Genomic DNA, 70,341 nt, shown 5'->3' with positions numbered 1-70,341 from the left:
TTTTACGTTTTATTTATTTTTGAGACAGGGAGAGACAGAGCATGAATGGGGGAGGGTCAGAGAGAGAGGGAGACACAGAATCTGAAACAGGCTCCAGGCTCTGAGCTGTCAGCAGAGAGCCCGACGCGGGGCTCGAACTCACGGACAGTGAGATCGTGACCTAGGCTGAAGTCGGATGCTTAACCGACTGAGCCACCCGGGCGCCCCTAATTGATTTGTCTTAAATTTACATTCAATTTAGTGATCATATACTGCAACAATGATTTCAGGAGCAGATTCCTTAATGCCCCTTACCCATTTAGCCCATGCCCCCTCCCACAACCCCTCCAGTAACCCTCTGTTTGTTCTCTCTATTTAAGAGTCTCTTATGTTTTGTCTCCCTCCCTGTTTTTGTATTATTTTTGCTTCCCTTCCCTTATATTCGTCTGTTTTGTATATTAAGTCCTCGTATGAGTGAAGGCATGTGATATTTGTCTTTCTCTGAATGACTAGTTTTGCTTAGCATAACACCCTCTAGATCCATTCACATAGTTGCAAATGGCAAGATTTAATTCTCTTTGATTGCCGAGCAAAATCCATTGGGTTTATATATATTATACACACACAATATATATATCTTCTTTGTATATATATATACACAATATAGATCTCCTTTATCCATTCATCCATCGATGGACATTTGGGCTCTTTCCATACTTTGGCTATTGTCAATAGTGCTGCTGTGAACATTGGGGTGCATGTGTCCCTTTGAAACAATATACCTGTATCCCTTGGATAAATACCTAGTAGTGCAATTGCTGGGTCATAGGGTGGTTCTGTTTTTAACTTTTTGAGGGACCTCCATACTGACTTCCAAAGTGGCGGCACCAGCTTGCATTCCCACCAACAATACAAAAGATATCCTCTTTCTCCGCATCCTCGCCAATATCTGTTGTTGCCTGAGTTGTTAATGTTAGCCATTCTGACATGGGTGAGGTGGTACCTCACTGTGGTTTTGATTTGTATTTCCCTGATGATGAATGCTGCTGTGCAGTTTTTCACGTGTCGGCCATCTGGATGTCTTCTTTGGAGAAATGTCTATTCATGTCTTTTGCCCATTTGTTCACTGGATGATTTGTTTTTGGGGTGTTGAGTTTGAGAAGTTCTTTATAGATTTTGGATACTAACCCTTTATCTGTTACGTTGTTTGCAAATATCTTCTCCCATTCCGTCGGTTGCCTTTTAGTTTTGCTGATCGTTTCCTTCGCCGTGCAGAAGCTTTTTATTTTGATGAAATCCCAATAGTTCATTTTTGCTTGTTTCCCTTGCTTCCGGAGATGTCTTGAGTAAGAAGTTGCTGCGGCCAAGGTCAAAGAGGTTGGCTTGCTTTCCTCTCGAGGATTTTGACAGCTTCAGCCTTAAATATAGGTCTTTCATCCATTTTGGGTTTATTTTTGTGTCTGGTGTAAGAAAGTGGTCCAGGTTTATTTTTCTGCATGTCGCTGTCCGGCTTTCCCAGCACCACTTGCTGAAGAGACTGTCTTTATTCCTTTGGATATTCTTTCCTGCTGAGTCAAAGATTAGTTGGCCATACGTTTGTGGGTCCATTACTGGGTTTTCCATTCTGTTCCATTGATTTGAGGGTCTGTTTTTGTGCCAGTACCAGACTGTCTTGATGAGTACAGCTTTGTTTTTTTTTTTTATGTTGAAATGTAATTTTAATAGATAATTCTTCATCTTACATAGGAGCTCAATAAAATACACCACATTCTGAAGAAACTCCAGAAGTTATGAGAATAAAGAGTAGGGGAAATTCAGATGGGCTACAATATCCATTACCTTAAATTGCAAGAGACAAAGGTTCCAACCCGCAGGTTAACATTTACATACTTAGGACTGGCTACACTGATGGCTTAAAAATAATAAGGATCAGAAATTAGATATGGAAACGGGTGGGAAAGAACAGTTTTTCTGAGGGGAGGAACTCTGTCAATGCAGAAAAAATTACTTAATATCAAACAATAGCTCCCAGAGCAAATACTGAAGGATGAAAGTAAGAATCATGAACTGAGGATTTGATGCTCACAAAGGAAGAAACCTTTCGGATGACACTTACGCAAGCTGTTGCTTGAGATCTGCTCGTCAGGTCTACAAGGAAGACTCATAAATGCCTCAGCAAACCCCAAATGATTATCAGATTGGTGTTTCCTAATAGTATCATACACCAGTGGTTACACATGAAGTTTTCAGACAAAAACTAAGAAAAAGGTCATAACCGAAATGCCAGACAAACAAATGTGGCACATGTGAGTCCTACACAAAGCCAGTCACAACGGCTGCTTTGCTGTGACTCTCCTGTACAGTAATTTTCAAACATCATGGCAAGACACCAATGATCATCTAACTAATCAGACAACACAAACACATTTATTTCAAATTTCTAGGAGGTAAAAAAAATATCAGATACCAATGCTTTATGCATGCTCAGGGCCAGCTTATAAATACTCCATTCAGTGATATCTTAACACAAGTTTGTATTAGTGAAAAGAAACTGGCAAAATCCACCTCTTGTCATTCGACTTGTCAGATGGTGAAGACCAAAACAGAATGTTCCATCAGTTTTAATTTTTAAATACGATTGTCACATTGGGAAAATGAAACACAGTAAAATAAACTGTACAAAGGCAAAGTAGAATAACAAAAAATATTTTACTAAAACATAAGATTTACAGAAGTTTCCAGACAAGCCATACAAAATGGTCACAAGCTTTTTTTGAAGGAAGGATTCTACACTTGACAGCAAAGTCACAATGTTATTAGTGAGGGCTGTGATGTCTGTTTAATGTTCCCATTTTGGTTCAAACAATCAAGCTTGTCCATCTACAGCGTCTAAATAAAGTTAGACTTGGCTAGAGAGCATATTCTAAAGAACTGGTTAGCTGCTTTTACCCAAAGCAATTAGATCACCATAAAAAGGGGGAAAGGAGCCCATAAAATTAAAACTACCTCTCACCCCCTCAAAAAAAATAATAAAGAGAAAACACCCACACCCCTGCAGCTAACCCTGACAACTACCTTCATTCACAGTGCTTTATACTTTAACCATCATTGGGGAAATGAATAAAAGCAGAGAGGGACCACTGCCTTTAAACGTTTCACAACAATCCAGATGGTACTTCTAGCCTCTGCTCATGCTTTACAACAGTGAATCAGGACAAGACATAGATTTGCTAACGTGCATTTAATCACCAAAGGACTGAAGATGTCTGGGCTTTTATTCTGTAATGTTTCTAAGACTGTGTCCATTAAATGCAAACAAAAAAGGAAGAAGTCTTGGCAGAACAGGAGAAGTGATGCACACTTGATGATCAGATCGATTTTAAATATTATTCATGGCATATAGCCTAGTCCATGCTCTAGCTGTTTCTATGGCTTGGGCTTCGTTGGTCTTCCACTGCTCCGCTACATCATTTGCTAATGGATCATCTGGATTGGGAGCACTTAACAATGCCTGGATCGATAGCAGAACTGTGCGGATCTGCAGTGCTGGGGACCACTTATCTTTCAAAATATCTAAACATATTCTTCCCAACTTGTCTACATTAGGATGATAAATTTTGGTCATGAAACGTACTTTAGGGGCTGCCATCGGGTATTCTTCTGGAAGGAATAGTTCAAGTTTAAAAGTCCCTCCCTCAAAGGGGGAATCCTGGGGGCCAGCAATGACCACATGAAAATAACAGGCGTTGCTCTCATCTGGTTCTGCTTTAATGCCAGGAACTGGTTCCGCCAGCAAACGCTGGGTTTCCTTGATAATCCTGCGGGGCAGCCCGGCCATCTTGTCAGATCCCGAGTTCGGCCTCTGGTCTCGACTCTGGCTCCGCTCGACTCACGCACGAGTGGAAGTCCAGGGCTCCACTTCGATAAGTACAGCTTTGTAATACAGCTTGAAGTCTGGGATTGTGACGCCTCCTGCCTTGGTTAAAGTTTCAAGATCGCTTTGGCTATTCGGGGTCTTTTCTGGTGCCATACAAATTTGACGTTTGCTTGTTTTAGCTCTGTGAAGAGTGCTGGTGGTACTTTGATAGATATTGCATTGAATATGTAGATTGCTTTGGGTAGCATTGACATTTTAGCAATATTTGTCCTTCCTCTCCAAGAGTATGGAATATTTTTCCATTTTTTGTGTCTTCTTCATTTTCTTTCATAAGGTTTCTATAGTTTTCAGTGTATAGATTTTTCACCTTGGTTAGATTTATTGGTAGGTATTTTATGATTTTTGGTGCAATTATAAACGGGATCGATTCCTTGATTTCTCTTTCTGTTGCTTCATTGTTGTGTATAGGAATGCAACCGATTTCTGTGCATTGATTTGTATCCTGAAACTTTGCTGAAATCATGGATCAGTTCTAACAGTTGTTTTGCTGGAATCTTTTGGGTTTTCAATATAGAGTATCATGTCATCTGCACAGTGTGAAAGTTGGACCACTTGTCCTGGATGAGGACTTTGATGTCACAATAGGGAGAGGGATGTGGAGTGCAGGAGGAAGTGTGAGCCCCTGCCCTCCATGGACTGGGCCACCTCAGTCTCCCTGTTCCTTAGAAGTAACCATTACCTTGATCCAACTGAACTTTGATCCAACGTAACCCGGATCTATCCCATGACTTGAGGCTACACACCGGATTTGGAAGCCACGCCAGGATCAGGTGTTGCCTGCAGTTAATTCTCCTTGGCTCATTCACCAAAACCCTGAACTTTACACAACTTGACATTTCCAAGAGACATGTGGTTAGCCATTTACTCCCGACACACGTGGGACAGTTCATACAGCTCATTAGATATCTACACCATTATCTTCTAGATTGCCTTAGTAATTTTCCCTCCACTATGTGCCAAGATTTTCTTGCCAACCATAAGCAAGCACAACTGTGAACCTCTGGTTCTCAGGAGGCATGACAAGAGGGACATGGGAGAACTGATATAAAGCTTTTCCACTGGGAAGACAGGGATTTTCAACTGAAGCTGACTGACTCCCTCCTTCCACCCAAACCTGTGGACATTTGTCAATGTCGGGAGATGTCTTGGGTGTCCCCACAGGGTGAGGGGGATGCCACTGGCATCAAGTGGTAGAGACTAGCCGATGCTCAGGTGGTCTACTCAAAACAAGAAGTTTTCAGCCTCAGTTGACAATAAGGCCTTGATTCAGAAATCTAGTGCTAGAAAAATATCTAAAAACAGTTGTCTTTGTAGTGAAAGATCAGTAGTGCTAGGTAGCGTCACGTTAGGTGGACAGTGAGCAGAGCCCCAGTGCAGACAGGTGCCAGTGGGAGCGTCAGCATCTGTGTTGTTTGGTGAGCAGAGCTCAGTCTCATGTCATGTCCAGGGCTTTGCCCAAGTTTGTTCTTGGTCACGGAGGACCTTGGCTTCATTCTGTCATCCACATCCTCGTTTTCCTTCAAAATCCAACTCAGTCATCGACCTCCTCCTATAGTCTGCCTTCAGGGAGAATGCGTAGCTCATAAGGGTCTAGTTCTTTGGTGAATGTCTACAGGCCTTTGATTTCTATGATAGAATCTCCCTCCCAGGAATATACTTGATATCTTTTTTTCACTCCTCTTTTGTCTTGTCTTTTGACCTGATCATGAGTTCCTTAAGGAAATCCATTAATACTTTCCATAAAAGACACAAGTTGCTCCTAAGTTTGGTACAGTGTACATTCCAAGTTGACCTGAGATAATTTGCCACGTCACAACCTATTTCTTGCCAAATTTCCACCTGACCATTTCTTTGGCCCCTCTTTTTCTAGCCTGTCCTTTCTTTTCATGTCTAACAACGTCCTGTGTTTTTCCAAATTTGCATTTTAAAATAGGGATAAGGAAGCACTGTTCAAAAAGGAGAACAGTGAGAAACGGCTTCCACTGAGAAGCATTGGAGCCATGTCTCTCCGTATCCACACCATGTAGCCTCATACTCAGCTACCACTTCTTTCACTGCGTCTCCTGGTTTTGACGTGTTCGCAATTTTGTTAACTGTTCTCTATTGATTCATTCATTAAAACCTGTGTTACAGCCTGTGTTGACTGGATCCCCTGCCTTATCTTTCCTCATCTACTCTTTTTTGGTAAAGCATATCCTCCCATGCCCTTTGAGAAAAAGCTCAATGGAGATAAAACTTTTGAAGATTTGCACTTCGGAAATCTCCATTCATCTTCATGCTTAAATGACATTTGGCTGCACAGAGAACTCCATTCATATACAATGAAAGGTTTAAGCCTGTGAATTTTTACTATTACTCCTGTGTCTTCCAGTCTCTTGTTGAATGGATTTTTATTCCCCATCCTTGGATATGACCTAGTATTTCCTTCAGAAAGAAATACCTTTCTTTGAGTGATGTCCAAAAAAAAAAAAAAAAAAATCATAGAAATGTGTTTTGATGTGAGGAGTGAGTGAGATACTCAATTTCATATTTTTCATTTATAGGAAATTTTCTTGTAGTCTTTCTTTGATTTTCTTCCCACCATGATCTGTGTCATTCTGGAAACCTGATAGCTGGGTCTCATGGACTTATGCTTTCACATGCTTTTCTTTTCTCCAACATTTGTGTTCTCTATTTGTGTTTCTGTAATACATGCATTATTTTTGTTCCAAGATTCTGCTTTGTCCTTCAACTCATTATTTTTTTCCAGCTGTCATATTTTTAATTTTTCCAGAGCTCTTTGTTTTACTCTGAATGTTTTTTTAAGCCATAAAGAGATGAAGAGATCTTGGTAATCTGGGTTTTCTGAAGATCCATGAAAGAATCCATGGGAGAAAGAGCTGCCTGGCCCAGAAACTATGGACTAATTGCAAAAGAGTATGAGTCAGTTAAGAACTTTCTTGTCTTCTTGTCTCTCCTCATTTTAGGCCCCAGCTCTGTCAGAAACTATGGTTAGCTGCTGGGGGGAAGAGAAAGTAGTAGTAAAGGAGAGAAAAAAAGGAGAAATCTCAATCTTGGAACCATAGGAGGTTTTGATTATTATACAGGCCTGAATACGCTAATTGCAGAAGAGAGACATTAAACTTCATATCCTACAAAATGGAGAACCTTCGAACGTTTGCTCGAAGTAAGCAATGGCAAAAGCAGAGTTTTGTGTTCAGAGTGTTGACCTTGTCATAGAGAGGAAGATGGATGTAGGGAGAAGCCTAGGAGGAGGGGGTCCCTGGGCAGAGAGTGGTCATCTGTGTTCAGGGGCACAATGAGAAGCCTCAAGGACAAAGTCAAAAGACTGCGTACATCAATCCTTCCTACTTAGTGTAACTCAGTTGTGAGTTCGAGTCAGAGTTTCTGGAAAATTAGATGTATCTCAACCAAGAAGAATCTAGGAGGCAAATCCAACAGAGAGTTGACCCCAGACATAATTTGAGTGTGAGGCTCAGCCCCTCTGGGGAAGTATGTCCAGTGGAGATTGCATTACAGGCCTGCTCCCATTTAGTTATCTTTCTCCTGCCTCAGAGAGCTATAGCTTCTGGAGTCTGTGTGTGCACACACACATGTGTGTATACATGCGTGGGTGCGTGTGGGTGTTTGGTAAAGTAGACATAACATAAGAGTTACCATTTGAACCACGTTTAAACGTACGATTCAGCCGCATTAAGTGCATTCACAATGTTGTCATGGCTACCCATTTCCAGAACCCATGTCAGACAGAAACTCTGCCCTCAGTAAACATGAATTCTTTCAACTTCTCTTCTCCCAGCCCCAGCCTTTACAGTCTTTCCTGATCTAACTTCATACTCTTGATCAGCAGCTCATGTAGGAAAATGTTCCCATATGAGACCCTGAGTTTATTAGTTTTGTAACAATGTAACCGATGAATACACCTGAAATTACTGGGCTTGAAGGGCCACAGAAGTAGCTAAGGAAAGGTCTTAAGGGAGACGGTGGCTGGCTGACTCAGTGGGAAGAGCACGGGACTCTTGATCTTGGAGTCATGAGTTTGAGCCCCCTGTAGCGGGGAGAGACTACTTCGATAAAAATAAAACTTAAAAAAGGAAAAGAAGGTTCTCAAGGTGAGCACTGTGGTGATGCTAGGGTCATCGGAGTCTCATGGAGGTCCTGCTCTTCTTCCCGGTCAACAGGTGGCACCTGCTTCCCTAGTCACTGAGCAGCTGGCACCCGAAGGAGTTGGAGATGAGGAAATGAGGGCTGCATGGGTTTTACCTGCAGAGATATCTACATGTGTGTATAGCAGCTGGGGGGAAGTCTGGGCATCATTTTGCTTTTTAGGTCTTCCTGGGTGATTCTAACACAGAGCCAGGGGTGAGGAACGCTTGAGTAAGACATTCTTCCTCCTCTCATTCAATGGTGGTAATCATCTTTTCCCTTCCCGGATACTAGCAGGGACTGACACAGAACATGTAAACCTTCTGGGATAATGACCCACCCATAAGAGTGCTCGGTAGATGTAAGTGCTCACTATTTGATCAACAACAATAATGATTGGAACAATTTGTTGTTCTGAATTATTGATTTCTCTCACTCTCAGTTCGAACCCACAAACCGTGAGATCAGGAGCTGAGTCGACATCAAAAGTTGGACGTTGCTCAGAGTTTGCAAGAGCTCCATGATCCTTGTGTCCACCGAGCATAGTTCGTAGGCTGACTATGGAATGCGTTTCACACAATGGGGACCTATTTCAGTGTGCATGTTTCCTGATGTGTTAAAAATACACACCTACTCTAAAGGCGTTGCTAATAATTGATGATACTAGATAGCTGTTAGCTTCTATTTCTCGGCCAGAGGTAGCATCAACTGCCTACTATGATTTGAGAGCTAGGTTTAGGATTCACAAAGCCTTCTTACTCATATCATAGCATTTGGAAGCCCATGCCCTCTAGTAGTTCATGGTTATAGTAGTGAGATGAGATTCACAGCTTGAGAGGAGGGTCACTGTGGCATCGATGAGGAGGATGTACTACAGGAAGGGTATCGCAGAGCCCAGAGAACCATGTAGGAGACTTAAACCAAGCTGGACAGGACTGGATCTGGACTGTGATGACAGCCCTGGGGATGGCAAGGGGGGGAAGCTCAGAAGTGAGGATGTGGGAGTGGAGGGGGCAGAACTCAGTGAAGTTTTGTATGTCGGGGTGGGGGGAGATGAATGCAGTAAGCTACCAAAAAGATACACACATCTTTTTTTTTTTTTTGAGAGTGAGAGAGAGAAAGATAGAAAGTGGGGGGAGGGGCAGAGAGGGAGGGAGACAAAAGTCCCAAGCAGGCTTTGCATTCTTGATGCACAGACCAGCACAAGACTTGAACTCACAAACCGTGAGATCATGTCCTGAGCTGAAATCACGAGTCGGATTCTTCACCAGCTGAGCCACCCAGGAACCCCAAACCATACCCACATCTTATTCTCGGCAGCTTGCAATTATGCCCCTCATGGTTAAAAAAAAAAAGGGGGGGCGCCTGGGTGGCTCAGTCGGTTAAGCGTCCGACTTCAGCTCAGGTCACCATCTCGCGGTCCGTGAGTTAGAGCCCCGCGTCGGGCTCTGGGCTGATGGCTCAGAGCAGGGAGCCTGCTTCCGATTCTGTGTCTCCCTCTCTCTCTGCTCCTCCCCCGTTCATGTTCTGTCCCTCTCTGTCTCAAAAATAAAGAAACGTTAAAAACAATTAAAAAAAAGAAGAGGACTTTGTAGATGCAATAAAAACTAGATTCTGACATGGGCAGCTTGTCCTGAATTTTCTGGATTTCTAGGATATATGCAACCCTATATATTTTATATGAGGGAGACAGAGGCAGATTAAGAGACACAGAAAAGGAGAAGGCTCTGTGACGTCTGAGGGCAGAGATCAGAATGATGGGGGCAAGACAGGGAATGCTGGTTTCCAGCCATCAAAGCTGGAAGCAGCCATGAACAGATTTTCGCCTCAATCTTCCAGAGGGATGTGGCCCTGCTGACACGCGACTTCTGCCAAGTGTTACAGAATGAGGACCTCTGTCACCCAAAGTCTGAGAAAATGATTGATGTAAACCACCAAGTGTGTGGTAGTATTTTTCAACAGCCACTGGAAACGAATCCAGGAGCCTAGGATGTACCCACATTTTCTGCATTGGGTACCTCTTTGTTCGGGGCATTAGCCAGAAAGGGGGTTCGGGGAAGGGAGAGTTGGTTGTAGGCAGACAGGGTGTACAGTTTTATATATTTCTTCGGAAGTAACTGTGGCGCTTTGAATGCGGATGCTTCGATGGCCGCTGGATGCCGTTTCTGGAGCTCTTGGGGGAACGTGTGGGGAAAAAGCATCAGCTCCAGGTGTCGGTGAGTGGTCTAGTCCTGATGAGCAACGTGTGTGTGCAAAGTGGAAAAAGACGTAACTGAAGGAGGAACTCTGGAGAGTCACTAACAATTCAGAAGTGGACATAAGACAAATGGCACGGGACAGTTCATAGGATGGAAGCCACAGCGAAGGTGCGAGGACCAAGCAGTTTGGTTGTGCTTGTGATGAGGACAAAACATTAGTGATGCTGCTGGTTGGGAAGCATATGACTGGCCAGCCAGCTGGGCTGTGGGTATCCTTCAATACAAAACCGGAGCAGGAATGTTTTCATTGGTCCTTGACCTGGAACTCAGTTTTCACTCAAGGCCATGTGAATGGGAGATGTATAAAGTGATGCAGGATGATTTCTGAGCGAACATTTCCTCCTGGGGTCCTCGTCCTCAGGCCGCCATGGGTAAGGGGACATTAGGGCTCTGAACTTTACTATTGACAACACCCAATGGCCACTTTGCGGCAAGAGCCATCCCAGCTCAAGGCCGGAAGGTGTCGTTTAATAACAAGACAAGTAGAGAAATGCAGGGCAAATGATTTATTGAAGCAAGATGTTGAAACCTTTACATTTTCCAGAAGATCAGGTGATCACTGCAAGACAGAGGTACTACGATGTAAGATTTAATTTGCACACTTTTCCGTGATTTGCCCCTGAAATAGATAAAGAAAGAGAGAGAAGGTTATTCATACTGCCCCTGGGGATGACACGTGAGCATAGACTGTCAGTCACAAGAAGTTGTCAGTAAAGTTTTAACGGACAAAAGGCAAGGAGAATGGGCACAAGACAGGAAACCGGGGAGGCCGGTCAACTAAATATACCTGAGGTGATTACAACAAACCACGCAAGTCGTGAGAAAACCGTTCCCACAGTCTGGCAGATAAACCCAGAGGTGACTGCGTGCGAGGCTGAGGTTTCTAGTGGAAGGAGGAGCCTCCCGGAATCTTTCCTCTGATATCCCAGGGCAGAGGACTCTACCTTTTCACTGCAAAGGGGATACAGGGGTGAAAGACTGGAAAAGGGGTGGGAGGGGACTTTGGGGGTACTGGCTGGAGACTCCCAGGCGCGTGGTGTGGCAATTCAACCCGATGGCACATCTCCTGGGTACTGAAAACTCGGTCCCTGCGGGCATTTGTGACGGAAACTCGTGACCTCAATCCAGCGGTCGATGTGCTGAGAGTCTCCTTTAAGTATCTTATTTTTTGACAAAGATGTAATTTAGGCGTGTCACCTTCACACGTGGACACAGGAGGCACAGCGAGCAAGGCGTGTGGTTGCGGGCGCCATAAGGGACGGAATGGGAGGTGGGGAGTGGCGGAGTGGGCCGAGTTGTGGTGGGGAGAGGCCTTGGCTCTGCAGGAGCTGGCTCGGTGTCGCCCTTCTGCCCGCACCAGCTGCCCTCCGTGCAGTCAGGGCACCGAGCTGATTCCCTCCCTCCAGCTGTCTCCCTATTCAACATCCCAACACCCGACACGAGATTCCCCAGTGACTGTGTCCACTGGGCGAGGGGAGCTCGGCCTCAGAAAAGCTCCCAGGCAGGGGGGCAGCCACACTTTGACCCTTTAACACCACTGCGTGGGGTCCCAGTTGTCCTCCTCCTCAGGGCACTATGGGGCACCTGGCGCCCAGGGAAGTGACCTGAACAGGAATGTGCCCAGACTTAGTGTAGCTGCCACATGTAACGCCATCCACCCTGTGGCCACCTGTCACCCTCTCAGGAGCAAGCTGTGAGGCTCCGCCACCTGCGCCCCCGACAGAGCGGCACCCTGACTGCCTTCCTGGCTAAGGAAGCTGAGCAGAAGCCTCTGTGCACAAAGAAGAAAGAAGTTACCAATATTTCTGTAAGTATCGTTTTTCTGGGTATGGAGATGTTATCTGTGCAACTCTTCACATCCAAAACGGCCTGAACGGCTTCTTCAGGTGCATTATATTTTGCAAGTGATAGTTTGAAGAGACCTGGAGTTTTCCAGAGGAAGCCTGAGAGATCTGCAACAAAGGCTGGACAGGCCGACGCATTGGCTAGCGAAGAAAAAGAAATGCAATCGATATAAGGAAAATCACGCATTTCCTGGGTTCCCTGAGGTTAGAATTAGACAGGAACCCCAGGGGTTTTATGATCTCATCGCACAGCAGTTCCGACACGGCACAGCAGTTCCGACATGGCAGCTGGGGCTTCCTCACATCTCAAAGGAAGTATAGAAGAGCCAGGACTAGAATACAGGCTTACTAATCCCTAGTTCAGTTTTTATCCTTTTTAAAGCACATCCTTTTTCCCAGGACGCTCTTGGTTTGCTGACATTCACTTTCTTTATAATTCAAACAATTAAGGTTTGCCTGCACAGGATGACACCTTGTTTTTGCCTTGAATATCAGAGAAGAGGAGGTTTGAGTATCAATTTTTTATTTTTTTAATGTTTTAATGTTCATTTATTTTTGAAAGAGAGAGAGAGAGAGCACAAGAAGTGTGTGTGGGGGGGGGGAGGTACAGAGAGAGAGAGGGAGACACAGATTCTTTTTTTTTTTTTAAATTTTTTTTTAACGTTTATTTATTTTTGGGACAGAGAGAGACAGAGCATGAACGGGGGAGGGGCAGAGAGAGAGGGAGACACAGAATCGGAAACAGGCTCCAGGCTCCGAGCCATCAGCCCAGAGCCCGATGCGGGGCTCGAACTCACAAACTGCGAGATCGTGACCTGAGCTGAAGTCGGACGCTTAACCGACTGAGCCACCCAGGCGTCCCAGAGACACAGATTCTGAAGCAGGCTCCAGGCTCATGAGCTGTGAGCACAGAGCCGGGCGTGGGGCCTGAACCCTGCAGACAGTGAGAACATGACCTGAGCCAAGGTCTGACACTTCACCGACTGAGCCACCCAAGGGCCCCTGAGTATCAAGATTGTAAGTGAATAGTAGAGTCAGACCTTACCAGAGAGCAGAGGAGGGTGGGTATTTGGATAAGAGTAGATCAAACTATATATATGTTGGAAGATGCTAGTTTGAGACTAAATGAAAGAATAAGATTGTTATTGGATGCAGACACGGTAATAAAGTTGAACACATGCATACAAAACAACTCCCCAGGTCACCAGTCTGAACAACTTTAAAGCTTATACACAAAGTTATTTATGATTGTTTTTTTTCTCCCTGCAGTGATGTTCAGAATTCCTTAGAGAGGGTGAGAGACAGGAACTGAGGCTCTTTCCTGACCCCACTGAAATGGTGCGGATGCCTGAAAGTGACCATTGTTTCTGGTGTGGGCTCTCTATTCCCCCCCCCGCCCCCCTGTCTTTGTAATCACGCTGCAGCCGGGAAGTGCCCTACTAGGCTCTGATCTGAGCCCTGATCATAGAAGTTGAGAGGTTCAATCAGAGGCAACACGGGGAAAGAGGAGGGTGTTTAAAAAGTCAGATGAACTAGAACAACTCAGGAAGACGTGGGTCCGTATCACGGGTAAGAAGACGTACAAAAATATTGTTGAATAGATGGCTGGAATTGATCTAGATGAACAGAAATCCCACGACTGCACTAACTGGTAGTACTCGTGGAAAAGCAGGGGACTGGCAGATACAGTGAGATCTACTCACTAGTAGATATAGTGAGTGCTGCTGCTTCCCAGAGCCCCCTTGAAGACTTATTATTTAGAGACTCAGAGAACACTAGCTCTTCTGCCCCTTCTTCTTCTTTTTTTAAAGAAAGCCACTTAGGTTGACCTAGTTCAGAGAAGGGTACTCACCAGGGCTGGTGCTGGTCTGATTAGAAATGATACTCACCCTCATAGCAGCAAAGAGCCAGAGCGACCAGCAGGACACTCAGGAACAGCCTCATGGTTTATTTTGCTTTGAGTTTTCAGCTTTAGTGAAGGGTGAGCAGTTAGTGGCTGAACTCAGGAGCCTGAGGAGCCCAGCACTATTTATAGCTAGAGGGCCTCCCTCGTGCTGCCCAAATAAACATGTGGTCACGTCACGGGCCTGGCTTTCAGCCCTCCCTTCCTTACTCAGGGCTCATGCCGTCCATTGGTGTCACAGACCTCAGTGACTTGGTGAATGTTCCCATATACAGGCCTTGCTGGCACCAGGCACCTCTCCTTTATAGCAAAAACTGAGCTTGTAGTTTTACAAGCGTATAGTCAGTTAGTTGATGCACACCCCCCTGGACATTAACTCCTTGACTGAAGACGCAGCCTCTGGTTTTGCTCATCGTTACTTAAGCATAGTGCCTGGCACACAGGGGAGGAAAAGCAAATATTCTTCCAATAAGTGAAGGACTATGAATCAAGAAACCACTACTCTTGGTTAGAGTATATCTTCAATGTGAAATGATGCTTGCCAGGCCGGGTTTTCCTTTGGGCAGGTGAGTTGCAGAAAGGTCAATAGCATCAGAGTCAGAGTAAGAGCAATGAGTGGTTTTCGGTATCCCAAGATGCCACGGGGAAGACTCCCTCCCCAACTACTAATTTGCTATTCTAAGCTCAGATGTTTAAAAGTATCCAAAGATATTTCAAATCAAGTCAGGCTCTCCATTGACCAAAAGAAGCTCCTCGTTAGCTTTTCTTGTCCACTGGAAGGGTCAGATCTTCTGAGTCATCAGGGTCCAGGCAATAGAGCTACCCAAGGGGCTCGTCCTTGGCCTCTCCCCAGCTATGAGCAGCGTGCTCTCTGGGAGCACAGGGGAGGCGTGGAAACTTCCTACTGAAGGTATTAGGATGTCAGTCTTGTTATACAGAGGGAGCCCCTGTGAGAGCCATTGCAGGGTATATAGAATTCTGACATCAAGGAATAGCTGGAGAGGGGCTCCTGAGGAAAGAGCTTGAGACAAGACAAGATGGCATAAACCACGTGGCTGGGGAATAACAGGTACCTAGGTTACCCCAAAACATGTAATACCTGCCACAGTATACGGTGGGACAGGGAAGGCTTTGTGACTGGAGAGGCAGGATGGGCCAAATCAAGGGGAGTTTCCATTTGACTGTGTGAGATGTGGGAGCAGAATGAGTGGGTGAGGTGAGACGCTTCTGGGCTCATTTGCACCAGTACACGCATGCTGGGCCTCAGATCTCAAGTCAAAATCACACGGGCTTTTCATATCCATTATTGTGATTATCATTAAAAGAAAAAAAAGAAAGGTAATAATAAGAGTGGGCCAGGGTGTGGAGCAAAAGGAAGTGTTGTGCATTTTGGGGGGAATGTAAAATGATGCAGCTTCTGAGGATAAGGGCCGGACGTCCCTCAAAAAATTAAAAGTAGAGTTACGATACGGTCAGTCAGTCAAGTTCACTTCTGAGGACATAGGCAAAAGAATTGAAAGCAGGCTCTCAAAGACATATTTGCATACCCATGTTTATACTAGTGTTATTCAATAGCCAAGAGGTGCAAACCACTCGGTGGTCATGGGTAGGCGAATCAATCAATGAAATATGGTACGTGCGTGTAATATTCTTCACATTCACCCTTCTAAAGCAAGGAAACCCTGTCACGTGCTACGACATGAGTGAACCTTGAGGACAGTACATTAAGGGAAAATAGCCACTAGAAAAGACAAATACCGCATGATCCCACTGATAGGAGGTACTTCGAGTAGTCCGATTCATAGAAATAGAGAACAGAATGGTGCTTGGCAGGGGCTGAGGGATGGAAAATATCATGTTCCATTAAAGTCCAGTCCTCGAAGTCATAGTGAGCTGATTCTGCCTGAAATGTACGAGTGTAGTCCTCCATGCAGGTGGTTTGGGTTGCAAAGCCTCTTGTGGCCAATAACAGTGGTAATGAAAAGAGCAGCACTATTTTTTGCCTGCTAGCTATGGCCGGACAACGCGCAGACATAATTGATCATCTCCGATGATCGCTACAAATTTACGTGCGATTACAGTTCCTCTTTTAAGTTGAGTCAACTAACTTGCAGAAGGCAAGGACCTTGCTCAAACTCATTCAGTTTAGAAGACAGTAGGTCTCGCCCAGGCACGGTGGCTTGTGAATGATAAAGTAACAAAGTGGTACCTTCCGTTGGGGTGGGTGGGGGTGGTGACATGTCAGATGGAACGGAGGTGGAGGGCTTTGAAATTCTCTGCTTGCATCTCAGTTTCTGACTCCGTTGACTTCTTCTGGGCGATGATCCTCAAGCTAGTTTCTTCCTGTCTCTCTGTCTCCAGTTCTCTTCTTCTTCTACTACTCTTTAAAAAGGATAATTTACTGACAACGCCAAATGCTGGTTGGGATGTGGAGCAACAGGAACCCTCATTCATTGCGGGTGGGAACGCAAAATGGTACAGCCACTTTGGGAAACAGTTTGGGAGTTTCCTGTGAAAGTGAACATACTCTTGTGTTTCTTGGTATTCACACAAAGGAGCTGAAGACACGTCTGCACAAAACCTGCACATGACGTTTTTGGCACTTGTATTCATCGTTGCCAAAATTCGGAAGCAATTAAGATGTCCTTCAGTAGGTCAATGGCTGAAGAAACAGTGATCCCTTCGGACTTGGAATATAGTTCTAAAACTCTATGGCATTGAGCTCTTAAAGCTGGGTTGTGAGCCATGAAAAGGCATGGAAGACCCTTCAATACATATTACCGAAGAAGCCAACCTGAAGAGCTGTGTACTATATGATTACAGCTAGATGACATCCTGGAAAGGCAGAATTATTGAGATGGTAACCAACAGCGGGGTCTGTTGGTTGGGATGGAAAGAAGGATGAGTATACACACTGCAGAGGATTTGCAGGCTGGTGTATGAGACTATGATGCTGGATACATGTCATTATGGATCTGTCAAAAGCCATCAAACATGTAAAACCTGAGTGAAATCTACTGCAAACTACTGACTGTGAGTGTTGATGATGTGTCCGTATGGGTTCACTGGTGGTAACAATCATACCGTCCGGTGTGGCAAGTTGATGGTGGGGGAGGCTGTGCATGTGTGGGGGTGAGGAGCACATTGGAACTCCGCGGGCTCTGCTCGAGTTTTCTGTGAACCTAAAACTTCTCTAAAACAATAAACGCGATTTGAAAAAGGGAAACATCTTGTTAAAAAAATTCCCTTCAAGCAAGAAAACAATCAGAAAAAAAAATGAACCAATGGAACTGTCACCACATACAGATCGTTGATCTGTAAAAAAAAAAAAAAAAAGTATTGGAAAAAAGTATTGGAACTGATAAAAGTTCTTAATGTAGCTGAAAATAAGATTAGCATGTAAAGATCAATCACTTTCTGATCAGCCTGCTCTCCTCATGACATGACATCATGAAAAACAAGGATGCCATTGGGAACAGAACAATAGCAGCAACAAAAATATGTTGAAATGTATGTAAGTGGGAATATGCAAAACTGTAAGGATACAATCAAGAAATTTTACTTACAGAGATATGAAAGGAATCACAACATCAGAGGCATACACTTTCCTCCTGAAGGAAATATTAGAACACTTAAGGAAGCCCATTATTCTCGAATTATTTTATAAATCCAATCCAGCCCCACACTGGGGGCAGTTTTACCCTTTATTTTGAATTCTCAGGAGCTGTTTGGATCTTTCAGAGCAGAATGTGTTCATCTTTTGAGCGGTGTGAGCAGTGCGGAAGGGCCCAACTTTAGGGCCAGACCACTGGTTCAGCTCAGCTCTGGCACTTTCTACCTGTGGGGACATCAGCAAGTTACTAACCCTCTTAGCCTGGTGCCTCATCTGTACAATTAGGTGAGAATAATAGTGCCTACCTCATCGGATTGACGTTAGGGTGAACGAAGTATTAAAGGAAAATGCTCAGCACAGGGTCTGGCAGTAAATGTCAGCTACTTCAGTATGGAACAGAAAGGAAAATGTGGAACTAGAATATCAAGCCCAATAAACCAGCTCACTCCCAAGTAGATCTCGAACTGACTCGAACTGACTCTTCCAACGAGGAATGTTTATTTATCCTAAAGGCTAACAAAGTGTGCTTCAGAGTTTGGCTTCGGTTCCGTTGGGATGTCTCTCCGGTAACGTGGGATTTCTCTCAGTTAACATTTCCCCCACATTACCTTTCGGTCACTTGATGTATTGTTTTATGACCACATTGAAATTGCCGTTGTGATTTTCAATTCCTAAACACCGAATACTGGAACTAAAGGCATAGGAGAGTGGTGGGTGGCGATAGATATCAGGTATCTCCAAGGCACACAGGGTCTCGGGGCCCCTCTTCACAGAAGGATGTGCTGGGCACACGTGTCCTTTGGTTGAGGTTGAGATCCCAGGGATTCTCTAGAGTTTGTCCATAAGTCGTTAACATATACATGCGAGGGGGCATGTATGAGAGGGGACAGAGGGCCAGAGAGGGAGAGACTGAGAATCCCAAGCAGACTTTCCACGGTCAGTGCAGAGCCCAATGCGGAGCTTGAATTCATGAGCCATGAGATCATGCCTGAGCCAAATCAGATGCTTAAGCGATTGAGCCACCCAGGTGCCCCCAGGCGCCCCTTCAGATACAATCTGGAGTTTGAGGACCCTTCCTCCAACTTCACATTGACTTCATACATTACCACCTGTTACTGGGGTCCTCCTCTTACCCAGCTGTGTCATGCACTCTCCCTGGATGGCATGACCCTTCCTTCCTTCCTTCCTTCCTTCCTTCCTTCCTTCCTTCTTTCCTTCCTTCCTTCCTTCCTGGGGAGGCAGAGTTTTGTTCATCCCATTCTGCTTCAGCAATAAAGTGTTAACTTTGTATTTGAAAATTGCCACCAACTCATAGATGATGATGCTTTGCTATGTACCCAAGAAGAACAGATACACATTTACCCAGCTCCATGGGTTGTGGATGAGTTAGTCCCTTTGCTCCATATACACCTTCTCTGTGGCAATACTGTTCGAAATAAGACTAAGACGAAGAGTGTTAACTCATGAGACAAAATTTTCCGCAGATTTGCAAAGTCTTGAACATCAACTCACTACCTTATATCATACCCCATTCTTGGAGTCAGGCAAATTCATACACAAATCCACTGGCAATTACACACTAAACCGATTACATGTAACAAGCGTACAGTGGTCCCATGCCCCCCCACCATGACACAAGAAACATACAGCCTTCAATTAAATGAGCTGTGAAGCACTTCACACATGAAATTGTCATGGGCCCATGAGATTTCCAGGGAGAAGGCCAGCATTTTTCTTCCGCCAACAGAAGACTCTTGAATGTCAAGGACTCTCCCTTCATCCTGATCTCCTTTTAAGTTGGAGTCAAGGCTACCAGACCAAGGTGAGACTCTGTTAGAATATACGTGTTCTATATGAGCGACTGGTGTTACAGAGAGCAATCCCAGAGGGGAGGTCTTGCAGCATTCAAGGACAAGTGCTCCCCACTCTTCATGACCATCCCCACAGTCAGTCAGGTGTGCTGGTCCATCCCTGACGTACATGCTCTTCATTGTAAGTCGGGCCCCACATGTGAATGAGAAACTTGAAGACAGCAGGTCACAACCTCATCAAATGTACCGTTGAATAAGGGGGAACTTGAGTCTTCTGCCAACACTTAAGTAAATGGCACTCAGATGCCACTTAGGATGATGAAAATAAACAGATATTCTCCACCTTTAGCCTAGGGACTATAGCAGCTTCCCTGTGGCATGACTAACAGGTTGAGTGAAGTTGGTTATAAATTTTGGAAGAGCTGCATGAAGAAGGGGGCCAAATCACCTCAGGACTTGTGAGGTGTGCCAGGAAACCAATGAATTAATACTCACTGTACACATCTCAAGATTATCCTTTGCTTACGTTTATACTTTGCTTATCAGAAAGACCTTTCTTCTTGAGTAGTCTTTTGTAGTGAAGTGGACAGTAAAGGTAACTGGCTCCTTGTGAGTATTGATCTTCACAATATTATTAATTTTGTCATAATTATTATCATTATTTTAGACAGAGAGAAAGAGCACGAGCAGGGCAGAGGTGCGGGGGTGGGGCAGAGAGAGGGGAAGAGAGAGAGACAGAGACAGAGAGAGACAGAGACAGAGAGAGGGGGAGAGAGAGAGAATCTTAACCAGGCTCCATGCTGGACATGGGGCTCGATCCTATGACCCTGGGATCATGACTTGAACCGCAGTCAAGAGTCAGATACTCAATGGGCTGCACCCCAGTATTGATCCTCTTTAATCTCCATTATACTCTAATATTTATATACACATAGCTTGAGCATCTTCCCCAATCTCTCATTTGTAGATCTACCACCCTGAGTTTAAGACATCAGACCTCAAGGAAGTTTTCTTATGCCAGCATTAGCCAATACACAGATATTGACCAATAAAGCTTATGTGTTGATTAATTAATGTATTTATTATGATAATAAGTCATGTTATCATGTTGTAGGCAACAAACATACCAGCGATTCACTTTTCTATAGGTCAGGCAAGTGGTCTCCAGCAGGCTGGAGCTAAAACCAAGTCTCTGTAGATTAAATCATGGTGTGCCAGATAGGCTCTATATTTTCTTAGCTCTAGAGTTGCTTTGTCTACTCATCTCTCTGTCACTAGAACTGAAGGCCTGTGAGTTAAGTATCCCAGAGTCTCTTGCCAGTGCTGCCTTGTTAGGTTCTCCAGTGGAAGGCACTGATGGGACTCTGAAGGTGGGAAGAGAGCAAACGTCACGTTTTCTCAGCTTTTGACGTCACCTCTTGCAGTGGTTGTAGAAGCAGGGTCTACCTTACCCACAGAGGCCCAGCAAAGACCGTGCTTTACAAATTATGGGATCATGGAAAATGACTCCCTTACCAGGTGATATTCAGGGAGGCTTCTTGGCGGGTATGACAAGAAGATAAAGAAAGCGTCTATGTTAGAGTAACAGCCAACCTTCAACAACTTTGCACAGAGTCAAAACAGAAAGGCCTGGACTCACTGCATGCTTGGACCTGAACAACATGGACTTTTGGGGAAGCGGGCAAAACTGCAATCAGGTGAAACCCAGGTTGGCTGTAGCTATTTGCCGGTGCTCTGAATCAGTTCCTTCCACCCCAATGCCTGGGTTGCTTGAACCCACAAGCAGGAATCCTCTCTGGAAGCGAGCTCAAATTATCTTTGGGGATTTTTTATACTCCTCTGTGCCCATAGCCCTAAAACTAAGGAAAACACTTGTCTGTCTGTGTTCCCCTGAGTATGCTCACTTATGCGCAAACTGATGAACAGGACTCAGACACATCTGTTTCATCCCTTTAATACCCCGCACGTCTATCGCTTCTCCACCCATGTTGACTTTTAAGTGAAATTCCAGAATTCCTTCCTGTATCATAAGCCACTTAGGATCTCCATCCCCAGTGGGATACAAGTTCTTGGAGTGATATTGCTTTGCACTTCTGGCTCAGTGGGATTGTTAGGTCCCCTCACAGGGAAGGCTTTGCTGCCCCATTGAAGAGAATCATTCACAGGCTTCCGGCCCCCAGGGTTTCTGGTTTCAATCCCCCCACCCTCACATCTTGCAATAATCTCCACTAGCCCAGAGAGTAAACACATGATGCAATGCAAGTCAGACCATGCTGAGGCTCCCATATCTTTGCTGATGATTCTTGGGTTTTGTACCGTAGTCTGGAATTATCTTTTGTTCAATTCCATTGTCACTTCCTCACCATCAAGTCTCTGCCCGGGAAACCTTTTCTCTCATTGATAGTCCCTCCACTGGGTCCTCCCACTGACCAAGTTCTTACACTCATGTTCATAAATTTTTTACTGAACATGCATTTTGTAGGGCCCTAGGGTAGGTTGCACCCAAATTTGCCACTTTGACGTATTGATTATCTGAAATAAATTTAACTGAGAGACAATCGGTTCAAGAAAGACACTCAGACTGTCCTCTGTTGCCCTGAAAGCAGGAAATAAATCTCCCCATATAAGTTGTTTTCCCTGTATTGGGAAGTCAAGAGACATCCTTATTGCCAGAGATAGAAAATTGAGAGCCCAGAAGACTCTCCTTGTTACTTTTTACTGACTTATCACTGCAGCCCAAATTCTGTTTGGAACTTCCTAGTAATTATAGGTCTCAAAATTAAGTTTTCTTTCTCTTAACAATTCCTCACAGTTTTATGGTCTCTTTGTCTAAAATGTATAAAAACTTCCTGCCTAGGCAAGGGAAATACAAGCAAAAATGAACTATTGGGACATCATCAAGATAAAAAGCTTCTGCACAGGAAAGGAAACAATCAACAAAACTAAAAGGCAACCTACGGAATGAGAGAAGATATTTGCAAATGACATATGTGATAAAGGATTAGTATCCAAAGTATAGAAACAACTTACTAAAGTCAACAGCAAAAACCAAATAATCCAGTGAAGAAATGTGCAGCAGACATGAATAGACACTTTTCCAAAGAAGACATACAGATGGCCAACAGACACATGGAAAGATGCTCAACATCACTCATCATCAGGGAAATACAGATCAAAACCACACTAAGATACCACCTGACACCGATCAGAGTGGCTAAAATGAACAACTCAGGAAACAACAGATGCTGGTGAGGAGTGGAGAAAAGGGATCCCTCTTGCACTGTTGGTGGGAATGCAAACTGGTGCAGCCACTCTGAAAACAGTGTGGAGGTTCCTCAAAAAATTAAAAATAGAATTACCCTACCACCCTGCCATAGCACTACTAGGAATTTATCCAAAGGATCCAGAAGTGCTGATTCATAAGGGCATGTACCCCAATGTTTATAGCAGTGCTATCAACAATAGGCAAATTATGGAAAGACCCTAAATGTCCATCAACTGATGAATGGATACAGCAGATGTGGTTTATATATACAATGGAATAATACCTGGCAATGAGAAAGAATGAAATCTTGCCATTTGCAACAACATGAATGGAACTGGAGGGTATTATGCTAAGTGAAATAAGTCATTCAGAGAAAGACAGATATCATATATTTTCACTCAAATATGGAATTTGAGAAACTTAACAGAAGAACACGGGGGAAGGGAAGGGAGGAAAATAGTATCAAACAGAGAAGGAGGCAAACCATAAGAGTCTCTTAAATACAGAGAACAAACTGAGGGTTGATGGGGGGAACAGGGCAGAAGGGAAATGGGTGATGGTCATTGAGGAGGTCACTTGTTGGGATGAGCACTGGTTGTTGTATGTGAGCGATGAATCATGGGAATCTACTCCTGAAACCCAGAGCACATAGTATGAAAGGACTCCCTGAAGAGATGACCTCTGAGCTCAGGTGAAGGAGGTGAGGGAGAGAGTGTGAGGTGTCTGGTGGGTGAGCATTCCTTGTGGAACACCTCCCCAAGGTCTGGCCAGACAGCTCTTAGTCCTTGTACAAACACATATTGTCCTTAATTAACCTAGGGAGCAGTATTCCAGGAGACAACATACCTGTTCCGTTCACCAACTTATGGACTAATAATGACAAGATCCTCGAGAGTGTTCATTTTTTCACTTTGGATTCACTCCTTATCCAGAAGCCATGTGGCTTCCACCCTAACAATTTAACGAAAGCTCCTAATGTCTTATATTTTAATCTTAAAGGCAGGTTCAATTTTTTATAGCATAAGGGGTAGAGGTCATGTTTTCTTTCTTCCAGACGGTTATTAGCAATGTCTGTCCTAAAGAGAGTTTGTAAAAAAAATTTTTTTTAACATTTATTCATTTTTGAGAGACAGAGCATGAGTGGGGGAGGGACCAAGAGAGAAGGAGGACACAGAATCCGAAGCAGGCTCCCAGGGTCTGAGCTGCCAGCACAGAGCCCAATGCGGGGCTTGACCTCACAGACCACGAGATCATGAGCTGAAGTCAGATGCCTAATCGACTGAGCTACCCAGGCACCCCTATATGGATCCATTTTTGAACGCTCTATTATGTTCTAGATATGGTTGTCTATTTCTGTGCCAACACTAGTGTGGATCAAGGCAAATTGCGTTTGTTTGTTTGTTTTTCAGTAAGTTTCAGTATCTTATACAGCAAGTCACCAGTCATGTTCATCCTAATCTTCTGGCCGTTGTCAGACACGTATTCTTCCATATGAATTTTAAAATAATTTTATCTAGTTCCTTGCTAAAGCTCCAATGGGAGCCAGATCCAAAGTATATTACATTTACGTATCCATTTTGGAACGATTGGCACTTTTATAATTAACATCCAAAGACATGGTGTGTATCTTACTTCTGATTTGTTCTTAGGTATTTTATGATTTTGTTCCTTTGGCAAATGGGATGCCTTTGGCCGCGTACGATTCTCACCGGCTATCTCATACCGCACAGAAACTGTTGTATTTTTATACGTTGAGCACATATACAGCCACTTACACAGTATCTCATCTTATCATTTTAATACTTCCAGGAGAGTTTGTGACATGTCTCATGTCTCTTGGTGTAAGAATAGAACTGCCTGCAAAAGAAAGTATTTTATCTCATTTGGAAATATTTATGCTGATTTCCTCTTCTTATTTTAACATGACATTTAGAACTTACAAATCAACATTGACTAACAATGAATCTAACAGACATTCTGTTTCCCTGATTTTCATGGAAGTATTTTTAACACTCACTCTTTTGGAGTGAGGTTTGCTGTTGACTTTGAAAATGGATTTTTTTTTTCTTGGTTCTAAATAGTTTTCTTCTGTTTTTTCTTCACTTAGAAATTCTACTAAGAATGATAACAAGATTTGATCAAATTAACTTTACTCTTATAATTATGAGGTTTTCTCTATTCATTTGCTGAGGTAATAATAATAATGCTAATTATGAATTTTGAAGTTCTTTCTGGAATCCTGCACATGTGTTTAATCTTTCAAGTTAAGAGCCCTCTCTGGTTTTTGCTTTTTGGTACACAGAGGAGAAATGTTACAGAGGAGAAATACGTACACACACATTTACACACTTTAGTGGTTTCAGGGACTGCTGAGGGGAGCCCAAGACTCAGTGGGACTGAGAGGAATGTTATTTTAATAATAATATTAAGTTCCATTTTCCTGGGTTACTCTCATTCTTTCATAAATGGACAGTGGAATTTTTCAGAGGCTACGTGACATGTGATGTTGCAACATTTAAGACTGAAGCAAATAGGGGCGGCTGGGTGGCTCAGTCAGTTGAGCGTCCAACTTTGGCTCAGGTCATGATCTCGCGGTCTGTGAGTTCGAGCCTTGCATCGGGCTATGTGATGACAGTTCAGAGCCTGGAGCCTGCTTCAATATTCTGTGTCTCCCTCTCTCTCTCTGCCCCTCCCTCGCTCATGCTGTCTCTCACTCTCTCTGTCAAAAATAAATAAACATTAAAAAAAAAAAGACTGAAGCAAATATATAAAATCAGCTGTCTTCTACTGAGCCCGACATGGAGACTTGGAAAAATCTAAAACTGCTACTCTTCTCACTGAGCAAGAGACATTTGAGTAAAGACCCAAGAGGTGAGAGAAACTGATTAAGAGTAAAACAGGATGTAAGAACTATTTCACACTGAATATTCCTATGTATTAAAAATACAATTACAAGTACTGTCGTTGTTTAGAAACCATTTTTCAGTGGTTGGATTGTGTATTTTTGGAAAAGACACTGCTCAGAGATAGGGCCAAGTGCCAATCTATTCTATTTGGCTGCAGAAGTCATTTCTGAGTCTCTGATATTTCTTTATCTCCAAAAAGGCTACATATCTTTAATTTTCTACTTATTTTTTATTATATCAGTGGATTAAAAATGATGGTTTATTATTAGCACATCTCAGTGCAATGTACTTGGCCCGGACAGGGAAGATGCTCCGTGGCGTGCTGGAGGTCCAAGAGTGGTGAGGGGGAAGGGTCCCCACAGGGTGTGGGCAAAGAATGGGCACACAATGTGTGGAGAACTTAAACATGACATTGAAATCGGGGCGCCTGGGTGGCTTGGTTGGTTAAGTGTCTAACTTCAGCTCAGGTCGTGGTCTCATGCCTCCTGAGTTCAAGCACCGTATCAGGCTCTGTACTGACAGCTTAGAGCCTGGAGCCTGCTTCAGATTCTGTGTCTCCTCTCTCTCTCTGCCCCTGCCCTGCTTGCACTCTGTCTCTCTCTGTCTCTGTCTCTCAAAACGAAATAAACATCAAAAAATTTAAAAAGAATGACCATGAAATGGAATAAAAGTCAATAGCTTGTCATGATCACCATGAGCTAGTGTTTCTAGACAATACCATAGATAACTTGCTCCACCTTGCTGGACGTTCTAAATAATTGTTACATTGACCTAGAGCAGGGTGCTCCGAGTAGCTTGTCCATGACGCATCCTGATCACATCCAGTCATTCAGGAGCCCAGACTCCTCCCATTGAGTGGCTCCAGCTTCTCCAAGGGACTTGGGGCCTTACTGGATCTCTGCATTCAGTGGAAGACATTCTGGAAGTGTCACGACTATGGGGACATTGAGAAGACAGTGGTTGGGGAGAGGAAGGAACGAATAGGCAGAGCTCAGATGGTTTTAAGGGCAGTGAAATTCTTCTGTAGTATAAAAAGGGGGGGGGGTGCACATCACATACATTTCACAAAAGGCATAGAGTGTACGACACCAAGAATGAACCCCAATGTACAGCATGGACTTTGGGCGATAAGGACGTGTCCATAGAGGCCCATCAGTTGTAACCAATGTACCATCTGGCGGGGATGTCGATGCTGGGGGAGGCTGTGTGTATGCGTGAGTAGGAGATCTATGGGAACTCTCTGTAGTTTCTGCTCAATTTTGCTGTGAAGCTAAAACTCTCCTCAAAATAAGCTCTATTAAAGACAAATAGGAGGAAAACACGTTGTGGAGAATATTCTCTTCAAACAAGGTAAAACATCCATATAAGAAAAACAAATGAATGGATAGGTCACGTTTATAGACAGCTGATCAACTGTCAGTGTAGAGTCTGCTTTTAGGCAATAGGCTTGAGCAATGGCAACTTGGCCACTGAACTGGGTACAAACAGGCTCATTAAGTGACTCACCTTGAAATAGCCAGAGGCCCTAACTAACCAATGGGCTACTTACAACGAAGCACAGGTACCAAAAGCTGGAAAATTCCAGACGTTCGCATACTCCATCACTCTGCCCTTTAACTACAGCCACCCCCCACCCCACCGTTGCCTTGTGGCAGACAGTCTCTCCTTGGCTGTCCTGCCCACCCTCCCTTGCAGTGAACTCAACAAACTTGTATCTTTTCTGCTCTGCCTTGGGTGAATTCTTTCACTGCCCACACCAGTGGCTGCCACCCAATTGGGACACTGCACGTGTGGTGGCCTCCATCTGATCGGGAGAGACACCACATTGCATAGCCCACATGGGGAACCTTCACAGCCCCCCCCCCCCGACAGTGAGGGAAATCTCAGAGAATCTACTGAGTAAAACTTTTAGAACTGGTGAGAATTCATAAAGTTAACTGAACATAGAGTCAGCTATAAAAACCTACTCCTTTCCTACAAAACAGCTATTAGGATTACATGACATTATGGAAAAAATGATGCCACTGGCAACAGGAACCATAATGGCAACATGGACATGTAATGTACCTGTTGGAAATATGCAAACTCTGAAGGATAAAATCAGACTTGACTCACAGGTATAAAAGGTAGTCCTTAAATAAGCAGAAGCACATGGTGTTTGAAAGGAAATATTTAAAAAATGCAGAGATGTTGACCGCTTTCAAATTATTTTTAAAAATTCAGTGCTGTCCCAACCAGAATCATAACATGATAGCTTTATGCTCTGCTTTGAATCTGAAATACTGTTTCAATCTTTCAAAATTTGCATATTTTCATTTATTGTGTAGTGGGGAGGAGGTCCACTTTGGGCCCGGACTACCTGGGTTCAAGCTCAGATCTGGCACTTTCTACCTGTGGGGATATCAGAAAAGTTATCTGTGTTAGGATAAACAGATGAATGCAGGAAAAATGCCCAGCACGGTGTCTGGAAGTAAATGTCAGCTATTGTGATTGTGTAACAGAAAGGGGAAAATATAAGCAGCATGTCAAACAAACGAAACCACCTGATTCCCCAAATCAAATATGAAAGTGAATGTCATGGACTCTGCCAACAAGGAATATTTATTTGTCCTAAGTGGGAACAGAGTGTTACTTCAGCATAAGACTCCAGTTCACCTGAAATGACTCTTACCTAACACCATTGCTTTTCAGTCGCTTAATTCATTCACTGTTTTATGGTCACATCAAAGTGACTATTATTGGGATTTTAAAGTCCTAAACGGTGACTCTTAGAACAAATGGTACAGGAGGGTGATGGATGGGGTTAGATAGTAGTTATCCCCAAGGCCCACCGAGTCCCTGGGCTCCTGTCCTCATCCTCAGCAGGATGTGCTGGTCATACATGTCCCTTCTGGCCCAGGGTGAAGTCCCAGGGAGTCTCTAGAACTTTGATCTTCACTGGCAAACACATACTGGGGGGATGAAACTTGTAAGGGGTCACTTCTAGATCATAACATCCACATCTACTGTTACCATACACCTACATGTGGTCACTTGAACCCTCCTCATGTTCATTTACATGATCCCTCCTGTTCCGATTACCAAAGACAGAAGACATATCTTCATCCATCAGACTCGCTCTCTGTTTTAAAAGATTTATTTATTTTTGAGAGAGAGAAAGAGAGCATGAGCAGGGGAGGGGCAGAGAGGGAGGGAGACAGAATCTGAAGCGGGTTCCAGGCTGATAGTAGAGATCCTGATGAGACAGCAGAGAGCCGGATGTGGGGTTCAAACTCACAAACCCTGAGATCATGACCTGAGCCACCAACTGAGCCACCCAGGCACGCCTCCATCAGACTCTTCACACAGAGCCTGGACTCTGCATGTGAAGATATGCAGACTTAAAAAAAAAAAAAAAACCCTAACAACTTAAAGTAATTTGTGGACACAAAATGTTTAAGTGAAGTGGTTTCTAATTCTGTTTTTATAAAATCACACTAATTTAGCTGGGGCCGAAAAATCATCAAAAATAATTACAATGATAAACTGTATAAGTACAACGTGATAAATTACAATGGCGTCTTTAGCCTATAGCTCAAAAGAATTCAAAGAATAGAATGACATAGCTACCACGTACTCATTCTTTTCACATCTGTGAAAAGAGGGAAGTATCGTCAGAATTCACATCTATAAAGATGAAAAGCATGAATAAAATTGCCTCCATTTAGCAGTAAATGATATCTGTAGATACATAAAATCAAAGTAGGGCTTTTTCTGCTCATTAAGAGGACTTATTAATAATATTTTACATCATATATTTAAGAAGCATTAAACAATTGTGTTGGATCTTTATCCCAAGTTGTAAACATCTCTAATGGAACACAAAACACCAATGTACTCTATGTTGTAAACTTCTCAAAGCCATTTGTTACTTCTTGCCTCACAGTGGAGCCTACAGGATTGATGGGTTGAGGTTCATCAAAGAAATGTGTCACTTGATGTACCCCTACTGACTACATCCTGCAGACCACATACCCACGTACCCACGCATGCTCAGACACCCTGCTACAAGCTGGGAGCTACAAAGGGACCCCACACCCTGGGCATCAAAGGCCATGGACATCAGAGATTGTATTTTTTTCCCCCTTACTCACCAACTCTTGCCATGAAGTGATGGTCCTGTGATGTCTACATCTCTTTTCTGTATCCTTACCTAGAAGGAAGAAGGTAGGAAAACATCAGAAATGCTTGATATGCTCCTCAATTTTCCATAACACTTCCTCATTGTGTGCACTGCCCTACTCGCTCAGCTCATAGTGCTGGGAATCCGGTCCAGGGGCCATCTGGGACACACACCAGAGTTTGAAGACCCTATGTCCACCTGTAAATTGACTTCACGCATCAACTCCCAATCAGCAGGCACTCCCACGACCCAGCTAGATCATGTACACTCTGTGGATGGGCTAAGAAGCTGTGTTCAACACAATACGTTTTACCTCGGGAACACAGTTTTTCATTTTCAAACTTACAGAAACATTGCAATGATGCATCCACTAGAAGAAGACCTTACCCCTTTGTCCAGAGCCTCTTACTGTTATGTGTTACTCCATTTATTTTAGTATACAGTCTCTTCTGGAGAATTCTACTCAGCAATGACTCGGGTGGGTCTCAATTTATGGGACAAGTTTTCTAATAGATACACAAAGTCTTAAACATCCATTTACAACCATATGTTCCACCCGAACTCCAGAGCTCTGTCAAAGTCATCCGCAAATCAATGGCAAACAAAAGCTAAGACAACTGCTATGCACGGGCCCAGTGTGGCCTAAAGCCCTCTCAATGTCACAATGGCATGCAGGCTTCATTCGAGTGACTGCAGGGCTCTATCCATATGAAGTTGTCATGGGCTCACGAGACCTCCCTCCAGTGATTTTCTTCACCTGCAGTCGTGGGATCTGGGCAACACCATTTTTCTTTCTCTCTTCCAATTCCAGGGGTGGAAGTGTCTTCCTGCAATTTTCAATCAATGGGTACTTTTTGTATTCCCTACTTCCTTTTGTTAAAATTTTCAATTACGTTTTCAATTTTAATCCCGGTATAGTTAACATACAGCGTTATATTAGTTTCAGGTATGCAATATAGTGACTCGACAATTCTATACATTACTCAGTGCTCATTGCGTGAAGTGTGCTCTTTAATCCCCATCACCTATTTCACCCATCGCCCACCCCCCATCCACCTCCTCTCTGGCAGCCATCAGTTTGTTCTCTACAGTTAAGAGTCTGTTTTGTGGTTTCTCTGTCTCTTTCTCTCTTTTCCTTTGTTCATTTTTTTGGTTTCTTAAATTCCACACATGAGTGAGATCCTATGGTATTTGTCTTTCTCTGACTTACTTATTTCTTAGCATAATACTCTCTAGCTCCACCCACTTTGTTAAAAATGGCAAAATGTTTCTTTTTCATGGCTGAATAATATTCATATATATATGTACATATACATATATATATATATATATATATGCCACATCTTCTTTCTCCATTCATCTATTGGTGGACGCTTAGGCTGCTTGCATAATTTGGCTATTGTAAATAATGTTTACATTATTTATGAATAATGAAATAATGTTTCAACAAACACAGGGGTGCATGTATCCCTTCAAGTTAGTGTTTTTGTATGTTTTGGGTAATGTATTCCCTACTTGCTGGCCCTTCAAGCAAACACCTTTATTACCAATTCCTGGATGAAATTCTCCCTGCCCAACATACTTAGAATGGTTTCTATTTCCTTTATTGGACACTGATCAACACTAGAAGAGACTACTTACTAAGTGATTGTATGTGTGAAAATGCACAACTTGCAGAATTACAAAAGGAAGAGAGAAGCCCTATCGTAGACAGGACTCTGAGTCATACTGAGAAAAAAATTAAAGTGCCAACAAACTCTAAAGTCCCAATAATTTACATTCTCTTCACAAATACTCTTGACATCTACAAAAGCATGTCATCAACACCATTGCCAGGGGCCAGAAATTCTGCTAATTTTTGGCTCATTGGATATTGATCCTACATAATATTTTTATGATATCGTCTCCCTTCAGCCTCCTCAGCTGTCCTTGTAATTAATGTACCTAAAGAAAATATTTACCTAAACAAAGCTGTACAATGTTTTACTTCCGTCTTCTACGGTGAAACACAGGGAGAATGGGGATGAGGTAGCTCCCAATCTGGTTATGTATTTCTAATCTCATCCTTTCCTATTTTCAGCTTTAACAATTGTTTAAGTCCCACTCAAATTCTCAATTTCTCTTTTGTACAAAAAGGAGCTCACTTTACAGGGGTTTTCTCCAGCACACGCTTGGACTTCAGTTTTCCTCTGAATTCATTTCTCGGTAGACTTCATCCTATCTATCGGCTTTCTATCGACCAGGAAGTCTTCAACACTTGTAGTTAAAAGTTGTGAACTTCCCCCCAATACTGCTGGGCTTATTGCTTTCTTCTATTGTTGTTGATGTTGTTGTTGTTAAAGTTTATTTATTTATTTTAATAGAGAGAGAGAGAGCGGGAGGGGCAGAGAGACAGGGAGAGAGAGTCTCAAGCAGGCTCTGTGCTGTCAGCATGGAGCCCACCATGGGTCTCAAACTCGCGGAACTATGAAATCATGCTGAGCCGAAAGCAGGAGTTGGACACTCAACTGGCTGAGCCACCCAGGCACTCCCTATTGTTGTTTTAATATCATTTTTTTTTATTTGGGGGGATTTTAAAGGGTAGACAGTGGTTAAATTCATGCTCAGCCTATGTTTGATCCAATCTCAGGTGATATATTTGGTTTCCATTGCGGATGGTGCTTTGACTGACTGGTAACCTGGGATGATTGTCAGCTCGTGGTGACAAACAGTTATTTTTTTTTTTCAGGGCATACATAACTCCTTGACATCTGACATTGGTCTCTCTACTAACAAATCCTAATTTCCCACATTTGATGGTAGTGACAAAGATAAAGATAATTCCAGAGAAAGGAGTTGTAGCAATAGCAGGGAAATACGTCTAGTACCATTTAAGGGAGAAAATGGATCCATCCTTCCAGCTTTGGATCAGTCTACTCATGGGACATCCCAAGCTGGGTGTTCTGATGCCTTCCCAAGAGGGCAGAGGCAGGGAGATTGGTGAGTAATATCAAGGATTTGAGGCATGATCTACTTCTCCAGCTCTGGAGTTTATGGATTATGTGAGCTTGGGACTGTCATTTATCTCAGTTTCGGTAAATGGACACCACTCTTTCTTTAAAAGAAAATTCTAGAAACTAAATAATGTATTCATGTAAAACACGCAGCACAGTGCTTTATTCAGATCATCCCTTTAACAGGAACCATAGATCCAGAGAGTGTCTGTCATTCCTCTCCAAGCACAGCACTTTAAGTCATCTTTACCTCCTCTAAACCTCTCCCCTAATTCTTCCATCCATTTCCCCCCACTCACCACCAACGTGATCATTTATCTGTTACCTCTGGCCCTCAATAGTCACCCCTCAACTCTGTTTTGGTCTCATAATTTCGTCAGCCTGTGTTGCCCTCAATTTCCGTCTCCTGCTCCATGAGTGTGAAATCTGAAGGACGGCCGTTAAATACACTTGGCATGATCGTGCAGAGCCTTCTTTTGTCAAAAATAGAAGAGATGCTCAGTTGTCATGGACAAGTACAAATCCAAGTGACTCTTTTTTTTTGGACCACTTGGACCACTGCGTCCTGGAATGGCACGTAAGGGCTCCTCCTAGCGGCCAAGGGTATTCTGCACACGTGCCAGGAGATTCCGAATTCCTCATGAAATGGCGCCACCTGGAGGTTCAAGCCTTAGAGTTGTGTTCAAACCTTAGCGTTTAAGAAAATCTCACCGAACATTTCCCGCGGGTTGACTTGACTGTGCCACTCCTTGCTCTGTGATAAACTTAAATGGTTTAACACACGAATAATTATAACCCACAAAGGAAATGAGTGAAAGACATAGGATAATAAATAGTTGAAGTGAGAATCCATGAGAAAGACCCAAAGTTATGACAGACAGGAAAACTAAAGGCTAGAAAAAAAGTCCTACAGACTTTCACTCTTGCCGATGATGGTATAGCTTGTAGAGACCAACACTTCCTCCAAGAACAAGTAGAAATCTAGATAAAATACAGAAATCGGATGTTTGAAGGTGTTAGTGAGGAACCAAGGCATCAGAAGTGGCGTTAGGTTTCCGTGGACATCAGGCAAGATCAATGATCACTGCCTCTGCGATATGGGATGTCAAGTTGACTGAAGCTATTTGCAGAGGCCCTAGACCCGTGCCTTCCACCCTGGTGCCGGGGTTCCTTGAACTCACACGTAGGAATCTTCTCCAGAAGTGACCTCAGATTGTGCGTTCCATTATTCCATTCCTCTTTTGTCTCCTTTCCCCGGAAAGGAAGAACAGAGATCAGTGTCCCACTTTTTGTGTGTGTTTAATCTCTGGGGAGAATGAGTAGTGAGAGAGATGAACAGTTCTGGTTAGAAAATGTAACTTCTCCATCTCTCCCAGCAGAATTATTGAGTCTCCAATTTGATTCTATTAATTTACCATTGATTTAGCATATAAAGTATACTTATGGAGGGCCACAGGAAAGGGATAAAAATATCAACCTTACTATTCTCACAATGTGCAGATTAGAGAAGCATTAATGTAAATTAAAAGATGTGAATTTGTTAAAATTAGATACATTTTAGTAAAAGAAAAGAAATTTTTAAAATTATGTTTATGTATTTATTTTTGGAGAGAGAGAGAGAGAGAGAGAGAGAGAGAAAGCAAGCTGGGGAGGGGTAGAGAGAAAGGGAGAGAGAAATCCCAAGTAGCCTCCTTGCCGTCTGTGCAGAGCCCAATGTGGGGCTGGAACCATGGACTGTGAGATCATGACCTGAGCTGAAACCAAGAGTCGGATGCTTAACAGACTGAGCCACCCAGGCACCCCAAATATATGTGGTTTAAGTCCCGTGGACTTTATCATGCTTGGTGCCAACTGACAATGTGGTGCTCAGACTGGCCAGGCCCCAGGCCGGCTCTCCCCGCCCGTCCTGGAAGCCAGCACTGGGGCCAGTCCCAGGAGAACCATTCTGACTGAGAGTGGGGGTGGGGGTGGGGGCGGGGGCTGAGTGTGCGGATCCTGGCGGGAAAACAAAAATGGCGGCATGTGTCTCAACATGACAGCATCTCTGGATGGCCTTCTCCCGCCTCGTGTCCCAACCCATTCTGATCCTGTGTCTGTATTCTTCGATTCACCCAACAGAATTAATCGAGAACTTTCCTTGGGCCAGCCCCAGGAGGCAGTCCTGAGGAGACAGAGATGAATGAAGCAGACCTGATCTTTGGTTTGATATCACTTATGCTTCCTGGGATCACCTCTCATCTGGGCTCCTACTAAAGCACTTTGCCCCCTATTCATCAAACCCTCATAACTCCACCTGCCCTACAGACCACCATAAACCATGTATAACACATGGCCACACTGCCTACCCCCTTCAGCCCCCCAGATAGTCCACTCTCGTCACTCCCCCCGCACTTGCTCTGCCCATGCTTATCGCAGGCACCCACCCAAAATGCCTTCACTCCTCACTGCTGCCACTGCTGCTGCTGTTCCAATGACTCTGCCAATATGGCACACGGAAGTGAGTGGGAGCCTGGATTTCAGGGTGGGCCAGCTGGAGTCAAATCCAGCCCATAGAAGCTGTGTGAACTTGATGTGTTACCAAAGTTTTCTGGTCCTCAGTTTCCTCACCTCTAAAATAGAGACGATTAAACCAGAACCTCCCTCAGAGGAGCAATTGTGACTATAAGGTGTGTTTGGGGTGGAATTGTGTCCCTTAGAAAGACATGGAGTCCTAAGCTCCCAGTACCTCAGAATATGACCTCATCTGGAGGTAGGGTCTTTACAGAGGTAATCAATAATGACTGTTTTAGAGGTGATTAGGATGGACCCTAATCCATAGGTCTGGTGTTCTTAGAAAAGGAGACAAAGTTGGACACACACACACACACACACACACACACACACACGCAGGGGTGTATTTATGGGAAATGAAAGTGGAAATTGCAGTGGAGACCACCAGAAGCCGGGAAAGAGGCATGAAGCAGATTCCCTTGCAGCATCTCCGAAGGAACCAGTCCTGCTGTCACCTTGATTTCAGACTTCTGGCCTCCAGAGTAGGGACACTCTGGTGGGGTGGTCACCTTTCTGGCTGAGCTGGCAGTGGTTGGTGTTTAAAGACCAGAGCAGGGAGTCTCAGCGCACCTGACACAGCTCACCTGGGCTCCCGTTGGGAACCTGGGCATGCCCTGGGCAAGGTGTAGGTTTCAGTGTGGACACAAAGGTGAGGCTGGCCAGTCCTACCCCCTGTGTCCTGTCCCCTTCGACCCACCTGGGTGGGTCAAGGCAGGCTTTGAAGAAGCTACCTGAGTGGAAGCTTGAAGGATGCATTGGACTTTATCAGGTGGCAAGTGTGGGGAGCGGCATGTGTGTGCACAGGGGCTCCGACCTGCACAGTGAATTGGGTGAAAGATCTAGAAGTGGCTCCTTGGCCCGCAAGCAAGGAGTCCGCCATGACAGAGAGGGGCAGAGCAGACTTCATCTGCCCAGCTCCCTCTTGCCTCCTGTCTCCCATTACTTATGACTTCACCCCCAGAAGACGTTCTCTGCATTTCTGGCCTAGGTCACCTGTCCAGCCTTGTTGGTGATACTGGATACCATGTCTTGCAGCCAGGGTGAGTTGAAACTCTGGGTAAGCCACAGCGGCCTGGGGAGAGGGCTCGGCATGGCCAGGGCAAGGACTGGACCATCCCCAGTGGCACCAGAAAAGTCTGGGTGCCTTAGGCCAACAAAAGGCAATGGCGGGAATCCACCTGGATCCCTCACGTCTGGACAGACGTTGCAGCAGTGTTGACTTACGGCGGCACTTCGGGGCCAATCAGAGATGCCTACCTCATTGCACCCACTGTGTGACCTTGAGCAAGTGACTGACGTGTTCCATGTCACTTTCCATAAGCTTAAGACGAAGATGAAAATAATAGGACCCCCAACTTGGAGAGCAGGTGTGGTTGAGGAACACAGCCATGTGCCCCCCACACAGTAGGTGCTTTGTTATCCACATTCCTAACCTATCCCCCAGGAAGCGGTCAGGTGGGGCTGACTGACAAGCCCCATATCCTTGACCCCCACAGAGGGAGTTGACCGGGTGAGTTATTTCGATGTTGTGTTCTCTGCCTCAGTTGTTCCTCTCGATCCGTTTCAGCAAACATGAGACACAGCTGTTGCCAGGTCAGTGGCACCCAGTCCTGAGGACGGCGGCCCTGCTGAGGACGCACTTCCCACGGGAGCCCCTAGAGCTGGGCCTGAGTGGGGACACGGTCCTGCTCCCTCGAGCGCCACCATCCCTATCTGGACCCACTCCACTGCCACCTTTTCTTGGCTCCTCTCAATAAAAGCACTGCAGTTGCTTTCTTGGTGGGGTCCCCCCTGCTGGGGTCTCGGACAGAGGTGGACGCTGTGGAAGGGGGACCCAGGGAGGGCTGGGTGCTGTGGGTGGAAGAGGGTGGCATGCAGACCGAAATAATAAGGGGTATTGGGGTAAGAGGGAGAGGTTTGGGGACCACACAGGTTGTCCATTGGGGGAATGTGGCGGGCACCTGGGTCAAGCCAGGGTTGCCCAAGAGGCTATGAAGTTGGGTCCTGGTAGCCCTGAGGGGATCTCTGATGAAACCCTGACCAGATGAAGCTACTGTCACTGCCCTGAGCTTGTAATTCCCTGCATCGCCTCAAACCTCTTCCCCTTGGCCACGGTGCGTGCTGTCAACCACTTTAGTCCATAGGGACCACGACCATGCAAATAACATCAGGACGGGGTATCCGGGGCGAGAGACAGCCTTCTAAGCTGGTGTCTGTTTCCCCGCCATTCATGCAGGGCTGGCTGAACCCTTCCAGTCCCTCACAAGGCTTCTGAGTTTGAGAAGCTACTGGAGCCCTCCGAGGTGATCCTACACTTGCTTCGTTACGTAATCCCAGGGGACAAGTGTGACAAGAGACCCTCACAGGGCCCCTGCCTGTGCTGTTCTCAAAATTCTCCAAGTGCAATTCAGAGACGTAAACATGCTCCTCGGGTGCCCCCTGCTGTGATTCTGGGGATGGCATCCCCATCCCTACGGACACCTGCAGGAACCACAGGGACCCAAAGAAATGTTAAAGCACTCATGGGTCATCGTCTCCTCTTCCTTGACATGTAACCCCAGAGCGGTTCTCCTGAAGTTAATCTGATATGGCCAACTTTCCTATATCATAATAGCAGAGGAATGAGGACTATTTAAAGAGAGAAGTAATGTAGGCAGGCAAGCGTGCATGTGTGTGTGTGTGTGTGTGTGTGCGCGCGCATGTGTATGTGTGGGCAAATAGTAAAGATCCTTGAATTTAGACACCTAACTTTTTCAGGCTTAATAGATTGCAACCCATGCAAGTGCCAAACGGAGGTATGACTATTGTACAAGTTCCCCATTGCAAGAAAATGAGCTCACTGCCCCTTTGCAGCATGCTAGGCAGATTGCTTTGGTTGAGAACATTCGAAATTATTGGGCAGGCGTGGGGGTCTGGCAGGGGTTGGCCACATAAGCTATTTGCTGCTTATTCAGGGCCAAGGGAGGTTGTATTTCTCGGTGAGGAATATAAATCCCCTGAGGAACTCAGCCTCTGTAGTTCTGGGCCCCCCTCCCAGCTCTGTAGGTATCCAAGGGAGCCTCACAATTGAGCCCCAAGGGAGCGGCTCAGACAGGACAAGAACTTGAGATCTGGGTAGAGATTGCAAACTTTTGTAATACAGGTTATGGCCAACTTCCCTTCTTATGCCTGCTCTTCCTTCTTTTCTTAAGGCTAAAACCTCCAGTAAAATGTTCAGAAGTAATGACAGTGGACATCTTTGCATTGGACCTGTTAGGAAGACATTCACCATGACGTCTGCTGGAGATTCTTTTGCAGAGGTGGCTTCTCAAACTGAGGAAATTCCCTTTAAATTTGTTCTAATGTTTATTTTGAGAGAGAGAGAGACAGACAGACATCGAGCAAGCAGGGGAGGGGCAGACAGAGAAAGAGAGGGGGAGACACAGAATCTGAAGCAGGCTCCGGGCTCTGAGCTGTCAGCACAGAGCCTGATGAGGGGCTCGAACTCACGAACCACTAGATCATGACCTGAACCGAAGTTGGATGCTTAACCAACTGAGCCACCCCGTTACCCCAAATTCAACTTTAAATTCTAATTTGCATGTGTTATAATTCATTCACTCATCCATTTTTGGAACTACTTACGTAGGTCATATTATTGGTCATACTTAGGCTTAATGAGAGAGAGAGAGGGGTAGAGTTGAATATGAGACAAAAAAAAATTCTAATTTGCTTAGAACTTTTATCGTGAATTAGTGCTGAATTGTCAATGTACTTTCTGCATCTATTAATCACATGGTTTTCCTCCTGTATTAATACGAAAATTACATTAGTTGACTTTCGAATGTTAAACCTACATTATATTCTTGGGGTAAACCCTATTTGGCTAAGATGTATTATCCTTTTTACATAACTTGTTGGATTTGTTATGAGTTTGCTAAGAATTTTTGTATTGAGGTTCATGACAGATAATTGTCTAATTTTCCTTTCTTGCCGTGGGTTTGTCTGGTTTGGGGTCAGGGCAACGTTTGTCTCGTGGATGCAGTGGAAAAGTATTCTTTCCTCTTTAATTTCCTGGGAGAGGTTACATAGAATCGGTATCATGTCTTTCTTGAATATGTGGCTGCATTTACCACTAACGTGATCTAGGCCTAGAGTATTCGTGAGATTTTAAACTACAAACTCAATTTCTTTCAACGATAAATAGGGCTACTTATGTTTTCTATTTCTTGTTGAGTGAACTGAACGAAGTTGGATCTTCCAAGGAATTTGTGGTCATGTAAATTGTCCAATTTATTACCAGAAGTGGCTCATAATAATCTTACTCTTTTCTTAATACCAATAGAATCTATAGTGGCATTACCTCTTTCATTCCTGACGCTGGCCATTTGTTTCGTCTCTCTTTTTCTCCTTATCGAGCTAGAGATGAATTTTTTGAGCTTCCCAAAGAATCAGCTTTTGGTTTACGTTTTCCCCGCTATTTTTCTCTCTCCAAAGTCATCGATTTCTGCTCTACTTTGGTCATTTCCCTTCTTCTGCTTGTACTCTTATTTGCTCTTCTTTCTCTAGTTTTTAATGTTTGTTTATTTATTTATTTGTTTACTTTATTTTGTGAGAGGCAGACAGAGCAGCAGCGGGGGAGGAGCAGAGCAAGAGAGGGAGCCGCAGAATCCGAAGCAGGCTCCGGGTTGAGCCATCAGCACTGAGGCCAACGTAGGGCTCGAACCCATGAACTGCAAGATCATGACCTGAGCCAAAGTTGGACGTTCAACTGACTGAGCCGCCCAGGCGCCACTCTTGTTTCTTAAAGTGGAAGCTGAAGTCATTGATTTAACACCTTTTATCGGACACAGGCATTTTCGTCCCTAAATTTCCCTCTACATACTGGTTTAGCTGCAGCACAAGATACAAGGTCAACGCACAAAAATCAACTGTGTTTCTACATACCAGCAATGAGCTACCGGAAACCAAAATTAGAAAAACAGCAGTATTTACAATAGCGCCAAGAAAATAAATGCTTAGCTATAAATCCAACAAAACCTGTACAGGATCTGTATGCTGAGACGTATGTGAAGAACTTATCTATAGATTTAAAGCAATCTCCCAAACTTACCTATACATTTAACGCAATCCCATTCAAAATCCCAGCAAGGTTTTTGTATAAATAAGCTGGTTCTGAAATTTAAATGGAGAGGCAAATTGATAGAAAAGTCAGAATAATTTTGAAAAGGAAGACTAAAGTTGGAGGAATCACACTAACAGATTTTTCAGATGGATACAAACTACAGTAACCTTGATGATGTGGTGTTGGTAAAAGGAGAGACTCACAGATCAGTGGAAGAGAACACAAAGTCCAGACATAGGGGCGCCGGAATGGCTCAGTCTGTTAAGCTTCTGACTCTTGATTTTAGCTCAGGTCATGATCTCATGGTCGTGAGATAGAGCCCCTGCTTAAGATTCTCTCTCCCACTCCCTCTGCCCTCCCCCACTCATTCACTCTCTCTCAAAGACAACAACAACAACAAAACAAAGTCCAGATGTAGACCCATACAAATATGGCTGACTGACAAAGTCATATGGCTTGACTGATTGCCAAGGAAATCCACTGCAACACAGTTTTTTCAACAAATGGTCCTGGAACAATTGGATATATATCCATATGCCCCCCCAAACCAAACAGACGAAAAACAGAAATCTCACACTTCAAAAAAATTAACGCAAGTAGATCATAAACGTAAATGTAGTATTTATAAGACTCTAAAACACTTCGCAGAAAATATAAGAGAAAAGCTTTGAGAACCAGGGCTAGACAAAGGTTTCTTAGACGTGACACCAAAGAGTACAATCCATAAAAAAAGAAAAAGAACGATAAATTGGGACTCCACCAAAATTAAATTTTTTGCTCTATGAAAAACACCATTAAGTGAATGAAAAGGAAAGCTGCGGACCAAGAAAAAAAATACTGCCAAGCACATATTGACAGCAGATTTGTACCCGTAATACATAAAGATGATAAACTCAACGGTAAGCAAACAGCCCAATTTACAAGTGAACAAAAGCCTTGAGCAGACACTTCAACCGAGATACGCAGATGGCAAATAAGCACGTGGAAAAATGTTCACCATCATCAGCCGTTAGCAGAATGTGAATTAAAACAACCGACGAGGGGCGCCTGGGGCGGCTCAGTCCATTGAGCGAGCGACTCTTGATGTTTGGCTCAGGTGGGCTCAAGCCTCCTGCCCCCCCCTCCCCTGTCAGGCTCAGCATGGAGTGTGGGGCATGCTTGGGATTCTCTCTCCCTCTCCCTCTGCCCATCCCCCACTGTCTCTCTCTCAAAAAACAAAAAACAAAAAAAACCGAAACCCTTTAAAACCATGCTGAGATTTCACTACATATCAGAAGGGCTAAAATAAGAAAATACTGCCAATACCAAGTGCTGGTGAAGGTGCGCGGCAACTACAACTACCTTTTGGCTGAACGGCTTTCTCTCAAACCCAGAAATGCTCAGAAAAAGTAATATTTTGACCATGTGGTTTCAGGTGGAGACACACTCACCAATGAACTCACCACAACAGCTTCCAGGGCATACAGAACAAATTGGGATCGTGCACCATATTTGAATGAACTGTCAAAGGTTTCGTTTTTATTTTGAGATTGTGGGGGAGGGGCAGAGAGAGAGGGAATGACAGAGAATCCTAATCAGCGAAAAGCCCCATGCGGGGCTCGAACTCCCAAACCGTGAGATCATGACCTGAGCGAATGTCAGACTTAACCGACAGAGGCACCCAGGAACTCCAGATGGTTTTTTGTTTTTGTTTTTTTATGGGTAGATTCCTCTGAACTTCAGTCTATTGTCTGTGTTCACCAGTTCCTCATTTTCAGACACTCTTGAACTTAGCCTTTATTTTGTCCTAAAGCTGGGGTCAGCAAACTTTCTGTAGGGGGTCCTAGTAAATCTTTTCAGCTCTGTGCGCCGTCAGGCTTTGCTTGCAACTACTTACTCCGCCCTCGGCAGAGCAGCCAGAGACGAGGCATTTGCTGCAATTGGGAAGGTTCCAATAAAACTTTATAAAAACACACTGAGGTTTGATTTGGCCCCTGAGGCCACGGTTCGCCAACTTTCGTTCTGGGGGCTGGAGCGGAGGACAAGCAACTAGCCACTGCACACTGAGAGCACAGCATGCAGCCATGGGACGGGCCCTGGGCCAGCTTCCACGGCCACTAAGCATTTAATTAGCAGCTACATGGTTTTGTCGGAGAAACATTCCAACTGCTTGCAAGTGCTGGTCCCAAGGTGGTTTCAGGAGACATCTTTGTAATCAGAGCTCCTGCTTCAGCAGCGTGCACGCGTTCTCAGGTCCTTTGACCGTCCATGCGGCAAGCGTGGAGCCTGCAGGGCCGAGGGACTGTCTTAGGTGGCAGAGCTGTGTCAAGAGCCCAGTCCTCCTGACCTCGACCCCATGTCTTTCCCATTGGGCAAGCTCCCTTTTACAAACAGGGAGCTCCCCCGAGCGTCAGAAGTATCTTCGCTTGCCCCATCGCGCGAGTAACTCAAGTGTTTCTCAGCGTGGCCCAAAGACGGCATCACAATCACCCACTGCGTCAGCCGGAAGCGTACTCCAGGAAGAGGAACAGCGCCTTGGTCCCCGGCCCATCGGTGGCCTGAGACACACGGCTGCGGGGCCGGGGGCCAGGGGCATCCTGCCAAGGCCCCCATCTCTACAATACCCACGGCAGGCTTAAAGGAACAGACTTTATTAATCTAGCTCTCAAACACTAGAGGCTAAAATTCAGCTGAATTCTAACAGTCTATTTACAGAGTGCTGTCTGCAGGCCAGGTGGGGCTGGGCAGGTTCTCCCCCAACCACCCGCCGAGTGCAGCTTCCAAACAGGCCTGCGCGGCTTGCAACCCCCGGCGCACAGAGGACATTTATATACACACAGCCAACCCCCTGGAGACGGAACACCAGGCAGGATGGCACCAGACCAACAGAGAGGCGGACAGACAGACACGCGCAGGGGCGGAGACTGCTGGGAACGCCTGGGGGCCTCAGTACTTCTTCAGGCCATAGGCCAGGCTGTTGGGGACCCTGGGGCCCAGCAGGGGCGGCGAGTTCCAGACGGCAGAGCTGGTGCGCTTGTGGTAGCGAGGCTTGCTCTTCTTGAAGATGTCCTCCAAATCCAGCGGGAGGATGGTTCCAAAGAGCTCGAGCAGGTTTGGGGGGTGGTGGTACTGGTGGATGATGGCCTGGCTTAGCTGAGTGCCTGCAGGGGACACGGAGGGTCAAGTCACCGCCTTGGAGCTCCTCAGGAGCCTCCCCATCCCCTGACCCCCTGTCCCCTTCCCCACCGCAGCCACATCAGCTCCTCCCTCAGAGCCCTCTTCCTCTCCCCTTTTCCCTGAAAAGCCTTTTTTTTTTTTTTTTTTTTTTTAATGTTTATTTTTAAGAGAGAAAGAGAGAGAGAGAGAGCACGCATGCAGGGGAAGGGCAGAGAGAGACAGGATAGAGGATCCAAAGCAGGCTCGGCGCGGACAGCAGCAAACCTGAGGCGGGGCTGAAACTCACAAACCGTGAGACTATGACCTGAGCCCAAGTCGGACGCTTAACCGAGCCGCCCAGGCGCCCTCGTGAAAATGCTCTTATTGCCTGTTCCTACTGCCATGTTCCAGCAGCTGAGGCTGAACACAGGTCCTCAAGTGCTCACCTGGGCCAGGCAACCACAACCCCACAACCAGGAGGGAGGCAGCTCCTTTATTCTCCCCATTTCAGAAGGCGGGGCGGGGCGGGGGGGACTTGCCCAAAGGCACGTAGCTTGTGACTGGGGGAGCTGGGGTCTGGAGACCCGTCCAGCTCAGGAACTTCATACGCTGCCATCCTTGACTGCTGGGGTTGGCTACTTCTCTCACCGGCCCCCGGGTCCCACGGCACAGGGTGCAGGCTGAGGGGACCCATGGGCCGAGGCACACAGCCCTGGCAACAAGGCCTCAGGAGGACCCTGGGGGTCAGGACGTAGGACAGGTGCCCAGCATTGCTCTGCACCAGGCCTTACGAACGAGCACCAACTCTCTTCATCCTAAACTCTCTTCATCCTAAATAACCCTTCTCAGCTGGGTCCTAGTAACACCCCCATTTCACAGATGAGAACGCAGGGAGTTTAGAGAAGCTGGTGACGGTCAACCACCACTAGGTGGCTCCAGCCATGCTGACCCCTGCCTGCTGCTACCTCCCAAATGCCCTGGTGTCAATAGTTAAGGGGACTAAGATTCTGCCTAGCGTGGAGTTCAAATGAGGTGACGCCAAAGTAAGCTGTCTTCTGCAGAGTGCTGCCCCCGCAATGGGACTCTGGGCCCTTCTGTCTGGGGAGTGAGTGGGCACCAAGCCCTGACCCCCAGCTCTGTAAAACTCTATGAAGTGCCCACCGTATACGTACTGGCCCCACTCCCTTGTCACCAGGTCTGTGGTGACCTGCTCACACACACCCATGCTCCCGTTTAAATGCTGGGGTTTGTAAACTGGGGTCAAATCCTGCTCAAGTGGCCCTGCCTCAGGGCTTTCCTGCCCTCCCCAGCTGCTGGAACCCCCAGCTCCAGCTCTCGGCGCACTGCCTAAAACCGGTGACTACTCTTGGCGGTATTCCTACTCCAAGCTGCTTACTTGGGTCCAACTCTCATCTGGCCCACTGGGTGAGGCTCCAAGGGGCGGCGTAGAGTCTGAGCTGGACCACCCAGCCCCATGCCTGTCGGCAGCCAGCCACAATTTAACACTTTTGTTGAGAACAGAGGCACCCAATATCGTAGTTCTGGTCCCCAGTTCAACCCACTGGCCACAGAGGGCCCACCCTTCCCTGGGTGCACCCCAAGGCCCAATACAAGCCCAATACAAGCTGCCAGCCCATGATGACAACAGCCTCCTGACACCCACAGCTGCCGACCCACCACCTCCAGGGTCCCAGATGTTGCAAGTGAGGAGCCAGGTCTCCCGGGGAATTCCGGGCCCTGCTTACCTCTGGCCCAGGTGGGGATGGGCTTCCGGGGATGGGCCTCGTCATCGGTGGAATCATCGCTATTCAGATCCATCCCGTAGTTATCCGGGTTGATCTTAGGGGGCGGCCTGTGCCCCTGTGGAGTCATCTGATAGGAGGTACAAGCTGGAGACTGGAGAAGATAAACATGGCTGTCAGCTCCTGTCCCCACACTCCCGAGCTGTCAGCACGGAGCCTGACGTGGGGCTCGAACTCACAAACCGTGAGATCATAACCCATGCCAAAGTCGCTTAACTGACCGAGCCACCGAGGTGCCCCTCTTTTCTCTTAAGTGTTCATTTACTTTTAAGAGAGAGAGACAGAGAGAAAGAGAGCACAAGCTGGGGAGGGGCAGAGAGAGAGAAGAAGACGCACAATCCCAAGGAGGCTCCAGGCTCTGAGCTGTCAGCACAGAGCCCAACTCAGAGCATGAACTCACAAACCGTGAGACTGTGACCCAATCCGAAGTTGGACGCTTAACTGACTAGCCACCCAGGCGCCCCTGTATCTTCCTTTTTCAAGTTAAAGTATGTTGCAAACATTCCTCCAGGTCAGTGTTTCTCCTTCCAACAGCTCCAGGGTACTCCCCTGGGCACCCCATGATTCGTACTTTAACCATCCGTTCGAGATGAACGTTCGGCTCCCTTCCAAGTTCTCAACATCATAAACTACGTTGCACTGGAAACTCTCCCGCATACGTTTTGTTAACAAGCGTTAAGCTGGCAGTAGCCTAAATGTTCACCAGTAAGGGCTTGTTAAAGAAATTCTGCTGTAAGTAATTGCCATCAACTGCACGGCCATCAAATATGAGATTTACAAGTGCTGAAACAGACATGTCTACAACTCGCTAAATGAAAGGGAAAATAGGGAGAAAAAAAATGAAAATGCCAAATGGCATATGTTATAGACTAAATGTTGTGTGGGTACCCCCCACCCCCCAAATTCTTCTGTTAAATCCGACCCCGCAATGTGATGGTATTGGGAGGTGGAGCCTTGGGGAGGTGATTAGGTCACAAGGGTGGAGGCCCCATGAGTGAGATTAGTGCCCTTAGAACAGAGACCCCAGAGAGCCCCCTCTCCCCCTCTACCACAGGGGACACAGGGAGAAGACTGTCACCAAACACCGAATCGGCTGCTGCCTTGACCTTGGACTTCTAGCCTCCAGAACTGCTGTTTAAGCCAGCCAGTCTGTAGCAATGTGTGACAGCAGCCTGAACAGACTAAGACAGTACGTGTAGACAGTGCCCATTTAAAACTGGGCATTGTGTGTGTACGTGCGTGTGTGTAGGTTTATATGGGTAAACATACAGAAAGATCTACACCAGATTAGAGTTTTCCTCTAAGGGTACCTTTCCTTTTCTTTACACTCTTTAAAAAAGTTTAGTTTCTTCTTCTTCTTCTTTTTTTTAATTTACAACAAATTCTACTTTTACAGCAAGGAAATACACCTATCGAAAAGGGTAAAACCACTTGGGCCAACCGTATCCTTCCTTTCGCATGGTCCTAATCTGTATCTGTGGCTCCAACCAGCGGGGAGTGAATAACCAGAGCCGGAGGGGCCCTCTCCACTTGGCTGCCCGGCCTCACCTGCACGTCCACGGTCACATTCAGGCCTTTGCTGGCCGCCGCGGCCTCCCTGGCTTTCCTCTGCCGCTCCTCCAGCAGCCGCTCCTCGGCCAGGCGTTGCTGCTCTTCCTGGGGCCCCAGGGGCGGCCGGATATTAGAGATGGTGCATGTGTGAGCCCCTCGCCCCCCCCGCCAACCCCACACGGCTGGGCAGGCAGGCTGCTCCCGGACCGGGAGCCACCAGGCTGGCCCGGAGCTCGGCGCAGACCCCGCAGGAGCCCCAGGCCCGCTCCCCTTTACCTTTTTCTTCTTCTCCTCCAGCTCCCTCTCCAGCCGCAGGGCCTTCTCCCTCTCCTGCAGCTCCCTGAGGACCAAGCAAGAGCCCGTCAGCCCAGGGAGCCGCCTCCTGGCCCAGAGCCCAAAAAGAAAAGGGCCTGTCCTTTTGCAAACCCCCAAGCGGAGGAGGGAGCTGCCTCCTGGCGACGGCTACGTGTGCCCCTTCCACGTGCTCACAGGAAGGCGGGCGTGTGACGACAGGGTGCCGCCTCGGCCAGCTGGGCAGCGGGCCCCTCACCTCTCGGCCTGGAGCCGCTCCTGCTCCCTCCTGCGTTCGCGCTCCTGCTGCTCCGCCAGCTGCCGCTCGTGCTCCCGCTGCTCCGCCAGCTGCCGCTCGTGCTCCCGCTGCTCCGCCAGCCTCTTGGCCTCGGCCGCCCTGCGCAGCCGCTCCTGCTCCTCCTCCCTCTTCTTCTGTAGCAGCTCCTGGTGCCGCCGCTCTTCCTCATCCTGTGAACAGAGCGGCAGGTCAGGGCCTTTGAGGCCAGCCCTGGGCTGGTGAAGCCAGGGAGGAGGTCTGGGAAGGAGGGAAGAGAGGCCACAGGGCCTGCTCCCTCCCAGAAGCGACGCCCCACCCCCCTCCCCGAGCCAGGCTCCCCAAGAATCGCCCCGAAAAAGCATCTTGTGAAAATTACCTTTTTTTTTTTTTTAAGCTCATTTATTTATTTTGAGAGAGACGGAGTCAGCACGGGCAGGGGAGGGGGGTGGACAGACATGGGGACAGAAAGAATCCCAAGCAGGCTCTGCACTGTCAGCATAGAGCCCGACGCGGGGCTCAAACTCATGAAACCGTGAGATCATGACCTGAGCCGGAATCAAGAGTCGGACGCCCAACCCACTGAACCACCTGGGCGCCCCATGAAAACTGCTTTATATGCAGCTGCAAAGCCAGTAGTCAAGGGTAGAGACTGGAGCCAGACTTCACCAGCCGGTGTGACACCGGGCAAGTGGCTTCAGCTCTCTGGCCTCAGTTTCCTCATTGATAAAACAGGAACAACAGTAACGACTACACCTCATGAAGTTACCGAGTTCGTACACAGACCATAGAACGGTGTCTGACACACAGAAAACATTAAGTAAATTTTGGTTATTAGTGTTATAATCCCCCAATGACACATCTGTGTTCCCTATCGTCCTGAGATAGACAACTCCCAGGGAGAGGTAGGTCCCTACTCTTACAGGCAAAACATTCAACCCTCACACCGACCCTGTCAGGTAGACGCTACGGTTCCCCGAGGGAATCAAAGCCCAGAAAGGTCAAGGAACCTGCCCAGGGTCACCCGGCTGGGAAGTGGCAGAGCTGAGACTGAAGGTCTGGCTCTGGAGTCCATCCACTTGACCCTTGAACTGCCACCCGCAGGAGGCAGGTTACTGTCGCCATCCACGTCCCCAGGGTATTTGTGGAAACTCCTCAGGACTTAAAGCAACAAGAGCCACCACAACCAACCCAACAAAGTGGGGCGTGTCTGGGGACCCTCGGGGGCCTTCTGCGTCCTTGATATGCGAGCCCCTCTGCCCTCGAACCTGTTGTAGCCGCCTGAGCCTCCGCGCCTCCTCCTCCTGCTTGCGGCGAGCCTCCACCTCCTCCATCTTCTTGGCTGCTGCCTTCTTCTTGGCCTTCTCTTCCGCCAGCCGCTCCTCCTTAACCTGCAGGGCCCACCCACATGTGCCCATTAGAGCACCCTCGTCACTCAGCCCTGCAGCGCGGGGCCCGGAACCGCACCCCCTGCCCCTGCGAGCCGGGCCTGTTCCCCACAGCCCGGGGGGGGGGGGGACACCCAGAAACCACAGCCACCGAGTGGGACCTGCTTGGGGCCCGCCAGGGTGCAGCCCACCCCGAAACCTGGCCGCCCACCAGCCTGAGGCGCGCACCTTCTCGGTCTTCTCGTCGATCTGAGCAAACTTCTGCTCGATCTGCTTCTTCTTCTCCTCCTTCATCTGCTCCACCCGCTCCCGGGCCTGCAGCACCTTGCGGAGGCGCTCCTCCCGCTTCCTGCGGACACAAGGCCGTCGAATCTGGGGGGCGGGGCCAGGGCCCGGGGGGCGGGGCCAGGGCCCGGGGGCGGGGCCAGGAGCTGGACCACTTACAGCTTCACCTCCTCCAGCCGCCGCCGCTTGTCCTCCTCCACCTTCTGCCTGCGGAGCTGCTCCGCCTCCTCCTTCCTCCGCAGGTTCTCCAGGCGCTGCCGCTCCTTCTCCTGAGGCGGGCGGGGCGGGGTGGGGTGGGGTGGGGTGGTGGTGAGCGAGGCCCACAGGCCCCAGCCAGACTGTTACAGAGGCAGAGTCACCCCCAAAACATGCCTTCCTTCCCAACCAGACTGTGGCCTGGGGCTTCGGTCATTCTGGTGGGCAGCCTCCCAAGCACCCTTGACTGAGCCCTGCCAAGTCGCAGCGGCACAAAAATCAGGGTTCGAAATTGGACAGATGCTCTGATTATAACTATATTAAAGTGTACTTGAGAAGAGAAGGAAGATTGACATCATAGAGGGACAGACAGCTGTAAAAGTTGTGGTTAACATCTATAAAGGGGTGCTGGGTACATAAGCGTCAATTTATTATTTCTATGCGTTGTAACTTTCATACTTCGTGTACACACACTTTTATGTTTCTCAATATACGGGAAAAAAATATGGCCAAATGCTAACATAGATTACTATAGGCTGGCGAGATATGTTAAGGATGGTCTATTTTCCTTCATTTTCCAAACTTCCTGCGATACAGGCACCTAACGATTCTAACAACAGCTTCTTAAAAGTACTAGTTGGTTGTTTAGCAGATCAGTGCTGGAACCCTGCCCCTCTGCATGCCCAGAAAGCCCCACGGGCACGGCAGCCAGAGGGCATAGGCGGGGGCTCCAAGCTTTTCTTGGCTAAGGACCAGACTGGTACTTTCGCCCTGATGGCCAGGGCATGAGGTGGGGGCTGGGACCTGGGCCAGAGCCCCTCCCCTCCCCCCATCACCCTCACCTGGCTCCCATCAGACTCTCATCTCTGTGCTCTGCCACCCATAGGTCCCTCTCCCTGCACTAGTGGCTGTCCATCTCTCCTTGGCCTCTGACCTTGACTGCGGATTTCCCACCTAGAAGTCTGGCGCCAAGGGAATACAACCCTAAGGATGGAGAGAAGGGCTCCTCCGGTTGCGAGGAAGACACATCTGCTTCTGCCACTGAAGGTGCCCACAAAACTGGACTACGTGGAACAGCTGTGTGAGGCCGATGTGAGCAGGCGGAGGGGAAGACCAGGCTGCGAAGCATCACTGAGCCAGCAGAAATTTACCATTGTTTTCCCCTCTAGCCTAAACTCAATGAAGTCTGAAACCCCAAAGGGATCTGTGGGGTACAGACAGACAGAACTCTGGGAAAGGCCCTTTAAATCTCACTTAAGGCGTGGGAAGGGGGAGTCTGATGCTCAGAGTAGGCAAAAACCCCAATTTTTGTTTGCTCTTTTCTTCTTCCTCTCGTGCCCCAGGCCACAAACAACCCTGTGGCAATGGGACAGCAACAGTTACAAGAACTTGCAGAGGCAAAACTCTGGGGGAGGGGGAGCTTCCTCTCCACACTACGGAGCTGTGATCCCCAAAGGTGATGAATGCTGTTGCTTTTTTCTGTCGCCCTACCAGGTGGCCCCAGATGCGGTCGTGGAAACACGCAGTAGAGCAGGGTGACAGAAGCCCCAGCTTCCTGGCTGGAGGACGGAGAGCGGGAGCCCCCGGAGAAGAGAAATGTACTAGATGCGTGGAGAAAATGACACCCTATGGTTGTTTGTGAACTCCGAGGCTCAGCCCCAAGCTGCAGATGCATGGATCTGACCATCTAACTATTATATCAAAAACTCTGAGAATTAAACTCACAGACCACCTGCCAGATCCCATCCTGACCACTGACCAGCACACCCAGGGCAGATCCAAGAGTACCACAAAGGCTTTGAAATCGGGACACTGGAACCATGTCCCACAGAAGGAGGGGTGGGACCTGCAGCCTGAACCAAACCAGGTGGGTCGCTGTTAGAGCAAGATACCAACATTCTCTCTCTGACAACATGCGGCCTCATAACGCAATATGCAAAATGGCCAGGATATAATCCAAAACCACTCAGCACACAAAGAACTAGGAAAATCTCAACTCCCATGTGAAGACGATCAGCAGCCACCAACATCAAGGTGACAGATTGTTAGACTTTTATCTGACAAAGACATCAAAGCCACTATTATAGAAATACTTCAACAGTAATACATTCTTCAGACAATTGGCGAAACAGAAAATCTCACTGCAAGCCACTTCAGCGGTTGCTATCACTACCTGGGAGGTCGTTTTGTGCCTCCTGCTCTGGAAAAGAAGTACCAGCTGAACTTGCCACCCTACCCTGACACTGAGTGCGTCTACCATCGGCAGTGAGGGAAGGCGGGAGGGCGTCCTTCCCAATAAAGACTTAGCGCCCCCTCCCAGCACCGTGGGGTCCTGGGAGCTGTTCTGGCAATAAAGGTTACTGGGTGGCAGGAGCTGGAGAGAAAAACAAAAAAACAGAAAATCTCAGCAAGAAGATCTAGAAAAAAGCAAAATGGAAATTTCAGAACTCAAAAGACAATAACGGAAATAAGAAATTCAGTGCATGGGTCCAAGGGCAGAATGGAAAAGAGAGACAGATGTCAGTAAACGTATAGATCGATCAATAAAATGAATCTGATCCCAACAGAGGGAAAAAGCTATGGAAGAGAAATGAACAGAGCCCAAAGGACTGTGACGACACAGAACGATCCACCACTGGCGTGGGTGTCATTGTCACCCATGATAGAGGGGAAAGAATGCAACAATGAAACAGAATTTCTTAGAAATAATGGCAGAAAACGCTCCAAGTTTGGCAGAAGGTATAACTTGACTGGTCATCCAACCAGCAGGGGGCCGACTTCCACCCACTGCTCTGCGGTGGGGAAAGCACTATGCCTTCTCTTTCTGCCCCAAGTGCCCACCAGACTCCTTCTTCCAATTGGGCTCAGCAAAACGTGTTTTACCCCCGAAGTTTGGGTGCTAAAATTTCCCAGCACAGGTCAGAGAAATGATCCTGCGCATTGGAAATTTTGTAGAAGCAAGATTTGTTCATGTCATAGAATCCAAGTTCACCCTCTGCCCCAACCCTCCAAGGTGGGCTGGGTTGACGCTGCTCCCCAGAGGCCACCATCAAGGCCAAGGCGGTGGATGAGAAAACCAAAAGCTTATTCAGTCCCTTCGGCCTCCAGGGGCCTCGATCGAGCAGTCTCTCTACCAATCACTAAAAACCACCTCCTACTGAGTCCTGTGCTAGGTGCTTGATGGACATGACTCTGGTTCACTCATTTCTATGAACGGACCTCTGATCTCATTTTGTAGCCAAGGAAACTCAGCCAAAAGTTAGGAAACTAGTCCAAGGTCTCAAGGTCCCTGCGATCTACTTAGGCCCCTGTCTCCTAAGAACTGTCCCACTGCCACCAGATGCCCTGTGCAGGGATCTGGGTTCCCCAAAGCAGGAAAAGGCAGCACCCTGGACCTCTTGGTCATCCCCATAAAGCCTGCCAGGCTCCCATCAGTCTGTGTGCGACATGGGAGTTCTCTGTAGGAAGAGCAAGTCGGAGTCCAGTTCACTGCTGTGGGCCCAGGTGCCTAGCAGGGGCCTAGCACACAAGTAGGTGTGTAAGGCCACACAGCCTGCTTGCTCACATACTGGAAGGCATGCCAGTGCCTCGTTCACACAGAGGGGACCAGCCTACTTGCCGCACAGGCAAGTTCAAGGCCTACCTGTCTAGTGGCTGAGAAGCCCCTTGACCCGCCAAGCCCCAGGCCCTCGGCTAGAGGCAGAAGCCCTCCTAATAGGAGGCCCTTCAAAGCGCCAGTGGGGACAGAGGAACGCAGGGGCTGCAGCCTTGTAACCTGGGAGACCCCAGGGAGCCAAGACTGCAGGCTGAGCAGATCCCAGCCGTGTGGGGCTCCCTCCTCAGGGCCCGTGGCCTGGCTCAGCTCTGAGGTATCTGAGAAGAGAACAGCTTCTGTGGCCTTCTCTCCAGAGGCTGCTGGTGGTAGTTCTACCGCTACCTCATAGGACCCAGCCTACAACGATGGTCTCCCCCCCCCCCCCCCGCGGCTCTGCGCCTCAAGGCAGTAGCTCAGGTCTGTGATCCAATAAACCTCAGTGGCTCTGGGGACCAGAGACCACCTGTCTGTTCTCTTCGCAGCCCCAGACCCTGAGGGGAAACCCGGGGCGGGGAGGGAGGTGCTGTGGGGAAATCCAAGCTGTGGCCCCGGTAAACAGCAGCAGGCCGCACCCCCTCTGCCTCCTCTTGCTTCAGGGAGGCTCTGAGATCGAGACTCGGCCTCCTGGGGGCAGAGACGAGGGCAGAGAGGACCGGCCCCGCAGAGGGAGGGCAGCCAGAATGGCTGCGCGCCTCCAGGCAGCCACCCCCTTTACCGCTCCCGTTCCACCTTTGGTGTTAGTGGTTCTACAGGTGCGGGTGGGTTTGCAGGAACAGGGCTACGGCAGGTGAGTGCTAGGGGGAGCTAGGTTACAAGGACAGGAGAAGGCTTTACTTACAACGAAGCTGCACTGTGGAGGAGAGGAGACAAGGAAAAAGCCAGGAGTTAATGCCAGGCTTGGGGACGTCCGGAAAGCAGGCCACCCTCTGGGCTACGCCAGAGTCTGCGTGGGGCCTGTGCCCTCTCGTCGGCAGCCCCCCACCCCCTCCCATCTCACCAGACCTCATCCTCAGCGAGCACAGCGTCCACGGGTGTCCCTCGCCTTAACTACTCAAGCCTCCAGAGGGGGGGTGGGGAGTGCGGGGGGTGTGGGGATGGATGGTCACGGCCACGGCCGGCCACACCATTTCTACTACCAGCTCAGGGCTCAAGACCCAGGAGTCACGCTGAGCCGGCCGAGCCTCTGAGCTGCACTGCAGAGCCCAAGAAGCCAGAACAGTCCTCAAACGTTGAGGCGGCCCAAGGCCGTAGAGGCTGGAGCTGGCCCTTGACCGGTGCCAGGTCCCAGCTGCCTTGGCCCAGATCCACACCCCTCCCAGCGGCCTAGGGGACAGACCGGAGCCCTCAGCCATGCTGCCCGGCTCTCGCAAAGCACGGCCAGGGGTCCGGGCTCCCTCACCTTAGGGTCCACGCGCAGGGGGGTGTTGCGCTTAATGAAGGATTTCATGACACTGCTGCGGGGGGCCGAGGTCGGAGTCATGAGCATCTGGTTCCTCTGCACGGTGTGCAGGAAGGTCCGGAGGGGCCGCACCACCTGCGGGGGAGGTAAGGGTGCAGGGTGAGGACTCCTGGGCATGGCGGGGGCCCCAAGGGGGGGCAGAGGCCCACTCACCTTGCTGGCCGGGCAGGGTGGGGAAGGGGTCTTGCTCCTGGGGGGCTGCAGCTCCTCCTCGTCCTCCAGCTGCGGCTCCTCGTCCAGCTCACTCACGGCCTGCTTGTAGCTGCGCTTCCTCCTGCCGCAGCAGGGTGGAAGCAGCGTCACGGGGCCGACCCCGGTACCCTCCCCAGGGCCCTGGCCACACCCCATAAAAGGTCACCCTGTGAACAGAACTGGGCCCAGCTCATAGGGCACCAGACTGAGAGGCGCTGCAGAGGTGGGGCCTTCCTGACCAAGCGACCGGTCCTAGGTCACTCGGCCAGGAGGATGCAGAGGGTGGGGCCTAGGATCTGGTCACCCACTCCCAGGCCCGCTTTGTCTCATAGCGGCGGCGAGCCACCTCCAGCACCAGGCCCCGCCCCTGGCCACATTCCCACCTCCCCACCCTACCACCGAACAAGGACCTGAGGTTCATCCCCCTCTGGGCCCTTCCGAAGAGTCGCCTATACGCCCCTACCCAGATGCAAACCTGACACTCTGGGGTGGCTCCTTGGGGCCATCTGCTTGGTCAGTCTTGGGCTCTGTGAAGAGAGCAATTTTGGTGAGGCCGCAGGAACAGCTCGGAGGGGTCGGGGGAAAGTGTCCTCCGGCGGCAGCAAGGCTCTCTTCCTGGCAGATCCCAGGGTGGCCAGCGGCAGAAGCCATCAGCCTTAGCACCAACCGGCCTCGAGAAATCTGTGGAAGTCCGGAGCCCAGCATACGATCCCCAGCCCGTGGACCCCTCACCCCCATGCCTGGCCTCGGGGATGAGAACAGGAGGACAGTCCCACTGAGGTGGCCCCACCGTGTCCCGCCCCACCTCTAACACTGACAGCTAGGGGGTACCTTTCAGGAGCAGAAGCCCGGAAAACTGTAGACTCTAACAGACCTCTCAACAGGCTTCAAAATCCCACCCCTCCAGGCCTATCAGCTGAGGCTGCCATGACAGGAGGAGGGGAGGGCTTCCTGTACAGGGTCCACACATGGGGCATGGGGTCAGTCTGTTTTGCTTCACTGCTCGGGGGAAGCACCAGTTCGCCCCTAGCCGTTTAACCTCGCAGGGACCTTGCAGCTCGCCCGTGGGCTACGGCGCTGGAGTGGCCCTCGTCGCTGACTCCATCCTAAAGCTGGGGAAGCTGTGGACCAAGACCTCACGGCCACAGTGCTCTTCCCACCGAGGAGACGTGAGCCAGACGCTGGGCCACCCCTGGCGGCCTGGGAGCGCCAGAGCCCGTAGCTCTCCTGCTCTCTTCACACCGGGGACCCACGAAGGTGAGAAGTGAGCCAGCGGCAGAGACATCACACGAGGCCAGGTGTTCACACCCCAGCACAGACCTCCTCCCACTGCCCCCCCCCGGGGAGGGGTCCAAGTCTGCGACCTGGCGCATTCAGTCACTACCCCAGTTCAAGCCCCCCCCCCCACCTCACCCGACTTCACACACCAACCGGCCTCGGCCACTCACGTGGCACTCGGCGACAGCTCCAACCAAAAGGTGGGCAATGAAACCTGCAGACCCAAAGATCCACGCCCCCCCCCGGGTCTCGCTTACCTCTGGCTGGAGAGCCCAGGAAAGGGGCCTCCCTCTCCCCCAAAAGAAAGTCGGGTCAAGGCCACCAAGGCCAGCACGACCCTGGGTATCTGCACACGGCAGAAAGACTCACCTTGCCGCCCTTTGGAGGGCGTCTCCTGGCCACCAGCCACAGGCTGCGAGCCAGGTGTGCTAATGGCGATCTTGGTGGCACTGCGGGGCCACAGGGTACTCCTGTCTTGCTTGGGGCCCTGGGGGAAGGGGGGGAGGGGAGGAACCGAGGCTTTGGGGTCTGCACCTGGGCCTCAGGGGCCCTTGAGCCCTCCCCTCCCTGGCCTGCTCGCCTTACCTCTGGCTCAGCCGCCTGTGCAGGCTCGGCCTCCTCGCTGGGCCGCTTCTGCTCAGGGCTGAAAGCAGAGCAACAGGTATGTGGGACCCGCCCAGCCAGCCTGAGTCCTCCTCACAGGAGCACCTCCCCACCCATCAGATGCCCTGGTCTGGGTCACAAACCCACAGCGCCACCCGGGACAAGAGGACAGCAGCCAGGGCCAGGGGCTCCCTGGAGCGTCTGCGGCCTGGGCAGACAAGGGAGGTCAGCTTCTGAATTCGGTGGCACTCACCCCATCAGGGCTTGGTTCGGCATGTCGGCCGTTTGCCGGCTCCACCCCGACCCCTCGCGCCCCCATGGGTCACTGTCTCTTGACCCTTGTGAGGCCTGCTCTCCATTCGCGGGAGGGCCAGCAGAGCCAGCGTGCCTCCCCGGTTTCCCTGTCTCCCCACCTCAAGCTCTGACCCTCTGCCCCAAAGCAGGGGCAGGAGGACCCTAGTTTTAGTGATGGCAAGATGTGGCCTCAAGGAAAAGCGGTGCTGGGGTGTGATTGGGGTGCAGGGAGCACGCGCGGCCGCCCTGCCGCCCCCTTTCCACCACAATAGGCACGTGGCTCCTCAAGTTCGTAGCAGGCCTCTGGATTGGACTCCCATGGAGCCCACGCCCTAGGGTAAGGCTGGAAGAGTCAAGGCCAGGCCAGAGCTGACACCTGTGTCGTTTGCTGCCTGGTTAGAATGGGGGGAGGGGTGGCCGCAGGACCAGGCAGTCCCCACAAGGAGGGAACGCTGGGGCACGGGAAATGCTTCCACTCCTGGGACTCACCTAGACAGGAATCCATGTGCCCTGCCCAGCCCTGGAAAGGTCCCCAGACCCTGGAACTGAACTCACCCAACTTTCTGGGGCACCTCAATATTCAGGAGCCTCTCCAGGTAACTGTGACCTGAGGGGAAAACAAAGGAATGAATGATGCCTCACAAACCGGCCAGGTGTCACTGGCCACTCTTCATCTACAGCCAGACCTCTCCTCCCCAGAGACCACCCTTCCCTTCACCGGGTACGGAGACCCTGCCTGCCTGAGCAAATTCCCTCTGCTCCTAGGATCCTCGATAGAGCCGCTGGCTTTATGTCTCCTATTCCCTAGCTGGCAACCTGGGCCCATCTGGGAGCACATCTTGGCTCCTTCACCGGGCCGGGAATACCTTGGGAAGAGAAACCATGTCTGCCTCCAGGTCCCCAACATCCAGCACGGGGTCCAACACAAAGCAGCTGATTCATTCAACAATTATTCTGTGGTACCAACACGTGGTATGTGTGGTGACAGAAAAGAGCAGATTTTGAAAGGCTACGGGGAGCCGAACTGGTCTAGAGGCTGGGACGTGAAGGAAAAGACGGTCACAGACAAAGGGGGAAGAGTTGAGAGAGAGAGAAGGACATCCAGGCCAATTGTTCCCACAGGCTATTTTCAGACTCCTGAGAGCCCAGTGCCCAATCAGGGGATCGATGAGGTCTTAACTATTTCCACCCCAACACGAAAATGTAATTTCCCCCTTTGTGCTGTGCTTTGCCCTGAGGGCGCAAAAGCAATGAAGCAGTGCTAGGTGAGAGTCTGAGCACCAAACAGGTTGTGAAACCAGACTGTACCCCACGCTCGGCACAGAAAAGTCCAAATTCACTTAAGAATGTCCTTGATGAAAGAGTAAAAACTATGAATTTTATTAAATCTAAACTTAAGTACCCTCTGTGTGGTAGAGTGGAAAGTATGTGCAGCGCCCTCTGCTATATACTCCTGTCTCTGGAAAGCGCTCATGTTTGAATTCCCAGCTCAACTAGCCGTTTTTTTCATGGAACGATTTTTAATTGAAAAGGCAACTGACAAACCATAGTTATTCAATCTTGGATATCTGGTAGACATTTTCTTTAAAAAATGAACAAAGTTAGTTGTCACCTAAAAACAACGAATAAGGGGGACCTGGGGAGCTCAGTCAGTTAAGCATCCGGCTTCAGCTCAGGTCATGATCTCACGGTTTGGGGGTTTGAGTCCCACATTGGGCTCTCTGCTGGCAGCGTGGAGCCCACTTCAGACCCTCTGTCTTCCTCTCTCTCTCTGTCCCTCTCGCACTCACTTTCTCTCTCAAAAATAAACATTTTTAAAAAAGAACCATGACTATCTGCTATCAATAATTAAAAAATGATTTCTCGCCCCAAAATAGAATTTCGAAAACTATGTATACACGGCCAGAAGCTTCGTAGCTTCCCAATACCTACAGACTTTTCTGATGAGATGGGAAAACAAATGTGCTCCTTTTAAAAAATAGATGATGAAGGGTGTCGACATTAGGCAGATGTGCATAACTCAGTGAGACAGCATTTTCCAAACGATCAAGGCATGATGCTACAAAACTGCACGTGGAGAAAAGCTCCATTCAAAGTGCAAGAGGGGTGCCTGGGTGGCTCGGTAGGTTAAGCCTCCGCCTCTTGATTTCCACTCAGGTCATGATCTCACAGTTCGTGAGTTTAAGCCTCACATCGGGCTCTGCACTAACAGCATGGAGCCTGCTTGGGATTCTCTCTCTCCCGCTCTTTCTGCCCCTCCCCCTGCTTTCTCTCTCTCTCTCTTCCAAAAGTAAATAAGTAAACATGGAAAAACTAAAAAAAGAAAAGTGCAAGACGGTCCAAGGTGGGACCAATGACAGTTTCTGATTCTACCCTGCAACGAGCCTTTAAGAAGCTACCACTGGTTGGGGCGCCTGGGTGGCTCAGTCGGTTAAGCAGCCGACTTCGGCTCAGGTCATGATCTTGCGGTCCGTGAGTTCGAGCCCCGCGTCGGGCTCTGTGCTGACAGCTCAGAGCCTGGAGCCTGTTTCGGATTCTGTATCTCCTCTCTCTGACCCTCCCCCGTTCATGCTCTGTCTCTCTCTGTCTCAAAAATAAATAAACGTTAAAAAAAAAAAAGAAGCTATCACTGGTGGTGTTGAGTATGCACGAATTATCTGGAAAAAAAAAAAAAAACGAATATGCACAATTATCCAAAAAGATGTTTAAAGGACTCCTTTCTTTTCCAACTACGTATCTGTGTGAGGCCAAGTTTTCTTCATATGCTTTAACCGAAACAACACAACGCAACACAGGGAGTGCAGAATCCGCTGTCTTCTTTCAAGCCACACGTTAAAAACATCTGCAAGACGTAGAAGAGTGGCAGCCTCCTCACTACGGTTTTGTTTTGGAAAAGAAGTATTTTTGTCATAATAAAAACAAAACAAAACAAAACAAAACAAAAACTAGGGACGCCTGGGTGGCTCAGTCGGATAAGCGTCCAACGTTGGCTCAGGTCATGATCTCATGGTCCGTGGGTTCGAGCCCTGCGTCGGGCTCTGTGCTGACAGCTCGGAGCCTGGAGCCAGCTTCGGATTCTGCGTCTCCCTCTCTCCCTGACCCTCCCCTGCTTGTGCTCTGTCTCTATCTCTCAAAAATAAATAATAAACGTTAAAAGTTTTTTTTAAATCTAACGTTAATAGATAATAGGTGTGTTGTTTTTTTATATCAGAGTATTAAATAATACTTTTAATCTTTTTTTTTTGAATGTTTATTTATTTTTGAGAGAGACAGACAGACAGACAGACAGTGTGAGCAGGGAAGGGCAGAGAAAGAGGGAGACACAGAATCCGAAGCAGGCTCCAGGCTCCGAGCTGTCAGCACAGAGCCCGATGTGGGGCTCGAACCCACGAACTGTGAGATCATGACCTGAGCTGAAGTCGGACGCTTAACCGACTGAGCCACCCAGGCGCCCCAATACTCTTAATCTTTAATATCAAAATAATATTACTAGAGAAAATAAAATTAGATAATACTGAAATTTTTTATTAGTATTTTTTTAGGGGCATCTGGGTGGCTCAGTTGGTTAAGCGTCCAACATCGGCTCAGGTCATGATCTCATGGTTTGTGAGTTTGAACCCCTGTCAGGCTCTGTGCTGACGGCTCAGAGCCTGGAGCCTGCTTAGGATTCTGTGTCTCCCTCTCTCTCTGAGCCTCCCCCGCTCACTCTCTGTCTCTCAAAAATAAATTAAAAACACATTAAAAATTTTTTTTTAAATATTTTTTTAAAGTAGGCTCCACGCTCAGGGCAGAGCCCAACACAAGGCTTGAACTCACGACCTTGAGACCGAGACCTGAGCCGAGATCGAGTGACGGATGCTTAACAAACTGAGCCGCCCGGGCGCCCCTCAGTTTTAATTTCTAATACAGTGAACTATCAGTGTCTAGAACCCTCACAATCAAAAGCTCTTTGGGGTCTTCAATAATTTTTAAGACTGGGAGCAGGTGCTGAGACAGAAGGTTGAGAGCTGCTGGTCTAGGCAGAAGGCCATGAGGCAGGAAGGGGGGGGGTTTGCGAGGTGAGGCTGAGAGGCAGCTGGGGTGAGGCCGGCTGGGGCCCAAGGGTCTAAGGGAGGGAGGGAAGATGAACAAGGGGCTGCAGCAGCAAACCACGAGGCCCAGAGGGAACAGCAGCAGGACCCTGCTTCCGGGGGTGGGGGGAAGCCAGGCCTGAGCCGGCGGGAGGGGGCGGTTTGGGTCCAGGCCTACAATCAAAGGAGGTGCCTGCTCCCACTGGTGGGGGGCCAATAGCCAGAAAGGCTCCCCTCACGGCCCACCCCAGCTCCGTGCTGGCCCCTAAGGGAGCAGAGGGATGAAGAGAGGCCCGTGTGACCACACAACTATTCCACTGGAATGTCAAGGGCCATCTGGATGCCATTCCGGCCTCGGGCCCAGGGTGGGGGCAAGGGAGATGGCGTGAGGCCTGGCAGAGGGCCGGATGGGCTGCTCCCCAATGCAGAGGTGGCCGGGGAACCCCAAAGAGGAGCCCCTCCTGAACAGCAGGACCCTCCAAAAATCCTGAAGCGGCTTCCGCCTAGCCGCTTCCGGACCCACCTGTCCTCCCACCGCGGCACCATTTCTCTGCCCGGTGGCTCCCACCGGCCAACACGCGCCAGGCCAGGAGTGCGGGGGCATCAGCGCCCCTTCCCAGCAGCCCCTCGCCGCAGTGCTCCACACCGACTTCCGGAGGTTCCCCCGCAGCGCCAGGCCTCCCCGGTCTCGCTTCCCCACAACCCCGCTGCGGGCATTTCCTGCTCCTCCAAAATGAACAAGTTGCACTCAAATCCTGACATCGAGGCTGCTTCTGGGGGAACCCAAACTAAGACCCCGCTTCCGAGTTTGCCCAGCCAGCCAAGCCCTCAGAACCTGGGCGTCAGGAAGGCCTCCGGGAAGCCTCTCTCCCCCACGGTTAAACACCCTGCGGCTCAATTCAGTTCAGGGGCAGCCTGGCCACAACCAGACTGAGCTTGGGAACACAGGCTTCTTGGGTTGTACCTTTTAAGACTGACTGAGCCTGTGCCACATCCAAGCATTAAGATGGGCTCTCGACCCATATTCAAGGCAGGTGTTATCACCATTTAACAGATGGGAAAAACAAGGTCCAGAGAGAGGTGTGCCCAAGGTCACGGAGGCTGCGTGTGACTCCAGGGCTTAATCGCCATGTTTTACTGTTTCCCTCCCGCCCCCGCAGTTTCCCTCTTCCTTCCACCTCAAGGTGGATGAGCCCTGGCCTGGGAGTGAGACAGACTTGTCTAGAGTCTCTCCCCCGCCCTCCTTCTGGAGCTCCAGGCTGACCTGCTCCGTCACACTCTCCAAGGATCAGATTCAGGCCTGAGGTAACCACAAGGCAAGTCAGAAATATCTCAGCCATGTTGAGCATCCAAAAATGGCCCGTGTGCCAGATGCCTGGACTGCATGTCCTCAAGCCCATGACCCAGAGCAAGCCCTTCCCCAGGTGGGGATGAAATCTGGCGAGGGGAGGTGTCCTTACCCACTGGACCAAGCCCCACTCCAGGGTTCCCCACAAGGCCTCCTCGGCAAGCAGCCGGCCACCCCGGAAAGGATGAATCGTGGGGCTCAAGCCCCGGTTTCCCAATGGTACAAATTCAGTGGCCACTGTAAGCTTCAGCTTCCTCCTCTGTCAAGTGGGGACATGCTAACAGGCTAACAGTGTTTCGCAAGGGCCAAATGAGAACCTAGTGTTTTATAAATCTTGGAAGTGCCAGGCAGATGTTGCCTACTGTTCTAATACCCACTAACTTAAAACCTGGACCTTCTTCTCCAACAGCCCCACTGCCTCACTGTCCTCTGGCTGGACCCTGGAGACAGCCTCCTCCCTGGTCTCCCTGCCTCCTTCTCTCCCTTCCTTTTGGCCATTTTCCCCACAGTGCCAGGGACCTTCCAACGACCATCAAGGGGCCACATCCTCTGCATCGATGGGGTCAAGCCCAAGCCCCTTGTACGGCACATGAGCCCAAGAGACCCTATCTTTTGCCATTTCATTCCTCTGGGTCTTCGCACAAGCTGTTCCCTCGGCCAGGGATACCTTTCCCCACAATTTTTCCACCTGCCGAAAGCCCAGCCATCCTTCTTCGAAAGCCTCCCGGCTCAGACCCCACCTCCTCCACACAGCCAGCCCTGACTCTTAGAGCTGCCTATCCTCCTCCGTGGCTCATCGCACCTGCTCCCACCGCAACCACGGTCCCCTGAGCTGGGACCAGAGGATGACAAAAATGGCTCACGTAACAGCTGAGGCCCACACAAAGAATTTTCCGTAACCTGCTCAAGGTCACAGGGCAGGTGAATTGCTGAGCTGGCACTAAATCCAGTTCTCTGTCCCTAAAGGAGCCTGCTGCCATGACAATCTACATCTCTTCCCCGCAATATCCCCAGCGCAGCAGTTTGCTATCAGGAGGCCACAAATGCGGCCAATGTCCGTGAGCCTCTGCAGGAAGACAGCCAGACACGCTGGCCCTGGGTAAAAGGCCTCGGTTTGAGCCTCAGCACGGCCATTAACCACACTGTGGCCAATCTCCCTGGACCCCGGTTTCCTAATTTGTAAAATAAGAGGGTTGGGCCAGATTTGCGCTGTCCAATACGATAGCCACTAGTTTAAATCTAAACTCAGTAAAATGTAATAAAACTAAAAAAATTCAGTTCCTCCATCACGCGAGCCACATTTGGGGGCTCAACAGCCACACGCGGCTAGCGGTGGTTTTGAGATGGGGCAGCATAGGTATGGCACGTTTACCCCATCGCAAAAAGTTCTAGGGACAGCTCCTTGCCAGATGGTTCCCCAGAGCCACTCCAGCTGAGCCAGGCACCAAGGACCATTCACCACAGCCCTACCTCCTGTTGGGCCCCCAGACTCACAGATGATGCGGGCGGAGGCAGCTGGCTCTTCAGTGGCTTTCTTGCCAATCCTTCTGCTTGACCTGCGGACTGGCTTCTCCTGTTTGGCCACCAGGGAGTACTTCTGGGCCAGCGAGACCTGGCGGCCCGGGGAGGACGGGGCGATCAGGCTGCGCCGCACGGATTGCGGGTCTATGTGGGCGCCCGTGGGCGTGGAGCAGTTATCGGGCAGGATGGGAACCAGCACCCGCTCCTGCCACGGCGAGGCCGGAGAGCCCGCCAAATCCTGCGGGCCCGGGGAGGCCTGCGCAATCCTGAGCTTGGAGGCGGACCGGCTGGCTCCGCCCCCTCGGCGCTTGGGGTCCTGGGGTGTAGCCATCAGGGAGCTCACGGTGACAGACGCCAGTCTCCCAGCCTCCGGCTTCTGGGGTGTTGATTCCTCATCGGATATCAAGATGCTGTGGGAGGCGGGAGCCGTGGCTACAAGGGACGGAGTCGGGGAAGGAGCCCGGGCAGACTTGAGCCGGCCCAGGTGCAGCTCGGCACTCTGGCGCTCACTGACGCCGATCTCCACCACAGGCACCAGCGGGCCCTGGGCCAGGCTATTTTCAGGCTCTTTGGCCAGCACCGTGGGAGACTCGGGGGTGGGCGAAGGAGCAGCCAATGCTGCGGTGGCTGCCGCCGCCGCGGCCGCAGCACGGGTCACCCGCCGCAGGACGGAGCCGTTCTCGCCGACCACCGTGGCCAGCTTCTCCACCTTGTCCTTGCTGCGGAGGTGCCGGGAGCTCAGCTGGCTGCTCCGGGTCCTTCTGCGGGACAACCTGCTGGAGGCAGCAGAGCAGAGGCTGAGACAACCCGACGGGGCAAGGGGTACCCCCCCCCCCCGAAAATCGAGCAGGGGGCACCAGTCTCCCCAGGAGCCACTAGCTTACATGGAGTAGGAACCGGAGGGCTTGGAGGCAGAAGACCAGCCGAGACCCGTGGCCGCTCCTCTCTTAGCCTGAGCCTCCTCGCCTATACACTGGGATATTACCAGACCTCACAGAACTGCTGGGAAGACTAAAGTCATTACAAACTTCCCGCTGATTGAGGTCACACTGTGCCAAGCATCTCATTGGAGGCTCTCCTCCACAAGGTGGCCCTGAGAGGCAGGGACCATCCTCCTCACCTTAGAGATGAGGAAACTAAGGCTTAGAGGTAGAAAATGAACCCGAGGACATCCAGCTGTGCAGGGGCAGAGCTAGAATGCGTACCCTGGACCACCTGACCCCAAGACCCAGCCTCTTTCCCCCAGTACACCGCAGCCCACGGCCATTTCCACGGACGTTATCAAGTGCAGCAACAGGCAGAGCCCCTGGTCCATACCTCTGGCTGCTTTGACCCACGCGGAAGGATGGATTCTCTTTCTTCTCCCACCTCTGAAAAATCCTTCCCAACTCCAAGGCCCAAACACACATACATGAACATGCACGTGCACACACACACGCACACACACACACACACTCTGGACTCCACGGTCCTGGGTCACACTTTGTTTCCTTGGGGCATTTCACCCCTCAGCGTGGCCCACAGGGTACCCACTACTACTCCCGCCGGCCTCTGCTCCCAGTTAACACCTGCGGATCTAAGTCTCCTGGCGGGCTCCAAGCCTCCAGACCCAACATGCCTAGTTGACCCTCCTCCCACCTTTTCCGGATGGGGTCTCTGTTTTCATCCTGAATGTAAGAAACCCGTCTCTTCTTCCGTCGGTTCTTCTGAGAAGGTGTTTTGGGCATCAGCTCGGGCTCCTTGCTGAATTCACTGTTTGGTACGAGGCGAGTGATGTTCATGGCTGCCCGGGAACCGCCAGCCCACTTCCCCAACCCAGCCTGGCCCCAGCCCTTTCCTGGCAGTGACAGGTCAAGCTCAGATGACCAGCACCAAGGTCTCCTAGGCCACGTGCAAGCCCCGTGCCAGGCCTGCAGGGCTTCCTCCCGGAGACGCAGAGGGGAGCAAGGCTAACCAGGCAAGGGTCCGCAGCGCCACCCCGAGGGCCAGCTCAGCACCTCTCCTTCCCCTTCCCATCACGTGAGGGCGGCCCCCAGCACCAGGCACTCTGGGGGAAAGCCCGGCAGCCTGTCTGTCTTGCAAGTCAGGTGGGGAAGCAGGCTGCTGTGTCCCCACCGCGCCCCCTGCCAGCTCGGCCCTGCCTTTACCTGGTGAACATGCGTTGGGCCTCCTCCTCAATCTCTTCGAGCCACACCAAGTCCTTATTGTCCACGTTGCAGATAAACTCCATGAGCTTCTGGTCACACAGCTCCAGCAGGTGAATGGGCCCCGGGGCTGTGGACCCCATGGTGGCTCTGTCTGGTGAGAGCAGACAAGAGGCACAAGGGCTCAGGGCTGGGGGCTGGAACCCGGTGCAGGGGAAGGTCCTGCCGGGCCGCAGCGCCCATCGCCGACGACCACAACCACCCAGTACCTGAATCAGAGCCCCTTCCTGCCCACAGCCCCTCCCCTCCACCCAGAGATGCAGGATTCCAAATGCCAACCCACCGGCATCAGTTTTGCAAAAAAGAAAATGCTCGTCGCCCACCCACAGCACGCTGCCCCCAGAAGTCCACACTTCCCAGCCAATTCTGGTAGCAACAGTCCTTACAAGTGGCCTTTTCGGGGGCTTAAAATGACAAGACATGGCCACCTGCTCTCCTGGATCAAGGAGAAACTGCAGCCGGCACAGGACCCCTCTCTACCTGCCCAAACACAGGCCTGTGGGTTCTCCTCTTACTACCTGTGGGGGTGGGCAAAGGCCAGACACAGCCACCCTGAGCTACACACAAGCTGACCCCTGGCATCAGGCCAAAGAACATGGGTTCCAACTGCTCCTTCAAGAGGCCAGTGAACACAGGGTTCTGCATTCCAAAGGAGTTGGTAAGAAAGCAGGGGTCTAGAGACACGCTCGTCTCCTAAGAGTCCCCACAACCCTCTCCCTTGAGCTGAAAGGTCTTAGAAATGGATGAGAGAGCATGAGGGGAGTAGATAAGCAACGTCTTATTTTTAATACAAAATCTACAAACCCAACATCCTCCTTTTTTTCTTTTTTTTTTTTTAACGTTTATGTATTCTTGAGAGAGAGACAAGAGTGTGAGCCAGGGAGAGGCAGGGAGACAGAGGGAGACACAGAATCTGAAGCAGGCTCCAAGGCTCTGAGCTGTCAGCACAGAGCCTGACGATGCTCGGGCTCAATACTCATAGAGAGTGAGATCATGACCCAAGCCAAAGTCGGACGCTTAACCAACGGAGCCACCCAGGTGCCCCAAAACCAATGTCCTCTTAAAAAACAAAAACACTGGGGCGCCTGGGTGGCTCAGTTGGTCGGGAGGCCGACTACAGCTCAGGTCATGATCTCGTGGTCTGTGAGTTCGAGCCCCACATCGGGCTCTGTGCCGACAGCTCAGAGCCCGGAGCCTGCTTCGGATTCTGTGTCTCCCTCTCTCTCTGCCCCTTCCCTGCTTGCTCTCTGTCTCTGTCTCTCTCAAAAATAATAAACATTAAAAAAATAAAATAAAAAACAAAAAAACCCCAAACCAGCAACTCATGCATCCTCCTTAAGGCTGTTGTTATAAAATCATCATTGAAGCCCCCACCCCACCCCCAGAGGAAGAAGTATTCATTACAGTCACAGCAGGGGCTCAGTTAAATATCCCCACAGGGGAATGAATATGTGTCATCAGCCATAATAACAGACTGCGTATCTTATGCCCTGGCAGTGACCCACCACCCTGGCCTACACCCTGAAAATCAAGAACCAGGCTGACAGAGCTCAGCCTCTCACCTAAGATGGAAGCTCCTGGAAGGAGGAGCTAAGTCACTGATCCCTTGCCACCTTATAGAGCTTAATGCCAGGTCCTGTGGCAGCTTCACAAGACTTCTGGAGGCCTGATTTCCAGGGCACACTAGCCTTTGTTCCTCAAGCCAACGTCTGCCCTGTATCTGGAAGTTTCTGTCTCCTAATTGCACAGCTTACTCGTCACCTGGATCTCAGCAACTCACCATCCCATCCGTCAATTTCAATTCTGTGCATAGCACTTGGGGGACTGTGTATCTCTTTGCTTACAGCCTGTCTCTGTCCACTAAACATTTGCTCCCTGAGGGCAAACCCTGGTCTGTTTTGCTTGCAACTGAAAGCCCAGAGCCTGGCACAGTGCCTGGCATGAGAGGAATACTTGTTAAATGAAATCAATTCCATCTGTCAACTCTACATCTAGAAATAAACATCCTACAGGTACTTCTCCCAGGCATACACACAAGGACACCAAAAGAGTTCATTCTATACACGTTAGGGCATGCCATACACAGGTTAGATGCCAGGGACAGCGCTAATTGGGGCAGGGCCAGTTGGGCAGGGCGGCAGAAGCTTTGGACAGAGACAGCTCTGAAGCCAGCCAATCACGGGCATGGCCTCTCTGCTGCCATCGCTCCCCCCAGCCGCTCTGTCCCTGGCAAAGTGCGGGACCCCAGCTGGAGGCCAGGAAAGAGAAAATTGTTTTAAGGAAGCCAAAACCCAGACCAAGGTTCACTAAAGAGCTACAACAAGCAACAACTGCTATCTTTCTTTCCTATAAGTATTTGTTCAAAACAGCAAAGTTGATGAGAGCTTCTTTTGCAAAGTGCAAAAAAGTGTTTGGGCTTCTTCCATGGGGAAGTTTGTCCTTAGAGACCTCAGCTTGGCTATTTAAAAAGGGTCACTGGGCCACCTGGGTCAGTCTGTTGAGCGACCCACTTCGGCTCAGATCATGGTCTCATGGTTTGTGAGTTCGAGCCCCACATCAGGCTCTGTGCTGTCAGTGCCCAGCCTGGTTCAGATCCTGTCTCCCCCACCCCAGCCCCTCCCCCGCTCATGTGCACGGGAAGCTCTCTCTCTCTCAAAAATAAATAAAACATGAACAAATACAATAAAAACGGTCACCGTAAGTTAGAAAAGAGGTGACTGAGAAAGGAGGGATCAGCATATCAAGGAGGCTCCTGTAAAGAACGAACAGCAAAAAATCTCCGGCCAATCTAAGCACCTGTGTGCACAAACCAGGAACACCCAACATCCCACCAAGGGAGAAGGGAGCTCACTTTCCTCCCCAAATACTTCCCTCATACCCCACACCAGACCAGAGGCTCCACCGGCCTCCTTTGCAATGCCTGTTTTTTGAGGTGCAGGAAGTCGGAGACTTAACCGTCTACCACACCTTAGTGAGAAATGGTCATGATCATAAACAGCTGTTCCACGGAGTCCTGTCTCCATACTCAGGTGGGGCATCATCCCATTTAACTCTCACTACAACCTCGAGGATACCTATGTGCAAATGAGGAAACTGAGACAAAGAGAAGTTAAGTCGAAGTCACCTAGTATGTCAGGGGCGGGGCCTGGATTTAAACTGTGCTCTTAACCACAAGCGATAGCACCTCCTCGATTTCAGTCTCTGAAAGGTAAGGCCTGCAGGAAAGGCCACGGCCGCCGGATGGTACTGAACCGCTGACGGTGAACGTCCCTGGGGAGGGACAAAATGAGGGGCAACACTGGCCTCCGGAAATGGTCAATTTAAAACGTTGCTCAGCTGGGGGGGGGGGGGGGGAAGTGTGGAGCGTGGGTTAACTGTACAGAAATGTCATCGGGCATAATTCCCGGTTGGTGTGCGCTCCCTGCGCGTCCAGGTCAACAAAAGGCTTCCTAGCACAAAACAGGATGCTAGGCACCCGGGAGGTGGGCGCGGGGGATTACTTTTTCGGAACCTCGTGACCTAGGTGGAGGATAAGGGGTCATCTCAGGCCCCAGGACCAAGGCAGGTCACCACTTGGAAGAGGTGACCCGTCCATTCCCAGGCCGCGGGGCAAAGGGCCGGGGGTGTCACGCCCCCAGTCCAGAGTTGGCGGGAGGGTAAAAACTCGCCAACCACCCCCAGCCCCGCCGGCCGCCCCGCGCGCACTCACTCGACTGTACCGCGTCTCCTAAGTGCTTCTCTGATCCAAGTCCGGCGGCCACCCCAGCAGAGCCTCCCGCGGGCCCAGACCCTCGGCTCCGGATCTCCGGGGCTCACCGCTTCGGAGAAGGGATGGGGCGCTACAGCGCGGCGAAACCTACGAATTTCAAAACTGAAGACTCGACCAATCCCCAGTAAGTTTGTCTCGACGCTACAAAACTCTAGGCCAATCAGATAAGAGAAAGCTCCAGCCCGGCCGCCTATTAGCTACTCGGGTTGGCAGTCTGCGGGACTAAGAGGCGGGGAAAGGAAGCGTTGAAACTTTAACCTGCTCAGCTTCCGGGAGCGGCGGCGGGCGGCCGACAGAGGAAGTCACCCTGGGTGGGGAATGCGCGTCCAGCGCCTCTCACGCCGGAACTACAAGCCCCAGCATGCCCTGCGAGGCCCTGCCGGGCCGATACCTTAGATCCGTGCGCGTCGCCGGAGCTTTCGGCTTTGCAAGTTTCTTACTTTAGCTTTCTCCTCCGTGCTGCACGACATCCTTTTGCCCTCTGCCCTTTTTGAGAATTAAAAAGCAAATGCTTTGTAAATCGCACCGGACTTTGTATTTCTGTAGAGCCGTCTGCCATCTCTTGGATGGGAGCAGACTGGGTCCCATCTATAATGGCCTCAGTGTTTCTTTGGAG

General features: G+C 49.0%; 3 protein-coding genes across 11 annotated transcripts; all 3 read right to left on the bottom strand.

Moving 5' to 3' along the window:
* Positions 1–3,236: 3,236 nt before the first annotated feature.
* Positions 3,237–3,893, bottom strand: LOC122199677 (ubiquitin-conjugating enzyme E2 N-like). Its single transcript, XM_042904940.1, has one exon. It carries the CDS (start codon positions 3,815–3,817, stop codon positions 3,359–3,361), a length of 459 nt encoding a protein of 152 aa, XP_042760874.1. The 5' UTR covers positions 3,818–3,893; the 3' UTR covers positions 3,237–3,358.
* Positions 3,894–10,811: 6,918 nt separating this feature from the next.
* LOC122200824 (secretoglobin family 1D member 2-like) lies at positions 10,812–14,178 on the bottom strand. The gene is made up of 3 exons (XM_042906588.1): positions 14,054–14,178; positions 12,118–12,305; positions 10,812–10,939 (listed from the first exon to the last, which is right to left on the bottom strand). Exons 1-3 carry the CDS (start codon positions 14,106–14,108, stop codon positions 10,910–10,912), a joined length of 273 nt encoding a protein of 90 aa, XP_042762522.1. The 5' UTR covers positions 14,109–14,178; the 3' UTR covers positions 10,812–10,909.
* A 26,897-nt stretch (positions 14,179–41,075) lies between these two features.
* LOC122200364 (inner centromere protein) lies at positions 41,076–69,826 on the bottom strand. Of its 9 annotated transcripts, XM_042905922.1 has the most exons (20): positions 69,666–69,826; positions 68,924–69,030; positions 65,900–66,050; positions 65,391–65,504; positions 63,726–64,528; positions 57,369–57,420; positions 56,502–56,559; positions 56,286–56,403; positions 55,114–55,165; positions 54,600–54,720; positions 54,387–54,521; positions 53,826–53,837; positions 49,357–49,466; positions 49,141–49,261; positions 48,793–48,915; positions 47,510–47,718; positions 47,236–47,299; positions 46,957–47,064; positions 45,352–45,502; positions 41,076–43,611 (listed from the first exon to the last, which is right to left on the bottom strand). In XM_042905922.1, exons 3-20 carry the CDS (start codon positions 66,037–66,039, stop codon positions 43,397–43,399), a joined length of 2,706 nt encoding a protein of 901 aa, XP_042761856.1. In that variant the 5' UTR covers positions 66,040–66,050; positions 68,924–69,030; positions 69,666–69,826; the 3' UTR covers positions 41,076–43,396. The 9 variants fall into 9 exon arrangements, with proteins under 9 accessions (XP_042761856.1, XP_042761855.1, XP_042761851.1 ...); XM_042905921.1 differs by lacking the exon at positions 68,924–69,030; XM_042905917.1 differs by lacking the exons at positions 68,924–69,030; positions 69,666–69,826 and adding an exon at positions 66,475–66,545.
* Between the last annotated feature and the right edge of the window lie 515 nt (positions 69,827–70,341).

This window comes from Panthera leo, chromosome D1 (genome assembly GCF_018350215.1).
Source record: "Panthera leo isolate Ple1 chromosome D1, P.leo_Ple1_pat1.1, whole genome shotgun sequence".
NCBI lineage: Eukaryota > Metazoa > Chordata > Mammalia > Carnivora > Felidae > Panthera > Panthera leo.
This window is presented reverse-complemented; position numbering and strand designations above follow the sequence as displayed.

Coding starts and splice junctions, on each gene's coding strand:
- LOC122199677 (XM_042904940.1), bottom strand. CDS start 3,817: ATGGCCGGGCTGCCCCGCAGGATTATCAAGGAAACCCAGCGTTTGCTG.
- LOC122200824 (XM_042906588.1), bottom strand. CDS start 14,108: ATGAGGCTGTTCCTGAGTGTCCTGCTGGTCGCTCTGGCTCTTTGCTGC. Junction 12,306..14,053: donor GGCTCTTTGCTGCTATGAGG/GTGAGTATCATT, acceptor TTTCTTCGCTAG/CCAATGCGTCGGCCTGTCCA. Junction 10,940..12,117: donor CGATACTTACAGAAATATTG/GTAACTTCTTTC, acceptor TATCTATTTCAG/GGGCAAATCACGGAAAAGTG.
- LOC122200364 (XM_042905917.1), bottom strand. CDS start 66,538: ATGCCAGGGGTCAGCTTGTGTGTAGCTCAGGGTGGCTGTGTCTGGCCT. Junction 54,721..55,113: donor GAGCCACCCCAGAGTGTCAG/GTTTGCATCTGG, acceptor CTGCTGCGGCAG/GAGGAAGCGCAGCTACAAGC. Junction 47,719..48,792: donor GGCTCAGGCGGCTACAACAG/GTTCGAGGGCAG, acceptor CTCTGTTCACAG/GATGAGGAAGAGCGGCGGCA.